This window comes from Mixophyes fleayi, chromosome 11 (assembly GCF_038048845.1).
Source record: "Mixophyes fleayi isolate aMixFle1 chromosome 11, aMixFle1.hap1, whole genome shotgun sequence".
In the NCBI taxonomy this organism is placed as follows: Eukaryota; Metazoa; Chordata; class Amphibia; order Anura; family Limnodynastidae; genus Mixophyes; species Mixophyes fleayi.
In genome coordinates, this window is record NC_134412.1 from 73,381,534 (window position 1) to 73,453,622 (window position 72,089).

Below are 72,089 nucleotides of genomic sequence, written 5' to 3' on the forward strand. Positions count from 1 at the left end.
ACTATTTAGTACATAGTACATAATTTCATCATACATTAACTGATACATAAACTGATGAAGGCAGTCTAGCAACAACAATAAAATAAATTATAAATGATGCAATATTCATTAATAACTACCCTACATGATTCACAGCGAAAAGTAAGACCTACGGTTAACTGTTACAATTTGTGGTTTACATAACATTCTGCTCATTTTACTACCACATAAAATGGTGTTGATTACTCAAATTGATGTAATAACCATGGATAACAAGTGAATGGGTGTATCTGTGCATTGAAATAAATCAAGGGCTGAACTTTGCAAACATTTATACAAAAATGAAGACAATGGCCATAAAACATATACGTTTCCTACCAGTCTACATACTGAAAGCTGGCACTATGTATAATTTAGACACAGAGGGCCTGAATCATGTCTGAACGCAACTTGCACTTAAGTTGCGTCTTAAAAAAGAACACAGAATTTGTGCGCAGTTCCATCTGTATTCAAATCCAAGCGTATCTGAAGATACTGTTTAGGCAGAGCGTACTTCCAAGATTCAAATAGGAAAGTATTTGCTGTATGTAGGCACACATAACAGACTGCAATACAATAAAAGGTCACATCAGAACACATAAAACTTTTATTTGCTCATAAAATAAAATAACATCTGTTAACAGTATAATCATTTATATAAATATTTATTTTCAAATATATATAATTTTTACATTATTTACATACAATGTGTTTTAATAGTATATTTTAGTTGCATACAGTAGTTGTGTGATAACTTCTGGCATTCATATGTTTACTTTTTTAATTCAAAGACTATGGTCTAGATTTACTAAACTGCGGGTTTGAAGAAGTGGATATGTTGCCTATAGCAACCAATCAGATTCTAGCTTTCATTTTGTAGAATGCACTAAATAAATGATAGCTAGAATATGATTGGTTGCTATAGGTAACATATCCACTTTTTCAAACCTGCCATTTAGTAAATATACCCCAGTAATCACCATCAGCCAGCACTTACACCTGCTCTGTAGTGAGTGCAAAAGATACGTCTGAAAACAAGCATAATTGGGACAAACACAGGGAGAAGATACAAACTCCACACAGATAAGGCCATGGTCGGGAATCGAACGCATCAGCCACCGTTCTGCTCCATATACTAAATAATAAATAATAGTGTTTTAGGGGGAAACTACCATTAGCAAAGTTAAAAAAAACCACCTCCTTTCCCATCTTAAACAGGCTGTACTACTCATCATCGGGCCTGGTCCTCTAGGGGGAGAGGGGGGGGGGGGGGGGGGGGGGGAGTCCAGAACAAATATTTCTACCTAAGTAGCATTGGACCCCTCATGGTATTTATTGGTTTTGAAACTGCCACAAATCTATGTACATTGATGGCAATATGATGTCTCAGTATTCAGACCACTGAATAGTAAATCCAGTGGCTTGCAGGGCAAAATTGACGGCGATGTGATGTGGTTGGCGAAATGGGCAGAAATATGAGAGGTTAGTAAATTTCCCCCTTAGTGTGTAAAACTGCATCACATTACCGCGAGTTCCTCATAGCATCTGTACGACCTTATTCAGGTGTATATAAGGGGACTTCATGAGGTAGTTCATGAATTAATCACCTTCTTAAAACCCTTGACATGACATACTACACAATCATCATCAGCTATTTATATAGCGCTACTAATTCCGCAGCGCTGTACAGAGAACTCACTCACATCAGTCCCTGCCCCATTGGAGCTTACAGTCTAAATTCACTAACATGCACCAGGAGATAATTAGGTCAGTTTAATATCAGCCAATTAACCTACTTGTATGTTTTTGGAATATGGGAGGAAATCGGAGCACCCGGAGGAAACCCATGCAAGCATGGGGAAAACATACAAACGCCACACAGATAAGGCCACGGTCGGGAATCAAATTCATGACCCAGTGCTGTGAGGCAGAAATGATAACCACTGATCCACCGTGCTGCCCAATGTCTCACCTCTACCAGTGCTGTCCACTTATACATATAACATTATTGATCTACTTATAATTGCGTTATTATACCATTAGCATTGTTGGTGCTATATATCATCAATGTGAAAAACATTGTAAAATCTTCTAAGCACACATATTTTAAGACACTTGTAAATAGTTTTTGCAGCACTATATAATAGTATATATACAATACTTGCTTCATACTGATAAGCACATCTTAATAGTACATAGTCTTATCTGCAAGTACTTTATACAGTACAATCATTATACCTAGCTAATAATAAACAGAATAAAAACACCATAATTAGATCTTACAGCGTCCTATATGACTGTTTCCTCATTATGTAGAAGAGTTGCCTAATTACTAGTATTTAGTTAATAGCAGCAAATTCAATTCTTTATACAGCCATGTTACCTTGACTAATCAGTACAAATTTGTGTACTCCAGAATACTATGATTAATACTAATTAACATCTTCATGTGTCTGCAATTTTATATATAAATCAGATGCTTTGATCTAATTTGTGTATTTGATACATCATTTAACCTACATAAGATATATACCAATTAAATTAATTAGTTATCTTTATTTATGAAAAAATAAAAAAAAAATAATGCATGTTTGAACCTCTGCATAACCCTTAAAGTGATATAGTACATGTATCCCTAAAAGGTATCATTGGAACCCTCCAAAACAATGACATAACATTATCCATATTCCACCTACCCATATATTGATCAAAAATCAAATTATTCTAATAACGAGTGTACCTTAAAATCTACATTTAAACCGCTAGGGATTAGGGTCTTTAGTTCAAAGATCCATTTTGCTGCTTCCTTATTGATTTTAAGTATAAAAGTGGCTTTTGAATGGCCATGAACTTATAACCTTCAGGGTCATATTTATGTGTCATGGCAAAATGATGTGAGAGATTGCTCAATTCAAAACCTCTCCGTACATTCCTCAAATGTTCACTCATTCTGATCTTAGACTTCCTGATTGCCCTGCCAATGTATTGTTGATTGCAGGGACACTTGATCAGAGGAATCACATTAGCTGTTACACATGTTAAAAAATCTTTAATAATAAATCTTATCTTGGTCACATTTGACCTGAACTCAGTTATGGGACCTAAAGTCTTGCAGTTGCTGCATGTACTGCAAAAAATAAAAATAAACAGCAAATAATTGGTGTGACTGGATCACGTCAAAATAACATGTAGAAATTTATTTCAATTAGTGGCTGCTGTATGTCATTGCAAATGTACTGATTTTTTATATTGTATTATATTTTTGTATTGGAAATGTCATGTATATATGCAATGTTGGAAGAAATTATAAATTAGTAATCAACACTTTTCTAGCTAAATACTCAGCAGGGGGTCATTACCTTTTATCTTATTGTTAAAAAGTATAGACTAACTAGATTAATAATGCAACCAGCAAATTATTTAGGAAATCACAGATTGATGTGAATTTTGTTAAATACAAGATTAGATATTACATCCTGATGCTAAATATCTGATGTAATATCTCAGACTTTGTGGTGCCAGCTAGGATCAGGAAGCTGGGCTACCCCCTGCCAGAATTGTGTGTAAAACTGTATAAAAAGAGCCTTGTTGCCTATGTAAAATGTAGCAGTATTCCATCTAAACTTCTAGATGATCACTAGTGCCTCAAACTGGTGTGAAACGGTCCTTATCGGGAATCTTGAGCAATAAAACATCAATACTTGAATATTCTGCCTGAGGCCTATTACCTGATGCATCCTGTAGCCAAAGATAAGAGCTTAAACTCTAATCCGTTCCATGGCTGTCTTGTGTTGAATTCAGCAATTCTGACCCACAGTAAGCGGTCGTCAGGTACCAGCCAGCCTACAGCAAAGAGGCAATGCGGCAGCTATACCCGCTACCCAGGAGTAAGCGGTTCTCGATGTCACTGACGGAACCTAGTGGTGACAGCTAAACTATTGCGCCACTGGCATTCATAGTCGGCGAGTGTCTGGGGGCAAGGTGACACCAGTAGGAGTGGTTATTAACAGTCTGTTACTGATAGTAAGAGAGAAACAGATTAACCGTATATGAAGAACATCCCTTCCTCCTTCTTCCCCCAACAATGGTGGTAAAGTAAGCCCATCCGGTCACAACTGGTTTACTGTTAAACTAGAAGCTCAAACACTCTATCAGCAATGTCTCTACCTCATGTCAAAATCACTTACTATTAACAATCCCAAAAGGTAAGCTCTGGTTGATACACCAGCACAGCATTTCTGAGGACTCAAGTCAAAACTAATTTATTAATCATAAACAAATATTTTGCAAAAATCTTGGTGCTAAGTAAAGCAAGATTAGTTCAAAAATTCACTCAGTGCATTGTACTGTTCTTGGTAAACAGGTTATTTTGGCTATTGTAAACCAAACTGTATAGTTGTTTTGATCGCCTGTTCCAGCTCCTCTTTGCTTGTTACCCTGACCTTCAGCTTGTTTCCTGATTTTCAACCTGTGTTGCCGATCCTGATCTTTCGCCCAAGTCTGAGTACATTTGTGTCACAAGCCTTGATTTCTGGTCCTTGTGTTAGCTGCAACCCAACCGGATTAATCTAGGGACCATGACCTGCTCTGAAATCCATCACCTCCTTCTATCTGTCCTTGGTGAAGTGCGGAAACTCATTTACACTCAACTGCTACCAGCACACTGAGTCCATCCTACAGCCTGTGTCATCTCCCACAGTTCAAAAAGGTTTGTTCAGGCCATGGACCCCACTGAGGTTCCAATGCTTACTTCAGCTATTAAAGATCTCTCAGAGTGTGTGGAGAAGCAGGAGGATAAGCAAAACCACAAAAAAGTCTTCAGGGATTTTGATTAAACAATCAGATACATAACCTTCCTTACATTTGAAAATTTACAACCTCCTCACCTCCAACAATATCAGGCATTTCTTCCAGTCCTCCATCACCAGAATCTCTGCCAGGCCACAGACATTTGAGCTCCAATGTCTGAGCAATCACTCATTCAGATGCCCCATATTCTCTTTATATCACTCAATGCCGACCTCTAGTGACTCCAGGAAATTCCCTCACAAGAAGAAATGAGAAAGGGACCTCACTGAGAAGCTGGATGCAGAGGACTGGTCAAACATCTGGTTAAGAGTAGCAAAATCCACCATCAGTGTAAGGATCAAATGAAATGCATATAAGCTCCTGTTAAAATATGCCTAATGCCTTCCCCCTTTGTTGGATAGGCTGCCAAGAGATCGACTGATTATTTCATATATAGTGGTCCTGTCTGGTTCTATAGAGATTCTGATCTGGAGTTCGGGACCTCAGTGAAACTCACTCATTGAAAACATAATACATGTATTCTAGTATTCTCCCAATACAAGCATTTCTACCTTTACCATTTCTGAATCTTTCAAAACATCTCGATAAACTCAATAGCGCAGCTTCTTGTCTGATGGCTAGCTCTTGGAAAATCTCCCCCAAAAATGACTGAGCTGGGGAAAAAATACTGGCATACCTGAGATGGAATTAACGACATGAATTTTGACAAATTCACCTGTCTCATTCCCCAAAACCTGGAATCTCTGGATCCAACTCAACAACACCCTCTCCTCCAATATCCCTTCTAGCTCCAACCCAGAATTCCAAAGGACCCATTCCTACCCCTTCTTTCAAAACAAAAACCAAGCATCAGGTGCCTACACCTTCCTGGTATATCCAAAATGTTACTATAGAATCATATTTATTACAGAGACGTTCTTTGTTATGATATGCTATTTTCAATCCTGCGCGATATGACACGGTAACGAGTTCTGCTCAGGTTTTACTGACCCGTCAGTGAAAAAGTATTGTCAGTCTTGTCCCATTTGTCAGGGAATCTGACCCAATTTATAGGGCACCTCTCATACCTGCAGTTCAGGTCCCCTTTGAATATATAGGCATGGACCTTGTGGAGTCACTGGAGAATTCCTCTCGTGGGAACCAAAATATTTTAGTGGTGCTTGACTATGCGATTCCGATATCAAAAGGCAGTTCCCCTGCGAAATATAAAGTTCAGCACCATAGCTAGAAAGCTCTTTATTTTTATACATTTGGGAATTCTCACTGACCAGTGATTCATGTCCAAGTCGATGAAGGACATGTGTCAGCTATTGGGGTGATGACTCTTCACACCTCCGTGTACCATCCACAAATGGACAGCTTGGTGGAGCGTTTTAACCACACATTAAAGCACATGAGGGGGAAAGCCATGGTGCAGGAGAAAAAAAAAAAAAATTGGGACACTTTTATCCCATATTTCTTGTTTGCCATCTGTGAGGTACCGAAATCCTCAACAGGGTCTTAATCTGGTACAATTTGTTGCCCAAATGTATGAGAGATTGAGAAAGATAGGGTCCATTGTACAACAACATGTAAAATAGGCGCAGGAACAGCAGAAGAGAATTTATGATAAAACTGCTGTAGTTTGATTCAATCCTGGTCCTGGCCCCAAACCAGGAAAGCAAACTTTTCACCCATTGGCAAGGTCAGTATGAAGTCTTAGAGACTGTTGGTCCTATCAGTTACAGGATCCGTCAATTGGAGAGGAGAAAAGAGGAAAATTATATACCACGTCAATCTCCATAAATCTTGATCTGACGAGAACCCCTCTCCTCAGTTAGTGGGTACAGTCATTGAAAAGTCTGAAGTTACATAAAGACAGTTTTATCTGTGAGGCAAAAATAGCAGACTGAGGAAAAGATACACCAGAACAGGTATGTCTTCTCTCCCGTTCCTGGGCACACTTTAATCGAACATGACACTGTCACTCCACCAGGACTTGTTGTGAAGCAGAAGCTGTAATGCATTCCTGAAGCCAGACAGGCTGAGGTGAGAAAGGAGATTGAGAAGGTCCGACTGGGCGTGATTGAGGAATCCACTAGTGAGTGGAATGGTACTATTGTGGTTAAACAGCATATCCCAGTTCGATGTCTACCCTATGCCATGGGTGGACAAACTGGTAGGAAATCTAGCTGACATCTCTTGACTTAACAAAGGAGTATTGGCAGGTTCCCCTTACTTCCCCAGCCAAGTAAAAGACCGCATTTTCCATTTGTGATGGCCTCTTCCAGTATAAAGGTCTACCTGTCACTTTCCAAACGGTCATTAATAAATTGCTATGACCCCATAGAGCTTATGCAGGCTCTTACTTAACTCACATAGTGATTAATACCCCAGACTGGAAATCACAACTGGCCAAAGTCGAGGTGCTCCTAGCTTAGTTGAGCTCCACAGGCTTAACAGCTAAACAAGAAAAGTGTGCCATAGCTATGAGAGAAGCCAAATATTTTGGGTACATTGTTGGGCAAGAGCAATTAAAACCCCAACTAGACAAAGTGAAAGCATTCAAAAACTGGCCAAGACTGGAAAAGGAATCACAGTTAAGAGACTTCCTAGGCTTAGTAGGTTACTACAGGCGGTTTGTCAGCCATTTTGCAACTAGAGCTGCTCCACTTATAGATATGTTAAAGAAAATTTGTCCAGGCTAGGTAGCCTGGTCTAACTCTGCAGAGGCTGCTTGGCCAGATCTTTGCCCTCTGTTCTTCTCCAGTGCGACAAGCCCCTGACTTTACCTGGAGGTTCTTCCTACAAACCAATGCCTCCGGCGTCGGCTAAGGTGCGGCGTTGTCGCAGGAGGAAAATGTAATAGTAAATCTTGTCCTATATCGGAGTCAGAAGTTACATTTGAGGGAACAAAAATATGCAACCGTAGTGAAGGAATGCTTTGCCATAAAATGGGCCACAGAAGCTCTGCACTATCAACTTTTAGACAGAGAATTCCCATTAATCACAGATCATACACCAATGCGGTAGATGCAGAGCAAACAGGAGGTAAATGCCAAGGTAACCCGCTCTTGGCACAGCAACCTTTCAGATTTACGGTAGAGCATAGACCGGGGAGTCTGACAAAAAAACTTTTCTCTAGTCTTCACACCTTCAAGCATTCTTTAAAAAAAAAAAACAAAAAAAAAAAAACCTACTTCTTCAGGCAAGCTTATAAAATTCCTCAACCACCCTATCCTTTACACAGTTCATGCAAGACAACAACCCTTTGACCAACTTTGCTGTGTGAATGGAAAATATAGCCCACTAACCATTTTTTATCTTAGCAATCTGACTGGACCGAAATGCCGAAATGCAATATGTAGCACTTGACCTCCTGTATCAAACTCCCATTGTCCCATAGATTGTAAGCTTGCCCTCTAACATCTCTCTCTGTCTGTACCCAGTATTGTATTATTACTGTGTATGTCCCCAATTGTAAACCACTACAGAATTTAGCTATATAAATGTTGATGATGAATTGTTATGTTTAAGACTCATGGGGACATATTCAATTAGGGTTCCGGTTCGCGGTAACGCGCGTTACCGCGAAAAGTGCGCGTTATTGCCGGTATTACGGTACCGCAATAACGCGGATTTTCGTATGCAACCCTATGGGCTGCGAACGAAAATCCACGTTATTGCGGTAACGTGGATTAAGTTTGCGCCCCGTCCGGCGCGATCCCGCAAACCGGAACCCTAATTGAATATGCCCCATGGAGTGTTAGCTAGAGAAATATCAGTGTGAGCAAACTTTTACAACATAAGTGAGACTTCCATTGTGCCTTGAGGAAAAAAGAGAAATAGCTTATTGCAGCCTCACATCGAATGGGTGAGAGAGATGGTGAGATAAAAATATTGAAATGGACTCTTAATGTTTTGAAAACAAAACTAAACAGTCTTCAATGATTAAGTGGGCTATTTATTTACATTGGAAAAGCCTTATCTCCATTGAAACCGAGGAAGTATCCTAATGAAGTCTTTCTGGAGACTTAATGCATTGGGAACTGGCTTGGCCTTCTTAACTTCATTTGGGCTGGTCCAAAGCACAGGAACATTTGCAGTAAAGAGATTTCCAAGAAGTACTGATTTCCTGGTGGTAATCCAAAGTGATGTCCATTGAGCATATATGTGAATGCAAATATTGCTTTTAAAGCTGTAAGGATAATTATTACTCAAGAGTTGAGCTGTTTAATAAATTTTTATTGTGGATCAACCCAGAGGAAACCCACGCAAACATGGGGAGAGCATACAAACTCCACACAGATAAGGCCATGATCGGGAATTAAACTCATGAACCCAGCGCTGTGAGGCAGAAGTGCTAACCACTTATATATATATATATATATATATATATATATATATGTGGTTAGCACACAAACACACCCACACATTATATATATATATATATATATATATATATATATATATATATATAAAATATACACACACACACACACATAATATATGTTTATATATAACATACACATACACACACACACACACACACACATATATATGTTTATATATAATATACACACACACACATATATATATATATATATATATATATATATATATATATATATATATATAAAATATATAAACACACACACATAATATATGTTTATATATAATATACACACACACACACACATATATATGTTTATATATAATATACACACACACACACACATATATATATATATATATATATATATATATATTATATATATATATATATTATATACATACACACACACACACACACACACACATTTTGGTTTCTTGCATGACTGGGCAGAAGTCTACCTTATTGATGTTTTGTTTCTTAGAAGGTCAGTGATAGTATTTCACAAAAGCAAGCGTCAGCACCTACATACAGGACTTAGTTAAATCAATTCACTGCGGTACTTTGAAGGATAAGGGGTTTGGATTCCACCCTGCTTCCTGCATATAAGGAAAGTGATAAGCTAATTTAAATAATTTGATTTACTTGTGGATATTGCTTTAGAAACCGCTCTCAAAAATAGACTATTTGTTCTGGACACTTACAGGCTTAATTGCTGCATTATTAAAGGGACAATGTACTAAATTATGAATTATGTTAAAAACACATGTTCTGCCATTGTTTTTCTATTCTTGGACTACACGCGAGTATAAACAAAATCACACTATATAAATATAATTGATTTATGCTTCAGTTTTTACTGTTTTGTGAATAAAAACAACCTATATAATCATCTATTATATGTGCACAGAAAAAGCACTGACAGTGCCCCCTTTACACTATAAGTTGAATGTGTTTCATGTAAGTGATATTTAGAGTATGCATATGTTGTCAACATACTGGTGAAAGGCAAAGGTGGAATCTTGTATTATGAGATACTCCTGGCACCATGCTGTTGGACTATGGTCCAATTTTCTGAGAGGAGCAAGTCTTCATCATAGGAACAAGTAAAGAATATAGCTGTCTTTATGCAGAGTATATGATCAGTTCTACTTTGTTCACATTGCAGAATCTGCAATAACTCGGGTATATGAACCCGGGGATATTGCCGGGTGACAGAGCCTCCCACTCTGGCAAATTCCAGGGTTCACACTGAACCTGGGTCCATCACAAGAGGAGCTTTGATTGGTTCCTCTTGTAAAGTTCATATTTTTTTAACCTTTTAATAGTTGGTGAGACCTAGGTTGAAAAACCCGTGTCTCACCGTTCAGACTGGCATCTACCCGGGTCGGACCCAAGAATAACCCTTCAAAAGAACCGGGTTCAATGCAGGGAAACCCTGTTCACACTCAGCCTTTACCCGGGGCAATAACCTGGGTTTTTGAAGCAGTGTGGATGTTAGGGTGCAGTATATAATGCTTCTCATACAAAAATGTGCCCGACCCTTACAATAGATTGCATTGGTAAAAGCACAATACATGAAAATGTGGTAACAATTCATTACTAAACAAGGCTAAAGCACACTTTAGTTTGCATGCAGGTTATCTATTTCTCCAGCCCATATATGTTACTAAGATTAAGGCAATCACCGCCTCTCCGGGCTAGTGTAAAATGTTTATATAATGTCATCAGTGATTATTAGGAGATGCTCTATCTGCAGGTTGGTCTCAAATCCAATACAAGTAATCCACTGACATAGCATAGATTGTAAGCTTAAATGGTCAAGTAATGTGCAGTGCCTATTGTATACATAAAACATACATATTTGTTTACAATAGATCATTATGTCCCTTTTGTGTAGACACTAAGGAAAGTACTTATTTTTTTACTTAAGTTTTCTCCTGGACAAAACCATGTGACAATGCAAGGGGTGCATATTAGTTTATTATTTTGCACATAAGGTAAATACTGTCTTTTTTTCCCTAGATCAACTTTACATTTCAGTGTACAAATAAGCTATCAAGTATTTGTGTGCTACATGAAAAAACTGCCAGTATTGTCCTTATGTGCAAAATAATAAACTAATTTGCACCCCTTGCTCTGCAACATGGTTTTGTCCGTAAAACTTACTCATTTTCTTGTCATTCAGTAATTATGACACAAACATATGTTCCTTTGAGGACAATGTAAGACAGCTTTGAAAAGTCGTAATATTTATAGAGCAAGTATATTAATGAATGTGATGTGCCCCCTAGTGGATAGTATTGCCCATAAAATAAAAAATATTGCTGTAACACTAAACCTGTCTAACCACTCATATCAGATTAATTGTGAAGTTTTCATACTTGAAAAAAAATAATAATTTATATATATATATATATATATATATATATATATATATATATATATGTTGCTTATACTTCAACACACAGAAGGTCTGAAATATTCTGAGTAATGTCATGTAATCTACCAGATTGTATACTGGCCAACTACTCTACAATTTCTCAGGTTATATCAGAGGCCCAATATTGCAGCAGTCTGAGCTTAACATTAGCTTAAAATTATCACAATGTCCAATAATTGTCTTAGTGAAGTAGATAGCTTTATTGGGTATGTTGAAAATGCAGTTAAAAAAGGACTATTATCGACCTGCATGGACTTAAAGGATACGACCCCCCTCAAATGCATTGCAGGAGAGAGGCATCCTGTGCTGTATTAGCCTCTAACACAGGCACTAATAAAAAAAAAATTGGAATATACCAACGCTATCCACAGGAAGTATAAAGCTGCCAAATGGGGGAAAAAAATTAGAGATCCCTAATCCTCTAGGAGTAACTGATATAAAGCATGCAAATATCTTGCCTGTCTGACACTAACTAAACACACAGGAAGACCTTCTCTCCTGTGAAGCTCCTTGTGCCCCACACACATACAAAACGTAAAGGTAATTGCTCACCATCTGCAGGAGGCACCCAAACTCCTCCCCAGGTCTGAGAGACAGAGGAAACTGCCTAGCAGCTCATTTTCTAGCACCTTGCAGGTGCAACTCCTGCTTAACTCGCTGTGAGATTGGGAGATCAGAAGATCCGGACTGGGCCTTATGTATGGACAGAGCCTACCCTTCTCTCTCTCCATACATAAAACCAAGGAGCCTTGCCAGCTTTTTCAGAAGCTGAATACACTCTTTGGAAAGCTCCTTCCCATACAAGAAAATCTCCCTGTGGTTTTAGAGCATCAAACACAGAAAGCCTGTGGCATATACCTCTGTCATTCACCACCTGCCCAGTGCTCCAGTCACAGACATATTTATATAAAATGTATATATATATATATATATATATATATATATATATAAAAAGATAATAATAATAATAATAATAAGGTGTCAATCAACTCAAGGCTTCAGTGTTTACCATGGAGCAGACAACTCTTCAACCTTGTAAAATATTTGCTTCAGAAACAGAAGACTCTTGAAAGTGAATTTAGATAAAAAGTTCTTATCTTTATTGACACATACACAAACACATGCAGGATTTCAGAAGATAATCCCCTACTGCTTTCAAGACAACAGTCTCTTCAGAGGAGGAGTGTCCCTGTCACATGATAGCAAACAGGTGCTCAGAAAGAGCCTGATTTAGTTACACGTATGTGCGTTTGTGCAGCATAACGATGAGTGTTGGTGTACAACTGGCGCACTGTACATGCACACAATGCATTCATATTTAGAGATGCAGGTAGGGGCGTACTTATTTAACCTGACTGTATTGCACATTACGACCCCGATCTGCTTCTAGAAGAAGTGCAAAATACAGGCAGGTGCAATGCCCAGGAAAGCAGACATAAGCCCATACTTGCCAACTCTCTCTGAATGTCAGGGAGACTCCCTGCAATAGGGGTGATCTCCCTCACTCCCTGAAAAGTCTGGCATTCTCCCTGATGCTGAGCCAGTACAAGATGTGGGGGTAAATGTATTAATGTCTGGATTCTTCAACTCCGGCGCGTTCAGCGTCTTCGGCGATTAAATTTAAAGCGGCGCTGCATTGTAAAGGGAAGTTTCCCTTTACAATGCAGCGCCGCTTTAAATTTAATGGAGACCAAGATTTAATCAAAGACTGACAGGTAAGACAACATGACTTCAGTAATGGAGACAGAAATGTAAAAGACACTTCAGTCTCTATCATCATCATCACCATTTATTTATATAGCGCCGCAGCGCTGTAAAGAGAACTCACTCACATCAGTCCCTGCCCCATTGGGGCTTACGGTCTAAATTCCCTAACACACACATACAGACACAGACTGACAGACACAGACTAGGGTCAATTTGTTAGCAGCCAATTAACCTACCACTATGTTTTTGGGGTGTGGGAGGAAACTGGAGCACCAGGAGGAAACCCACTCAAACACGGAGAGAACATACAAACTCCTCACAGATAAGGCCATGGTTTTGAATTGAACTCAGGACCCCAGTGCTGTAAGGCAGAAGTGCTAACCACTACGCCACCGTGCTGCAGTCTCTAGAGATTCATTAGCTGCATTTCTGTAACGCATAGTTACCTACTCTCCTGGAATGCCAGGGAGACTCCCGCATTTCTGGGAGATCTCCTGGGAGAACAGGGCAACCTCCCGGTTCTCGCCCCCGCAATAGATAAGTGGCGGGAGGCGGTGCTTAATGACTTGTCATCTTAGCCTCGCCCCCCCCCCCCTGTTTGGGGGGTGGGGCCAAAATGATGCAATTTGTAAAGCCCACCGCCACACCTCTCCCAAAATCCCTGAAGCCAACGAGGAAAAGTTTGCAAGTATGCATAAACCCACCCGGAAAGAGGTGCAGTTAATCCCAAGTAAATCCCTTCTCACCTATGGCAGACCTTCACCCTGTTACAACTCCAATATCAGTTAGAATCTATGTACCAGTAGGCAGCCCGCCAAAATATAAAAACAAGTTGTGCGGATGCCATTTTAACACAACTGTACATATAACACAACAGACAAAATGGTAACGGTACAGAAAGGTATTTTGCACATAAAATTAATCTATTACCTGGGGTGTCACTGGCTGTAAGGTGTTACTGGTTGCTTTAGTGATTAATTAACTATGGAGCTACCTAGTTATACCACAACCCTTTACAGCACCATCTTTGCTTACCACAAGGTATATTGTAAAATATATTAATTCCATTATTTGCACTGTCACAAACAGTACTCATCTGAGCCTGAGTCATATGTATGTGACAACGGGTAATCACAACAAAATCACCTGGCTTGCATCAAAATAATTGCAAATCCCTCAAAAATATACTTCATATTCTCTTAATACCAAACTGACACAAAAAGAGGAATTTTCAAAGCTAGCACTTTGCAGGCACTCTTTGGTTCTCCCTAAACTGTAATCCCACTACAGTCAAATTTTAAATTAATCATAATTATCATTAACCAAACAATACCCTGTATTTCAGGTATGTAGTGTTCTAAATCAGTCAAGCTATCTAGAACATGAATTCATAGGAACACAAAAGACAGAACATTATTAAATGTAATTTAATATTACAAGATAGTCGCAAGGTATAAAAAAGGTATAAAAAATAGAACATAACAAAATGACACAGAATAATATTATACAAGCAAATTTCTTACAAAATAAAAGGGAATATAGACATAGAAACCAATTACACTATTTCCTCTGTTGCAGAAACATGTACCAACTACCCAATACAGATTGACCTCCATTAACATTACAATTGTTGAAAACATACAGTGAGTGGCCCTTTAAACATGCTCCTTCTGCCCCAGCCGTCCTCTCCCGCGAGGTCATTCAGAAAGGTAGTGTATATGCTATGGGGGGGGGGAATAAAAAATCACACCTAGGTGTAAATCACAGTATACTCAGGAATAGACAGAAATTATTATATAGGCCATGTTTTCTCTTGAACATTAGTGAATCAAAATAATAAATGCAATCAACCGAGTATAAACTTACGTATGTGCAGATATGAAACATCACTATAAAATATTGATTATTTGGGACAATATTCCATTCTATCCTTTCTGGGTAGACCTTTCTGTTCGACGTATTAGGTATAGTTCATTTTCTTGATTATGAATATGTAGATAGACTTTTTCAAAAACGAATGATAAAAGAAATTGATTTGATGTGGACATTTCTTCTTTGAAAATATAGATCTGACTATGTGCTCTAAATTCAGTATGGATGACTATAAATTTCCATCTAACATGTGATCTGAAATCGAAGGAAACACGGAGTCTACTAGCTGTAGCCCCCTATGAGACAGAACATGAGCAACAGTAGAGTGCCTGGCTATGGAAAATGGTCAGTTCATGTGTCAGCAAAGCTAGTTAACATCTTCATTACTTGCACACAGTGAATTACACACACTCCACTGTTACATTCATCATAATTTATTCATATAGCGCCACTAATTCCGCAGCGCTGTACAGAGTACTCACTCACATCAGTCCCTGTCCCATTGGAGCTTACAGTCTAAATTTCCTAACATACACACACAGACCTCTGAGAGAGACTAGGGTCAATTTGATAGCAGCCAATTAACCTACTAGTATGTTTTTGGAGTGTGGGAGGAAACCGGAGCACCCAGAGGAAAACCACGCAAACACGGGGAGAACATACAAACTCCACAGAGTCAGGAATTGAACTCATGACCCCAGTGCTGTGAGGCAGAAGTGCTAACCACTGAGCCACCGTGCTGCCCACCCCTGAAGTCTCAGAGTGACTTCACAGGAACTTCTCTCTTATGGAGTGAACATTCATACTTTCATATGTTATTTTACTTATTCTTGACTACCCCATAATTCACAAGTCAATCTTGCTAAAATGACATTTCCCTGTTTTGTTTTGTTTTTTTAAATAAAAAAAAATTGAGAACTGTAGTGTCCATGGAATTGAGCATGTTTGTTGTGTATTGTATCATTATCAACAATTATATATATAGCGCCGCAGAATTTCATAGCGCTTACAATTGGGAACAAGCGCAGTAATAAATCAATAATGGGTAATAAGTCTGTATTACCAGGTATTATTGTCAGGTAGGTACCTTCTGTTGGCAGGTGGGAATATTATTAACTCTATTTTTTGTAAATTGAGTTTGAGTTGGCGAGAGGACATCCAAGATGAAATGGCAGAAAGACAGTCAGTAATGCGAGACAACACAGATGATAAGAGATCAGGGGCCTGATTCATTAGTGATCTTATCTGCTGTTTTTTGCTTATCTTAAGCAAATCCACTCTGTGCATGCTCAGAAAAGGGAGATAAGAAGCAAAATCCACTGCCTAAGTGAAGAATTTCTTAAGTTAAGATGAACTTCACTCTTCACTCTTAAGTTAGGATGAACTTCCATCTTAACTTCACTCTTATCTCCCCGTTTCTTCTTAAAAATAAGCATCTTAACTTTTGCACAAGATAAGATCACTAATGAATCAGGCCCCAGGAGAGGATAGATAAATTTGGGTATCATATGCATAGAGATGTTACTGAAATCCAAAGGAGATTAATAGTTTTCCAAGAGAAGTGATATAGATTGAGAAGAGCAGAGAACCAAGGACTAAGCCTTGTGGTACACCAACTGAAAAGGAAGCGGAGCAAAAGTAGATCCAGAGAAACGAACACTGAAAGAGCGATTAGATAGGTAGAATGAGAATCAGAATAGGACAGTGTTTGAAGACCTAGGAATTTTAGCATTTGTATGAGGAGAGTGATCAACAGTTTCAATTGCAGCAGAAAGATCCAGGAGAATCAGAAGCGAATAATGGCCTTTAAAAGCAGCAGAAGAGACATGGCCTGGTTCGTCAAACACTTTCTAGAAGTTCTCGATGAAAATCAAGGAGTTGTGCAAGGTGACATCATCTCGTTCCCATAAGGGTGGTCCCCAGGCAAGGGCTTGGCCAGTAAGGAGGGAGATGATATAGGCTACCTTAAATCTCTCAGAAGAAACATTTTCCAGAGCCAATTCAAACTGAATGGAGCATTGATTCAGGAAACTCCTGCAGCCTTTGGGGTTCCCATCATATTTCGCAGGAATAGGAATATGCAGGCCCCTGGAAACCGTGGTGTGGACAGTGGCAGTAGAAGCAGAAGAAGAGTCCATGATAGCAGAAACAGTCTTTTGGGTGGTTAGAGAAGGGAATCTAGTTGGGATACTACTCCTTGGATGTAGCTGTGCCTGATTGGATACTTGTTGATCCAAGCGCTGAACCAAATGGGAGCAGCAGATAACGAGCAGACAGTTCACCCTATCCATCCATGTTGCCAGAGTATACTGTCAGGATCGCATATAGGAATGAGCCACTAACTGGTATTGACGCTACTGAACAAGGAGGAGCGGAGTCTAACACAACCCTGGTGTTCACCAGGGACCACCGCCAGGAGCTTTAGACTTGGCTACAAGAGGTGGGCAGTACGCGGTTCTCTAGGGCAGTTACCAGTGTAGTGGTGGTGAGAATAGTCAAACAATCCAGGTCAAGTCAAATAGGAGGTACAGAGGGAGATCCAGAGAGAGAGGTCAGAGTACCCGAAGTCAAAACCAAGAGGACAAAGTATAAATCACAATCCAGGAGAAGGGTCTAATAGCAAGTTGGGTCAGCAATAAGAAACAATACTGGATACACAATGGAATGCTGGAGGCAGGAAGTGTGCACAGTGTGCATTCTGTTGGCTAGCAATGGGACACGCATTGTGCATGCGCCCGACATCGCTCAGACGGCCAGGGAAAGCTGTGTCCCTGTAGCCTGGAAACAGGACGACCCCGTTCGGAAATTACAGGAACTGATGCGGGGACGGTGCCTGACACCGATCTTATCAACCTGTCCTTGAAATAGGAAGCAAGATCTTGGGCACTGATAGTAGTTGGAGGGTTGAGAAGACATTTAAATGTGTTTAGAAGATGTTTAGGGTTAGAAGCCTGAGCAGAGATGAGAGATTGGAGACATGTTTGTTTAGCAGTGTCCAGAGCATTTCGATATGTTATAAAGATGCCATCAATCAAATGGGTGGGATTAATTTAAGAGAAGCTGGAGTGTAGCAGACCCATACTACTGTAACCGTCACTTGGGGGACCTCAATAAATAAAATTGTTTATTGTATTTTTCATTCACCATATTTTGTCCCATTTGTTTGTGGGACCTAAGGTCATTCATGGAGGTAACTAATTTTTTTAAGGTATACACACACTTTAGTAGTAATTAAACACACACACACTGGAGTGTGAGAAAACGGCTCTGATTGGCTGGTTGCATATAAACCACTCAATGGCTAAGAAATACACTGTATCCAAGTATTTTTTTCGGTTAAAAGTTTTGGTTAAAACAGTGTATGTCTGTCTTTATTTACTGTTGCTTAAATATGTAGAACTACAAGTTCCAGGGGCCCTGGCTGTCAGGGCATGCTGGTTCTTGTAGTTCCACAAGTACCAAGCAGCCATGGTATGGCAGTTATACAAGTCCCAGCGTGCCTAAGCAGTTAATAGCTGCCAGGGCTTGGTGTAAAGCACACCTAAGTAAAGGTTTATTAACTTGTACACATTACTCCGACACCCAATGCTATTCAACACGGGGCAGGTTTCCCACAGATAGGGGCAGCTCACTCAGCAAAGAGATCTCATGCTCTGTCCCCCTGCATTAGCGGTATCCACCCCAGGCTACATGTGCTGGTTAATAGGATTTTTTTTCTTTACAGGTTTTTTTTTTTCGGGGGGAGAGCGCTTTTCATAAGGTTAATTAACCACAATTAAATAAAAAGCAGTCATCGTTACATCGTTATCAAGTTGATCATAACTTGAGAAAAACGCTTGATTTGGCCGCATGTTTAAAATACCCACATTGGGCTGCAACTTTGCAGACAAAATTGTACCTTTACATTCTGGCTGTAAGATTGTGGCCTACTCTGAATGAGGTTTTATTTGTTTTGTGACTCTCATGTGTTGTGGATGAGTCTTTGAATGTAACAGAATGAGAGCACTGGAACCAAGTAGGTCAGAGTGTTAATAGTAAATATAGCATTGAAACATGAAGAAACCCCATACTCACAGCAATAATGTCCATTCACAAGAAAATGGTGCATTGCGAAAGACAGGTTCACTGGGACACACAACAAAAGATAAAATCTAAAGTAAATATTTGATATAGGATTAGTTTGTTAGTTTGAATTCTTATCTGGTATTTATATTTTAATCCCAGCCCTTGCACAATGTATATGGCACACAATAAAAGCTTGCATTGTATATAAGGAAATGTGATTTTTAATGCTGAAGGATAAAATATAAAGAGATTACTTATAGGTACTTACTGTCCATTTTCAGTTTTAGGTGTGTCTAACGTACAATTATTTTTTTTATTATTGTTATCATCCGATCAGTCATCTACAGCTGCTAACCAATGACCTACAATTAATACATATTATTATATCTATAATAATACGGTATACTGTAATGGAAAGGTTTAAAAGCAAATTAATTGGACATAAAAATGTATTATAATCAATAATAACAACTCGGACATATACCACAAGCAGAATCTATCTCTGCCCTTCTGCATTGACTTTCAAACTATCTATTATAGACTGTAATGAGGCCCCATGTAGCCTCCCTCAGTTCCCTACAACCCTTCCAAAACATTGTGTCTTCCTTACCCTAAACTGCCACTAGTCTGATCCCACAGGGAGACCACTGGACCCCAAACATACTACCTTCATTCACCTCACCAGCACCATGCTACTCTAATACATACACTGCAATGGGAATAAAGAGGAGCCTTGTGCCAGGTTGTTAGAAGAGGTAATAGATCCCACTTGCAAATTACAATCATACCTTCATAATTGAACCCCTCCCCCCCAGTATGTTATTTTAGGCCAAGTACTGTTAAAATAAAATGATGCAATACAAAACAGTCTATTGACAATGTTAGGGAAGGTGTGGGAGACAGAAAAACCTTGAATGGCCACATCTGAACCAAGTCTCCAATTGGACAGCCTTGATTTAAAAGACCTATTGTTGTCTACTGACAAAAGAGAACTTTTTATGGCTCTATTTAACATTCTAAACAATGTCACAGACGCAAATTGAGACTCATACACCACTGTCCCATGAAATAAAACTATTTACAAAACATTAGGGCCCCATTTACCAATATTGCATTCAAAAATTAACTCTTGCAATGAACCACTGCAACTAATCAGCAGGAATCTTTTATCTGGATACAGCAAATTAGACAATAAAAGCAAGGGTCTGATTAGATGCTTTGGTTTTGCACCTAAATGCAATTTTATAAAAAATAAGCCCCATTGTTTTTAAAAAAGGATAAAAGTGCAGCGATCTGTCAACAATCTATTGATAAGAGAACGACTGAATGAAATACAGTTGTTTCCTTATTGCTGGCTCAGTGTTTATTCCTCATTCACCCACTCTCCACCCGGCCCCCAGCCGGCTCTTATGGCAGCTGATATCCGCATCACATGAGGAGGAAGAGGAGGACCCGGAGTAACCCGGAGCTACTAGTACCTGGCAGACGCCGCTCTCATCCCCCTACATGGAGGAGATCAGACTGCAGGGGGCACTGTGCTGACAGGTTAGTTACAGCCCCGCACACTGTACCCCAGGTGCCTGTAGAGAGATGGGGCATATATCACAGTCACTGACCACGTTGTAGGCTGCGGTATGGTGCGGATGGCTGTTGTCTGGAGGAGATGGTTTAGCTGACAGAATATACATGTGAACTGCTGCTAATTTCTAGGCACAAAATAGAAATAACTATTTTGCATTTTTGACAACTGCACTGTGAAATGGATTTTTTTCCCTATTTGTAAGAATGATGCACTTCTTGCTATGTATTCTTATTTTCTGGCTTTGATAAGCGCAGAGTTGTTGGAAAGTAGTATTAATGCAGGTTTGAAAAAGTGGAGCTGTCTATAGCAACCAATCAGATTCTAGTTATCATTTATTTAGTACATTCTACAAAATGAGTTAGAATCTGGTTGCTATAGGCAACATCTCCACTTTTTCAAATGCACAGTTTAGTAAATATACCCCTTAGTGCCCCAAGATCCGCCACAGTAGTTGCTGATGCCACGTGGGTGTATGTATGGCTCAGCCGCCACGTGGGTGTATGTATGGCTCAGCCGCCACGTGGGTGTATGTATGGCTCAGCCGCCACGTGGGTGTATGTATGGCTCAGCCGCCACGTGGGTGTATGTATGGCTCAGCCGCCACGTGGGTGTATGTATGGCTCAGCCGCCACGTGGGTGTATGTATGGCTCAGCCGCCACGTGGGTGTATGTATGGCTCAGCCGCCACGTGGGTATATATATGTATGGCTCAGCCGCCATGTGGGTATATGTATTGCTCAGCAGTCAAGTGTCCCAAGAAAATATTTTTACAATATTGACTACTATAAAAGTGGCAGGCATTGCAATATGGAATAATGCTGTCTTAGAAGTCTGTGTAATTGTAAATTGTACACTGTATGAGGAAGTTATAAAATGTGCAGTATCTTCATATACAGTATGAACAGAAAAAGGCAAGGGAACCAAGGACAAAAATAGGACTGAAACTTCAACAAATTAAATCGGTAATATAATTGAGTTAATCAATTTACAGCTATCTAATAGGCCAGCACATGGAGGATTCCTGGTGCTCAGAATCCTCTATATGGACCATAATTACTGTTTCCGATATGAAGAAAAACTGTAGAACATTTCTAGATATCACAAACTCCTTTTTGCAGAGCATACGACATTTAGACATTCCAGCGCAGGACGTATATATATATATATATATATATATATTGTTCACTAAATATACTGTATTTAGAATGTATACAGTATCTACATACACAGGCTATAAGTGCTTTAGAAATAACACAACTCTAGTCGCCTCTGTCAGAATCCTGAGCATGCCCAAGAGGTCAGAGCCACAGCAATGTCTGCAGAACTGTTCTAGGAAGTTGGAGGGCTTAGCAATTCTTAGCCAACAGTATTCTAGTGTAAACTTTACAGATTAACTGATTCTAAACTGTTAAATGCATTTTTGAACGTGCATTGTAGACCTGCTGTATGAATTACCTACAGAATACTGTGAGAGCTATGGACATATGTTGTTGTTGGTTTGTTTTTTCAATCTACTGTTTTACTGAATGACTGATTGCAAACAGTATTACAAGGGGTAAAATTATATTCCAATTTTTAGACATTAACCTATACTTGTCAATGTGTTGTAGTTGGTTTCTGGGAGCTGCTGGGTGGAAGTGGGGGGGGGGGGGGGGGGGGGGGGCGGGGACCCGAAAATTGCGTCATTTCAGACCCGTCCCTGTGACGTAATGATGCAAACGTGTAATTTTACAGTTGGGGGTGGGGCCAAAAGCCGCAATTCCCGGAGAATTGCGCCATTTTGGACCTAATTCTGCTCATTTCACTAGTAAGTGGGCAGATGCGGAAGATTGCCATACACTCCCGGGAGGCCCATCCCGAATCCGGGAGTCGCTCGGACATTCCGGGAGAGTTGGCAAGTATGAGTTAACCCGATTAATTGCATCTGGATTATGTATATGTCTGCCCCAGCTCTAATGATCATTTATGTAACACAAGCCCAAAGTGCGAATGCTCTTTTGTGATGTCCTATGCCCACTTTTGTACAGTCGTGCCCGGTTTCATGGGGAGGTGAATGGATTTGTGCGCCAATCTGCAGTTGTGTAAATGATGGGGGAGGCTGGAGCATCAGGGGGATTATAATCACATGCAAAAACTAGATTTATTTTAGCTGTACATAAATGTTTAAACAAGATAGAGTGTGCATTTACATACAGGGCCATTTTCTGCTTTACAGCAGTGTGCACAATCTTTTTCTCACCACCAGTGTACTTAGATAATAGTGCAGAGATCAAGGTCATTTCTCTGCACCTCCTAGTTTTGCTATAATGGAAAGGGCATTGTTTGACACACTTCAATCAATGTAATTAAAAGCAGGTAATAAACACTGTTGCAATGTCTTCTCCCTCACAGGACTAATATAAAGACGTAAATGAGGCTAAAAAAAAAGCAGTATTTTAGGAGTACATCAAAAAAGCAAAAGGATGTCTGCATTTCCTAAATGTGTGTGTTATATTGCTGCCACTTTGGGGGAAATTGTGAGGGGAGATCCAAACCCTAAGTTTAACAGTCATCATCATCATTTATTTATATAGCGCCAGCAGATTCCGTAGCGCTTTACAATTAAACTAGAAATTATTCACAGAGCGCACAATGAGGTAGTTAGATCCAGGGGCGAACGCAGGATTTGTAGAGGGGGGTTTCCACACTACGCTGTCAGTGGGCGTGACCAGCATGCATGGGGGCGTGGTTATAATTTTAGATAGTACTTGGCTGCTCTCCAACTCTTCCTATCCCCATAATATACATGGGCAATGCTGTGTGCACTGCTGTTAGGTGCACGCAGCTCTCCCTTTTCAAGCAGTGCTGTGTGAAGCAAGAGCAGGGTCCAGCCACCTCAATTATACAGTGCCCTAGGCTTGGAGGGGGGTTTCCAGGCACTAGGAACCCCCCTTGGTTTGCCTATGAGATCTTAGTATACATGTATCAATACCTAATAATACATTGTGGGAAAATGTAGCTGTATAGTTTTTAATTAGACATACATAGTGACTTAAATACAAGTTGCTTGATTTGGTGGATGACGATAGTGTGTGAAGAAGGGAGAACGAGTCTGACCAGCAGTGGTGATTGCTTAGAAGATCGTGGGTTCCTAGTCTGTGGGTGCAGTACTGTATTAATTATCCGCAACCAAAAGAGATGGAGCAACGGCCTTTTTTAACAGAGACAGAGGGAAGTCTTGCCCTTATAGGGGTTAATACCCGTCGGATCGGGTCCCCATTGGTGCTACTTGTTCTTAGTGCAGGCTGGGTTTCTCTTTGTACCTATCTTCTCTCAGAGTAGATAAATCCCGTGGCTTTCTTTTGCTGTGGCCATAGATGTTATGTCTCTATAGTGGGACAGCAACAGATAGGTGGTATATGTCCTGTTGGAAGTGATTGAGTTATCCCAATGTCAAACTAACCAACACATTTCGACCCTTGGATTGATGAGGGCTTCTTCAGGGAAATGTATCTGGAATAACTCCTAGTAAGTTTTTTTTTATAAAGGATGGGTAGGGTTAACTTTATCAGATTGGGTGATAATTGTCACGAAAGCCAGGTTTTGGATATTTGGATCTTAGCTGGCTTTAGATGAGCAGTAGAAGCTGGGACCCTTGAGGAAGCTGCTACTCATCTGGGCCTTACCCGAAAGAGTGGCACAGTTTCTGTGGGTACCAGTGGCCTGAGACACAAACTCAGAACTGGAGTCTGAACCAGAGAACTCAGGACTGCAATCTGCAGCAACCAAATCAGAATTGTAACCGGTGATGGCACACCCAGGACTTAGACCTGCACACAGACATAGGACCCTCTACAGGGAACTTGGAGCTTGAGCGAACCACAGGAGACTCAGAACTGGCACTTGAAGAAGCAACCATTGGAAGACTGAACCCACAGTGACGTGTGTGCAATGGATGCAGGGGGAGGATGCCATGGACAGAACCATAGGCACTTGGCATTGTTGACAGGAAATACAGCAGTCAGGAACAGAGCACTTGCTAATATTGGTAGGAGATACTGCAGATAGGAACCAGCTCAGAGCCAGGAGACCTTCACCTAAGGATGATAGTTGTTCTAGCAATGTGCAACCATCAGTTCCTGGTTTAAGTAGGGCACCCTGTGCACTGATAGGCTGGCTGAATCATGTGCCAGGAGTTGCTGGACACTGGTTTGTCAGAATGGATCGTGATGCAATCCAAGATGGCCACTGTGACTATGACTGGTTTACATGAGCTGGTTTACATTCTCATGTTTTTCAATCCTGAAGATTATTTTATAGTGTTAATTAGCAAGATAAACATGTAGTATTGTTTTTCCAATAATAAACTCTTCCAGTACTGTACATAATGTTCATTTAATGTACCCTGGCCAGGCAATATGACAGCTTCCATGTACATTAATAAAGCAATAGTGAAGACAAGTGAAGTTCTTTACACAGAATGGCTTAATCACATATATTGTATGTACCATTTCTATAAAAATAATCTGAGGGAAAAAACATACAGGGCATATCATTCATTTACTCTGAGCCTTTCCTATCACATTTACAAAAAAGTTGTTTGAAACTTGTCACATTATATCAAGTATGGCGTCCTATACTCGATAATAGACCTAGAGGCTTGTCATCACTATGGTCGCTCAGTGGTTAGCACTTCTGTCTTACAGCACTGGGGTCATGCGTTCAATTCCCGACCATGGCCTTATCTGTGAGGAGTTTGTATGTTCTCCCTGTGTTTGCATGGGTTTCCTCCGGGTGCTCCGGTTTCCTCCCACACCAAAAACATACTGGTAGGTTAATTGGCTGCTAACAAACTGACCCTAGTGTGTGTGTGTGTGTATGTTAGGGAATTTAGACTGTAAGCCCCAATGGGGCAGGGACTGATGTGAATGAGTTCTCTGTACAGCGCTGCAGAATTAGTGGCGCTATATAAATTGATGATGATGATCACTAGACTGAGACCTCTTGTAGCAATGAGTTTTCGGAGGAGTACAGCTGTTCTGCTTCCTCAGCATTGCTATGTGGGAGAGCTGCCTGGCAGAGGACGGCTGTACAGTGCTAAAACTGAGAAATGTTAAACATATTTCTGTGGCGTGAGCTCTCAGCCAGAGCAATACAGGAGACTGGTAGTGCCTGGTGGAAGTAAACAACTCTGATTTATATTAATTTTTTTTCCCCCCTAGGATAATTACTGCACTGCATACCTGGATGTTGACAATGATGGTATGTGTGTTTTTGTTTTGTTAAATCTGCTTTGAGGACCATAAAATTATAATATCTCTCCCCAAAAGATGTTTCGATCCTTTGTGGCTACAGAAGGCAGCAGCGTGCTTTATCAGAAGATATCATTGCAAAAAGTTGCTGCTTTAGGCTGTTTTAGTTCAGCTGCGAGAAGCATTTTGTAGCATCCATGTTTTATGAACGGTCTTATATAGTGGCTGTCAGATATTTAACATAGGTTTGAGCACACATTAACCCTTCATACTATGGGCGCCTGAAAGGCCCTATGGGGTCGGTGCAGAGTTGGTCGCATAATGGGGTGATGCCCTATAGCAGGTGCAATAGATATGCCTCCTATGTGCGTGTTTCTGCAGTTTGATCCGCACTTGTGGAAACACGCCTCCACTTACTGGATAATGTTAGAAGTGGTATGGAGAATGTAAATGAATGGAATTTGATCGTTTTACAACCAAAGCAGTAGGAGAAGTTGTAGTATGGCATACCAGCCATCTTCCCACTGTGTCTGATGCAGAGACACTGTATGTGTATGTGTATGTGTATGTGTGTGTGTGTATATATCATACTTGCCAACTCTCCCGGAATGTCGGGTAGGTCTCCCGGGAGAGCAGGCAAATATTCCGCATATGGCAACAAGCTCCTCAAAATGACGTGATTTGCGGTGAATCGCATCATTTTGGCCCCACCCACCATGGAAAAACAGCATTTTGTCGCAGGGGGGGGGGGGGGCAAAATGATGCAAATTACCATGCCCCGCCCCTCCCACCCTCCAACCACGCCCCCTGGCTGGGATCTCCCGGTATTAGCTTGCCAAAGATTGGAAAGTATGATCTATATCTTTGTATAAACTAGGTTAATCCAATTACATGCCAGACAATAACTGTGTGTGATATTCCAGATATTTTTACTTGCAGAAATATATATTCTTTTAAGGATTAACAAGAACCAAAGAAGAATGCATTACTTTTATGTAATTTATGAAGAGCTAAACCAGCTTTTGTACCAGCATTGCACTGTTACTTGAGAGAGTGTGTATACGTTTTTGCTAAGATTTATGGATTTACAACACAAGAAGGTGGACAATTGTGGAGTGTTCCTCTTACGTCCCTCCACTGCGGAATATGAGCAAAAGGACATAGTTTTCGGCCTGGGCTGTGGGACATACAAGGAGGGGCTTCAGAGAGGGGAAGGACCAGGTCATTCATAAGTGGAAGTGCAGCTTCAACATGATTGTCATCAAAAACTTGAAAAAAAAAAATATTTTTTTTTTTTACATATGAAGTGCAAATTGCCTTTATAATTTCAATATTTTCTTAATTTCTTTTTTTTTTTAAAATCTGAAATAATTTATAATCTATAGACCTAAAGAGCAGTGTGTTGTGTGTTCAGGTGTATGGTCTGCAAAAAATTAAAAAGTATTGTAAGCACCTTGCAATAAGCGAGTCTAAATGCAAAACAATAGATTTTGTTTTTAGGTTTTTTTTTACCTTTTTTTGTATTTATGCTATTTTCTTCTTGAATGTATTACCTTTCTTCTTGTATGTATGCTACATAGTGTTACTTTAAATAATGCAAACATCAAACACACAAATTAAAGAAGCGCATGGTAAAGCCTTAGCAAATAGTGGCTAAAAAGAAAATGTCCCTTTTAATATTTATCAAAATCTGTCGTTTGTCTGATACTGGGCTGTCATGAAACATTCACAATGCAACAAAGAGATTAAATATTAAACCTTTATAAGTTACAGGTTCAATGACTTGCCTTTCACGGCCTTTGTTCCAGTTACATACCTGTTTAAATCTGGTTGGCTATATCAGAATCTCTGTTCCAACCACCTGGGGAGCACTGAACAAAAAAAATGAGGTGGGAAAGGAACATAGATTATTTGTTTAAATTCTGTTTCTCTTGACTGGGGTTGTCACCGACTGATCTTTTTTTAGTGGGTAACTAATAACTCCGCCTATACCCCAGAACAAAACATGAGAAGCAGGGGGTGCTTAGAAACCTCACTGCGGGTGATGATGGCTGTGCAATTAGTGTGGTGACCAAATTTACGTGTGTGTGTATTCCATTCGTAACACTTGAAAAGGATTGTATTGCTTTTTATTTTTCATACAAATAATACTAAAATTGTTATTTGTTTTTTTTAAAAAAATAATAAAAAAAAATCACTTAAAACTCCACGGTATATATACCTGTATTTACATTATTGGACCCTGAAGATATGCAACTCATGGTGCCTCAACCCCATCAACTAGTCTCATCTCCTCTCTTCTATTCTGTAGGTTCACTGGTCATGTATATAATGATATAGGGGCCGATTCAATTCTGCCGAGAATAACTCGGCGATCGCAGTTTTAGCGTTAACACAGTAAAATTGTGCATAATTACCCTTAATACGGCAATTTCAACGGTGGATTTTTATTCGCGGCTCCCTGAGCTGCGAGATGAAATCCAGGTTAAAATTACCGTATTAACGGTAATACTGTTAACGCCGCGCTATTGAATCTGCCCCATAGTGTCATTATGATTATACCCTCTGCACTTCCACTGCTCAGTTTTATTTTTCTAGCTCCTCCTGCCATCATAAGCAACTGCAAGAATTTGGAAAGACTAACCAAGCCAAACCCCCCCCCCCCCCCCCAAATTGTAAAAAGCCTTCAAATCCTAACCTCACTCAACCCCCCCCCCCCCCCCCCCCCAAGAGTGACATGTTTACTCTAACCCCAATCACTTTCGTTTGTTTGTTATGTTCTGTTGATTGCATGGACATTACCCTTTGTAAGATAACACTGTATATACCAAGGCTGGGTACACACTACAGGTTTTTCACCGGATTATCGGGCCTATCACAAGATAAACGACTATTCGGCCTGCATGCATATTGCTTTAGTGTGTACACTGCAACGATGAACGATCACCGTTCGAAAGCTCATCGTATTATGTGATTTTATAAGCGGACTAAAAATCTAGTTCAACGATGGAACTATGTCGCCCCAATCCTGCAGTGTGTATACACACAGGACCAGCATTGTCCATAGATCTCTATGGAGTGTGCAGAGTCACAATTTTTTCAGACGATGGTTGTGACAAATGAAAAGCACAGATCTGACGGTAAATCTTGTAAAACGTGTACAGTGTGTACTCATGAATTGGCTGCTGATCGGGATTTTCCGTTGTTAAAATGATATCGCAACAGGAGAAATTTTCTGCAGTGTGTCCCAGCCCAAGTATAATTTTACTCTGCAAAGTCTCCAACATAAAAAAAAATGAAAAATATTCAAGTTTTTGTTTTACAGTAAAACATTACTTTCACTTTAATTGTATTTCCCGGGAAGTGTTGTGTAAGTGTGCTGCATAGCATTTGGCTCCTTTCCCTAGAATGCAGATATGAATCCTGCATTGACTAATCAGATTGTATGTCCCTATTTGCAAAGCGCTTTATCCCTATGGTTTCATCAGAACAATTGGCAAATAACACGAGTGCTGGGAATATCTGAGCTCCTACTGCCGGGAAGAGAGTTTTCTGTGTGATCCTTGCGTAAAATGTTGTATAGTTCTTGTGTAATGATTAACAAGGGAGATCCTTGAACTGCCTTCTTCCTAAGGTCACTGGTAGTCTGCAGGCAGGCTCAGTGTGCTAGACATCTGCACAGATCAACGTCTGCATGAGGATCCTCTGTGTTCTCCACAAGAGGTAAGCTGCTTATGTTTCTTCATGAAGGGGGTGTCCTCTCAGCATATTACTGAATAAACCTCACGCTCAGATCCTTTGTTTGGGACAAGGGATTTGGGGACCTTTTGCGTGTGGAAGGATCATCTCTCAGGTAGAAGCCAAATGAAAATAATACCACGCCAACCACACAAAATAATACCACGCCAACCACTTAATATTATGGAAATCAACAGCACTATCTTTAAGCAGTCTTGGCAGACATGCAACTACTTATAGGTAGCAATACTGTTGATCTTCTACTGCAGGCCTTCCATCCTGTGGCTCCAGGTGCTGTGAAACTATAAGTCCCAGCATACCCTGCCAGCTATTGGCTGGCTATCTGCTGGCAGAGCATGCTGGGACTTATGGTTTCACAACGCCTTGAGAGTCACAGGTTGGCCAGGCCTGTTCTGCCGGTTTTAAACTCCAAAGTATGCAGGGTTCAAGTCTCCCCCGCTTTCCTGTCACTCAGATAGTCCCCAAGTCCAGGAGTCTGCTTTTGACAGACTCACTCTTGTAAATTTGGTCCTATGACACTGCAGTGTCCTTCCAGCCTCTTGTAGGCACACTGTTCACACTTTGTGCCGGAAACCTAAATTCCCAGACAGCACCACTCTCCACAAAACGCCTGTTGTCATTTTTTTTTGTTTTCTTTCAAGTTTGATCATTTTTCCATCGAACTATATTCGGATTTTCAGGAAATGTACCACTATAGAGCGTCCTGTTTGCCAGGGTATGTACTAGATTTTCATACCCACCCTTACCTCTCCTGGGGTCAATGCTGGTATTGACTCTAATACGTCTGAGACCTTTTTGTACAAAGGGTGGTTAATGCCGGGACAGTGAAGCAATCGGCGCACTAAAAGTGTCTATAATATACCCTTGTCATAACCCCTTATTGGAAAGGTATCTCTAGTACATCCTTGGTCGCTGGAAATTCTTCTGGGATAGGGTTAAATATGGTCAGTCATAATTTTGCAAGAAGTGATTTTCTATTGCGCAAGATACGTATGTAACAGGGTGCTCCCTACTGGCTAAAACTAAACATGAACATGAGGTTATAGTCCTTTTATAACCTGGGTGAAAGGTGAAAATCAGGTCGTGGGGATAGGGGGGTATTACAGATGTGTGGTGCCAAACTTTCACCACACGTCTGTCTCCATATCACTGGGAATGAAGACATGCTTAGAGGAAATGGCAGGAGTTTATAAAATATTGCATAATATAAATATATTTTTGTAATCTAAGAAGCAAAATCTGTTTTGGCCATGTTAATCGGTTCTAGTAAAAGGAAATTTATATCAGCTGTTGGCTGTGACACATAGCAGCAGAAGTGAACACACAGTACTGGGGCTAATTAATCACATTCCTCAATGACATATACACACCTTTACAATTTCTGGCAGGAATGCTGTAGAATTACGGATGTTAACCTTACATGGCAGAGTTTTCCTTTAAGTATATTGCAACATTTAATGTGAATGAAACAAAATACGATTTGCAATGCCCAAGTTTTACGTTTTTATTCATTTATAATTATGTCGTCAATTATCTGCAATAATTTAGACTTATGTTTTTTTGCAGACTCCTTCTCCTAATCCCCCCTCATTAAATTGTTTAACAGAGTCCTCATACCAACTGCACGGGGAAACACTTTGCTACCATATCTGTATGTGACATTATCACTAAACAGATGATATATTTCCTTTCTGGGTTTTTAACTATACTGGATAACATTTTTTTCCAGCAATACACTATATAAAGCATTTCCCTGCACAATAATATTATCTATAGTGCAAAAATGGCAGTAATTTGTTTCTAAACTGTAATTATCTAATTTTTGTGATGAAGTTGGTCTATTTATCATAAGTAGTGTAACAGGAATAACCTGTTCTCTAGCTCAGAAGCAAATCATAAACTGATTCACACTCAATGAACGCTCTGAATTTGGATTATTCCTGACACAACTCTTAGTTGACTGTAATGTTTTAATAATATAATTATAACTTACAATAGTGCGTGTCTCTGGACTTGTACAGATACAGTAGGGTTTTAGGGAGCTAGTAAAAACCTTATAATGGACAGTATTGACATAGTCATTGTTAGTTTGTAACAAGTAGCTTTATCTCACAGAACCAAGGGAGAAAAGTATGAAATCTGTATCGTAGGAATTCTAGGTAGATATCTGCAAATCACTGCTTGCCTGCCTTTCCCCTAAAGGCCATCGATGCTTCTAGTGTTAGCGCTTTGGTACTCTCCAAATCCTACACTACAGAAGCCATTGATTCATAAATTGCACTGATGAGTTCTAACAAGGCGGAAACAAGCTGTACGAAAGTTGGATTGCAGTCACACTAAGCATTAATTTGCTCTGAACACACAACAAATAGGGAAAAGTAATTAGTGAAAATATATATTATAATATATATATATATATATAATACACACACCTAGAATTCGTAGGCTAGTGTTTATCCGCTCCCTCATTGGCTCTGTAAGTGAGTACAGGTTGTTAAATCTATATATCTGGATTCCTTTTTTTACTGGTACTTTAAACGACTTTAAAACATTTCTTTAAAGTGCTCAACCCTTCTACAAACCCTTAGTTGTATCACATGGCAACAATCAACTGATGTTGACGACCATGACATTACGCTGCATTAGCGGCAGACATCTGACATTGGGAAGGACATGATGTCTTGGGGGTCAGAGGTGTGTGTATGCTAAGTTCTGTAGCTCACTAATTGCCTATATCACTATTTAGCCAATACACCTATTGCCCTTCCTGTATCTTTGAACATTTGCCCCACAAATGCCATTTTCAGCCAGGCCATTGTGTTGGAATCCCCAGACGTTTCAGAGAAGTCCTTTAAAATAAGGTCTATCTCCTGATGTTTGCCCCCTTTACCATGCTACCTAGTGTTTTGTAGTGCCTTCATTATAATTCGTCTGCACCATCTGATATTTTTAGAAGGCCCTGAAAATTTGCAGTGTATATCTCCTGCTGTCTATAGCTCCCAATGCCGCTTTATCTGCAAAAGAGCTCCCTCACCCTCTTGTTAGTTTAAAAACTGCAGAACCAATAATTTATTTACCCGTGATTAGAAGTCACATTCACATGTGCCTAGGACAGCAAAAACGATAAATACGCTTCATTCTATTAGCTTTAGAGTATTTTAATTCATTTGTCTTACTTTTTTCTTTTGATTATGGCCATCGCTTATATGAAGCTAATTCCTGGTAGTACAAATGCCATAAACCTTGTGCCTCTATTAACCTTTGCATCTATCCTAATGTTGTTTTCACCTTAATTAACTTGAGTCTCTGGGATACCTGCATGAGAGTCAAAGCACTTTGTTCAATTATATTCGTTAGTGAATTGGTAGACTTTGAGTTTTAGTGAGTACCAGCAGGTTATTTGCTTAAGTGTGGAGACCACATGAACCAATCTAATTATGCTTTGATCAATCTGTTGTTTTCAGGGTTTGTAAACTAGAGATTACACTTTATTGTTCTTGTTAAGCGAATAACCTAGCGCCTTTCTTTAGTTGTACACCTGATTTCACTCCTTTTATAAGGTATATGGGATTTGAAAATAGAAAATAATCTGATGTTTTATTTCCTTTCAAAGAAACTTTCTTATTGATTTTATTTTTTTGTGCTTTTTTCCAGCATGTTAGAGTACTAAGCGTCTATCATGATGCAGCTGAGAAATTTGTGTGGTCTCCTCCTGGTTGGCACTATCGCTGTCTTCTGCAAAGAAAACAAAGGACATGTATCTGTCGTTCTTCTTGGGGCTACTGGGGATTTGGCCAAAAAATACCTGTGGCAGGGCCTGTTCCAGCTCTACCTGAATGAGGTCCATAGAGGCCACACCTTCAGCTTTCATGGAGCTGCTTTGACACCCCCAGAAAAAGCAGAAGTGTTAATGTTTAACGCACTGAAGTCTCTTAGCTGTCCAGAAGACGTTACCCCGGACAGGTGTGCCCTCGTCAAAGACCAGTTTCTGAAGCTCACCCGCTACAGACAGCTCAAGACAGCGGAGAACTATACAGCGCTGCACCAGGATATATTGAGTTCATTGGCGGAAGAGGGGCTTCACGAGGCTGGCAGGCTTTTCTACTTGTCGGTGCCGCCATTTGCCTATGCTGATATTGCTCGAAACATCAATGCCACCTGCCGGCCGCCTCCTGGAGCGTGGCTCCGGGTGGTCCTGGAGAAACCGTTCGGACACGACTACGAGTCTGCGAAAAACCTGGCCGGTGATCTGCAAACGTTCTTCCAAGAAGAAGAGATCTACCGGGTTGATCATTACCTAGGGAAACAGGTAAGACAGTGGTTTACCTAAAAAAAAAAAAAAAAAAAAAAAAATTATACCCCATAATATTTAGCCTTTCTGTGTATGGCATAACAACTACATAGGTGGATCATAATTTTTGAAAGAATAGAAAAAAAAAACCACAGGTTGGAAAAGAATATAATGTAACAATTCTGTCACTCTTTAGAACTTTGCAAAGCACATGTGACTATTTGTTAATGGTTAGATCGCTCCTGAGTGGTTTCCTATACATCCATGATGGGACACATCAGGTTAGAACACCATGTACAAGACAGTACATGGTTTGATAGTTTGCCTAGAAAAGTAATCTATAAGGAAACAAAAGATTCTTTCTGCATTGCTAATACCGGTTTCTGCACCTATTTAGTAAACTATCTCTGTGCTTGTTTGTTAATATGAGGAAGGACAGTTTTACTTCTCGGCAAACATTCCATTGCAGGTTTTGAACTGCAATACAGACCGTTTTTAGTTAGCGCTGCGCGAAAACTCGTGCAAGTCAATTGAAAAAGAGGAACGCTGCCCCGCGCATTAAACATTGTGTTTGCGACTTTTTAGGGGAGCGAAGGGGAGTTTTAACACGGTCATGTATAACACAAAAAAAAGGTTTTGCATACATTTCCATACATTAGATTACATTACACATTGATAATATCTACATTACAGTACTTTCTTTAGCATATTTTTTTATTTAACTATTTTTTAACATAGAATCATCTATACAATGTCAAAACACAATAGTACAAACATATTTGTACTAAAAACATACATAAATATAAGTAATTAGTTAATACATTTTATTTTATTTATATTTTTTTATTTCAATATTTTTTCCACAAGAAAATCAACTTTTACATGTTAGGCATTCATGATAAACATAGTTTAACTTTTTTTTTTCACATTATTACATTATTTTAAATAGTTTTCAGAGCTTTTTTATTTTTAACACACCCCAATGAGGTGCGAGATAAAACAGCATATTGGCCAGTTTAACGCGCCGCGTTAAAAAACAATTGATTAGCTTTTAACACGGCTGCCTCTAGCACACCCTATACTTTCAATAGATCTTCTACTGGAGCGCGAGAGGACCGTTTGATTGAAAAAAAAAAATGGAGCATTAAAAATGGAATTGAATTGTGGGTAAAGTTAACCCGCTTGAAAATGATAAAAAACAGCGTTAAAATTACTTAACGCGTTCAAAAAATAAAACTTGCTGACAATTGAATATCCCCCTTAGGAGTTGTTTTCTGTGTTCCATTTCTATATTAACATTTTGGTTTTATACTGAAATAATTGAAATATATTCAATAACCCTCAACTCCCTTTGTTCTTCAAACTGTTTTATCTGTGAAAATGTGTTACTGTCTCTTTTTAAAGAGCGTTGAACAGATCCTGCCTTTCCGACGTCGCAACCAGAAGCATCTAGGACCGATCTGGAACAGACAGCACGTGGAGAGAGTAGAGATCGTCATGAAGGAAACGGTGGATGCTAAAGGTATTTGAAAACCTGCGGAATTTTGTGGTATTGTTTAATCTTTCTGGTTTAGAAAAACGTTGAACGCTCGGATGCCAGGGGTTATTGGTCAGAGTGGCTTGGGAAGATAAAGTCATATTGTCTAATTGCTGAAGATCGTACCTTTAGCCAAGAGCACCGATCTTGGGGGTTAGGCCGAAATACCAGGTCACAAGAGACGCCATGCAGAGTGGTTAGCTGAGGCCAAACTACAAACCTGCCCGTAAATTGTACGATCAAATTTGAGAGAAACTGGAAAGTTTAGCCAAAAACAACCAACTCATCACTTATCTATCCAGTATTACTTCATGAGAGAAGCAGCCAAGGCTCTGTAGGGATTGCATATCTTAGTACATTAATTGACACCAGTACTGAACCCTCGCCTATCTTCAAAACACTCCCGACCAAAAGCTGTCAATTTCATTATTATCCCTTTAAAAAAATCTTATTGTTTGTTTTTTTCCTCTATATCAGGGGTCAGGGAACTTTTTTGCCTTTTACCCCAAAATATATTTAGATATGCTGACGTTACCCCCTTGATTTGAAAGGAAGGAAATCATATATTATTAATTATTGGAATTCAAAATTTTATTGAAAGCTTCAACTTCAAAACTTCAGGTTTTGGAGAAATGATGTTGCTTCATTTTTGATACGAGAGCATCAATATTGGGGCATTTTGATGTCGGAGCAATTTGGATACACTCTTCAGCGTCCAATCGACTTCTCTGGTTTGTTTTTATGTTCGTTAGAGTGGAAAGTCCTTGTTCGCAAAGGTAGGTTGTTGACTGCCTCCTCATGTGCAATTTTGAATGCCTTTGCAGCTGTTGACATCCAAAAATATGACAGATCTGCTTTGTTTTCAAATGCAAAACGTGCTTTATTATTGCATCGAAGCTCAAGAAGTGCCTCTGACAACCCTTGAGGCTCTTCTGGTACAACAGCAATTTCACATTTATAGGGGTCTACAATCCAACTGAAAGCATGTGAATTGGCAGCATTACCCCCAGGAATTTCATTTTTACCCTATTTGGGGTAATTTACCCCTGTTCCCTGACCACTGCTTTATATGATAGTTACATAAATGCCCAAATAAAAACGGGTAAAAAGTTTTGCTGAAAGAGCTTTTAAAATGCTCAGCCTGAGATGTGAAGTTACATCTGTGCTTAAATGGAGACCCTGTATTTATTAGTAACCTATCAAGGAGACCTGTTTTAATTCTGCAAACAACATAGATTTGTAATTCTCTAGACCATTATTTCTCAATGTTGGCCCCAGACACCTCTATCAGTTCATGTTTTCCACATGTGTATTAAATAGTAACTGATTAATTTTGAAGTATCCACATGTGGTACTTAATATACCTGTGACTCTGTGGGGATAGGTGCAAAACATTCACCCATGGCAGTCCCTAGGGATTTGAGCTGAGAAACCAGGCTCCTAGCTAGTTTTTGTTTTAGATGCAAAATCATTAATTTGTTTTTAAAAAAATATTACATGGTGTAAAACTAGCTGATGTTTTAGGCTGTGTTAGATTACTCTTATATGATTTAACAGTAGTGTTGTCCCAACAAAAGTATTTATAGCAACCCCAAGGTTCAAAGTGCCCCACAAGTTTAGTGTAAATAGAATGTGACCACCACTGGACCCCAAAAAATAAATTCTGGGTCCCAACCCACAGGTTCGTGCCACTGATATACAGTATAATCTTATATGAGCTGAATTAATATTATTGAGAATACAGTGTATCCATTCAATAGAAACCAGTGACATCACTAGGCTACTATGTGCAGCCATGTTGTTTGCTGAATGCAGCCTATCAAATCACTAGTATGCCCGCGCCTCAATGATGTCACTAGTAAAAAAAAGCAGCTGTCTCGTGAATATTGATTCAACACATACAAGGACTGTCTCCACTTTCCATAGGTGACAGGTGGACTTTAAGTTGTATTTTTCATTTAAAAAGCCGAGAAATTGTACAAAGCTGCTATTGACACATCCATTTGGTTATTTCTTTCTTTTTTTATTAAGGTCGCACCAGCTTTTATGAAGAATACGGTGTTATACGTGATGTCATCCAGAACCACTTGACAGAAATCTTGACCTCCATTGCGATGGAGGTGCCACAGAACCTGACCAGTTCAGATGACGTTCTAAGAGCAAAGCTGGAGTTACTGGATTCTCTCCGCCCCCCAGAACATAACAGCGCTGTCATTGGTCAGTACCAGAACTACCTGCCACAGGTGAGAGAGGAGATGGAGAAACACCCAAACTACTTCACCAACCAGCAGACCTTTGCAGGTGAGTGGCCGTTGCAAATTCCACTCCACTCTTTAATATAATTTTAATTTAATGGGCTTTTTATGAAAGTTATTACGTCTATTTTTAAACTATTGGAAGTTCCATTGTTTTTATTTTTTAAACCACTGTGATGCCTTCTCTATCTGTCTCCGTCTGATGCATTAAAAACAAAATATAGGTTGAACTTGATTATATCATGATATTGGCATATGCTTAAGGAAAGCGTTTGCTAAAAGTTTAGTTGTGTTTTGAGGCGTGTCCAGGTTAGTGGATTCTTGCATTGCATTTCAGATATAATAAATGGAACAGAACGCAATAGAAGCGAAGGTTAAATAGCGCAAGCTACAAGTCCGTTTATTTCTGTGCCATGTAATGTGTGCAGTTTACACGGATAGCTATGAAATACACAGTACAGACATGAATGCAATAAAATTCTGCAGACATATAAGAAATAGTTTGTTTTCACACCTTTTTAATTTCTTTTTTCTATAGCTGTCCTCATTTATATTGATAACGTACGCTGGGAAGGAGTGCCCTTCCTCCTGGTGTCTGGCAAAGATTTGGATGAGAGGACTTCCTATGTCAGGGTTGTGTTTAAAGACAATGCTTTTTGTCTCCAAAAAGAGCCAAGCACAGAATCTGGGATAAATGCTTGTAAACCCAGACAGATTATTTTCAATATCGGACATGGAGCGCTGGGATTCCCAGCTGTTCTAGTAACCCGAAGTCTATTCAGGCCAAGCCTTACACCCAGCCAATGGCAAGAAGCATCAGAGATCCCAGACCTCTCTCTCTTTGGTCAGCCTCTAGCTGATTATCATGTGTACCGTCCAATTGAAGAAAGAGACGCTTATACTATATTAATATCGAACATCTATCGGGGAAAGAAGGAGTCCTTCATCACAACAAAGCATCTGCTGGCTTCTTGGAGGTTCTGGACTCGGCTCCTGGAGAATGTAGATGCAGAGTCACCAAGGGTCTACCCGGGAGGTGCGGAGACTGGCCGGTTGCTAGACTTTGCCATAGAACACAGTGGCTTACATTTTGTAACTGATGAGAACTTACAAATTCTTGGTATGGAGCAAAAAACAAATAAGTTTGCTTCTGCCCGGTCTAACTTCCTTGGCAATACTATGGTGTCTAACTGGGCTGAGCAGCTCATACAGAAGCTAGCGCAAGATATACAAACAGCAGCCGAAGCGGCCGTGAAGCGTTCAGGCACGTTCCACCTGGCCCTCTCGGGGGGCTCAAGCCCTGTCGCTTTGTTCCAAAGGTTGTCTACGCACCACTATGGTTTTCCCTGGAAACACACTCACTTGTGGATGGTTGACGAGCGATGTGTGCCATTCTCGGACCCAGATTCTAACTTCGGGAACCTTGAGAGATATCTCCTGCAGCACGTGAGAGTCCCCTATTTAAATATCCACCCTATGCCGGTCCACAAAAACCAGAGGCTCTGTGCCGAGGAAGATCTGGGCGCTGAGGTGTACGCTCAGGAAATCGCTGCTCTCGTAAGCAATGCAAGCTTTGATCTGGTGCTCCTGGGCTTGGGTAACGATGGCCACACTGCCTCCATCTTCCCTGGTTCCAAGGAAGGAATCGCGGGAGATAAACTGGTGATATTTTCAAAAAGTCCATTAAAGCCTCTACACAGGATGAGCCTTACCCTCCCGCTCATTAACAAGGCCCATAAAATTGCTGTTCTAGTATTGGGTAAAGGGAAGAACGACATTATAACCTTGATCAGCAGAGCGGAAAGCAATCCCAATAAATGGCCCATCTTTGGCGTAAAGCCCACTTCTGGCCAGTTAGTCTGGTATGTGGATTATGACGCTATGTTTAAATAAAATTCCTTGATGCTCTCCTAAAAAAGTGCCTTTTCCACACCCCCCCCTCCCCCCTGCACAAAAACGGAGACACTGGTACGTGCAAAATAATCCAAACTGCTAACAAATTTTTGTAAACTTTATATTTGTAGTGTTTTGCCCAAATCCTACATTTTGTACAAAAAAAATAAATAAAACAAAGCGATGAAGCTAATATATAAAAATGGCTAAACAGTACTAAGAAGTGCAGATTTCTACTGCTTGATGTTTACAAGGGATCTCTCTGACGTCTTGAAGTTTTTTAGATCGACACACATAATACCTACTAATAAAATAAGTGTCAGGATGGAGGCTGTTTGAGCGCATAGATACGGACAGATTGGGTAAACACAGCAGCCGTATCCTGCCTTCGCCAAAACACACCTAAACAATTTCCTGTAACTCTCCGGACATATTTTGTAGGTTGTTGTTGTTAAATTGTATTTTCTTGTTTTTGGCAATATTGCTGATATTGAAGTTAACCACTGAATGCAAATGACTACTGACCGTCAAGTTTTCTGACAATACTGTTTCAATTGGGATCAACCACTTAGCAAATGTATATATTTTTCCATCTCTTATTCAACAGCAAGTTCTTGACGTTTGCGATAATATTTTTGTTTACCTTTTATCAAAGTGGGAAATAAATATTTTGTTTACATGTGTGTATTTTGTAGCTGAATACCTAAGGGAACCTACTGTTTGTCAACATTAAGAAAGGCTTTCTACGTGGAAATGTTGCTTCAACAGCCGGTGGAAATCTATTTTTTGCCTCCTGCTTTTGGTAACTGACATCATATCTATCGCGTATCACTTTTGGTTTAGTTACTTGAGATTATACTTGGAGAAGAGAAGATAAGTACTTACACACTCAAGCCACAAGGTGGTGCTCCTTCACAAGAATGTTGACATTTATATTGTTACTTGCTAAAATTTGTATAACGCAGTTATTGTACTGTAGAATTTTGACATTGGTTTCCCAATATTCTGCTTTAATCCTCTACAACAAACAATTTTTGAGGACTCCCTTAATTTTGCATGTAAAGATTTCCATGCACAACTAAAATTCTAGTTTAGCAACCCCTCCAAATAACAGAATCGCAGGGATCCAATGTAAAAGGTACTCTGATATTCACTATAAAAGTGGAAAACATTCACCCACGTACAAAAACAAGATTACATTTCATTGCATAAGATCATATAAATGATATTCCAGGGATGGAGGAGGCCCCCATGCTTTCAATAGGATAGTTTTTCTACCGTTTTAAGAGCATTTCAACTGGTATAATATATATTCTATAAACACACAGAAGTTCCAAATGTAGTTGACAGTCCTGGGGACCTCTCATTGCAACCTGCAAAAATAGGTGTAGATTGTTTTTCTAGCAGCAATTCCCAGGCTATTGGAGAACACCATGGGGGTAAATGTATCAAGCTGAGAGTTTTCCAGCGGGTTTGAAAAGTGGAGATGTTGCCTATAGCAACCAATCAGATTCTAGCTGTCACTTTGTAGAATGTACTAAATAAATGATAACTAGAATCTGTTTTTTTCAAACCCGCCGGAAAACTCTCAACTTGATATATTTACCCCCAAGACTGTACTAGTGACTAGTTGGACCAATGACTGGTCTGTTAAGCTCTGCACGCTGATGTTCGTAAATTACTTTTATTGACCTGTCATTTTGAGCCTCTCCTATTTATTTGTAATATTTGCGTACTAAAACAAAAGAAGTTGAATAAAAAATATTCTATTGTTAGTGTTCAAACTGTTCATTTATTTTTTAAAGTAAGTAGGTTGGGAAAAGTTGATGGAGGGATATTTTTGTACAGGTTATTTAATGAACCTATAGAACTGAAGGTCTGGCATTCACCTATAGCAGCCCCTACTTCCCATAGAGCTATATTTGCCCACTGGTACTCTGTCAACCCTAGGTGTAGTGTAGGTGTGTGTATGTAGATATATATATATATATATACTTATGCAAACAAACACAGAGTGAATACAACATGACAAATGGTAACTGAATGCAAAAGACAGAATAGTCAGGTACAAATCAAAACAGTATGCGGCAAACAGAATAGTCAGAATCACAATCCATGGTCAGGGCAGGCAGCAGAGAAGGATAATGAACAAATGAGCTAAGCTCAGTGCAGGTGGCCAACAAGAATGGGCAATCAGCAAACCGGGTCAAACATTCAACAGGTAACAAAATAGATGCAGAGTTAACACTATAACAGGCAATGAGAGTGTGCTGCTGATGACATAATAAAGCTACCTGATACCAATCCCAATAAGTTCATGAGCCTAATAGGCTGAGATATTTTGGAATGCCTCAATCTGCCACTCTTTCTATCCCAATCTCTGTTCATAATTCTGACAATTCCTCGTGTAACTGTCCTGTGCTTTCTTTGGCGTATAAGCTCTTTGGACAGTGAAGATGTTCAGGTATCTGAAAGCAGAACAGAGTCTCCTCTTTGTAGCACAAGTGAACATTGAGAACCTTGTGCTGTGAGTCCAAGGCCAGTTCTCTGTATTTATTACTACACAATTTTGTTGGATTAAATACAATAATATGGGCAGCACGGTAGCTAAGTGGTTAGCACTTCTGCTTCACAGCGCTGGGGTCATGAGTTCAATTCCCGACCATGGCCTTATCTGTGTGGAGTTTGTATGTTCTTCCTGTGTTTGCGTGGCTTTCCTCCGGGTGCTCCGGTTTTCTCCCACACTCCAAAAATATACTAGTAGGTTAATTTTCTGCTATCAAAATTGACCCTAGTCTCTTTCTCGGTCTCTGTGTGTGTGTATGTTAGGGGATTTAGACTGTAAACTCCAATGGTGCAGGGACTGATGTGAATGAGTTCTCTGTACAGCGCTGCGGAATCAGTGGCGCTATATAAATAAATGATGATGATATCTGAATGCGGCTGTCATCATAAGGAAGGTTTATAGTAGTGGAAGGTACCACCTAGATGGTTGAGACTGAAATGAAGCGGGTGCCTCATTCAGGTTCTACTCTTGCCCCTTGTTCATTGCCTTCATATCTATGTAATGTTTACAATGTTCCACCTGATATGACATCTGCTTGTGGGCCTTATTCCCCCTAATCCCTTCTGGTATGCCTCACAGTCCTCCTTGATGTTCTCTCCCTGTGTGTCCTACCTTTCACCATTTGTCCTCGCAGATGTCCAGAAAGATGCAAGTTGTGTAAGTTCACTGATAGTTTGGAAATGTAATGTGTTTGTTTTGTTCTTTTTTCTTTCCGCCAAATATAGTCTGTTAAATAAGGGATTTAAAATAGTCATCACTGGGCTGTGCCAAATAAATTAATGACGTCCTGGCTGTAATATAGCACATGTGAGCAATTATACTCTGACTTCAGACATCCTGTGCTGTAAAATCAGAATACTTTTTGGAGTAATAATTTGCTGATTTAATCTCAAAACTTTACTGTTATTTTAACATTTATACTGTAAAAAAAATAAATATCTGACAGCAGTTTGAAGCTTTGGTCATACATAGAGGCTGACCACTGCTCCCTCTGGTTGCTTCTAAAATAAACCCAAAAAACTGTGATCTGCCAGATCTCTTGGATAAGGACATGTTCACCACCGCCATCACGTCCTCTGACAATGTTGCCGGTTTTGGAAACTTCCGGTCCTGGGCATTTTTAAATGACTGACAAGAGATTACAGGGTGGGCACAAGCCTGTATTTGAAGAAAGCTAATATAGGTAGGGCAGCACGGTGGCATAGTGGTTAGCACTTTTGCCTCACAGCACTGGGGTCATGAGTTCAATTCCCAACCATGGCCTTTTCTATGTTCTCCCCGTGTTTGCGTGGGTTTCCTCTGGGTGCTTCGGTTTCCTCCCACTCCAAAAACATACTAGTAGGTTAATTGGCTGCTATCAAAATTGACCCTAGTCTCTCTCTCTCTGTCTGTGTGTGTGTGTGTATGTTAGGGAATTTAGACTCGAAGCTCCAATGGGACCGCTGTGAAAGAGTTCTCTGTACAGCGCTGCGGAATCAGTGGCGCTATATAAATAACTGGTGATGATGATGATAGGTATTGGTTCGAGGTCAGCAGTACTACAGGGGTGGCAGCCTGCCCTTTGTTTTATCATCTTATCACATTTATTTTTTATGTATATCGGGCAGTGATAAAAAAAAATATCATTTAAATTACTGGTAGAATGTACTTATTTCTTATAATTTTATACAGATATGTTGGTAAGGTGGCTCAGTGGTCAAGGGTGTGCCTGCCATTGGTGCAGGGGGTGCAGCTGCTGTGAGGTCAATACCTGAGGGGGGCTTGCCTTCCCTTTAAAAGCCATAGGTGTATGTGTCAGTTTTTCACCATTGAGACATACAAATAGGCAGTTAGGGGTTGATCTATCAAACCTTCTAAAAGGGTAAAAGTGGAGGTGTTGCCCATAGTAACCAATTAGATTCTAACTATCATTTCTCATTCTAAACATTATAGCAAGAATCTGATTGGCTGCTATGGGCAACACCTCCACTTTTTCTTTTTAGAAGGTATAATAAATCTACCCCTTTGTTTTACTTGATTAGAGCGTGCACCTAAACAACATTCACCAGGTACAGGAGATTGTGCTGTGAACAAAAGGCATATTTCTTGCTGAAGTTTTGCCAGCTTAATGTATAGTCCTTTATGTGAAGAATGAAACTTTCTGTTTAAATACGGAGACTTTAAATGGTGGAGTAAATGTGTGGTTATTTTATTTGGAATGATTGATTGTAGTCCACACATTCCCCCAGCAAACAGTGTAGCCATTGCACAGGATCTAGCACAATAGTCTGCCAATGTAAAAATCCTTCCTTGGCTGGGAAGTGACAGCAAGACAAAGTGGTCTATATACAAATGAACACACTGTAATAATAGCACTGGGCTTTTAAAACAGTGTGTTCCTGCTATAGCAATGAATTAAATGAACTACTGCTGCTTCCATTTCACTGTGGCAGGACGTGAGTGATAGCAGGTGGAGGGCTAGTTCCAAATATTGTCCAAGATTGTCATGATTCTGAGGACTTGCCTAAACAATGTGACATTCCATCCTGTTCACTAAAATGAAAATGATGAGCAGCAAGGATCTAACAATTTTATGGCATGTTGAAAATGATTCAAAATGTCAATTTATATGTTGAAACAAAAGATTTTGAGCAGCTTATGGATTCATATATTAAAGAGCAAAACAAACCAAAACATGGAGTTTTGCATAACAAACAACATACCTTATTTATAAATTTGTACAACTGCCCCCATAAATACGTTCCTTGCAACCTCTTGTGAGACCAGCAGGAAAAAAGCGTTGAGAAAAGAGTGAAAACATCAGTTTAGAATGACAACACCCCTTCATTAGTTTCACCCAGGGGCGTAATTAAACATTTGTGCACCCCAGAGCAAAGTTATGCAAGTGTTTTGTTAATCTACTTAAGGTGACAAAAACACTTATACACGTTGGATTTTGACAGTGAAGGCAGGCTGCCATAGCTTCTGCACCCACTACTCCTACTGTAGTTACGCTATAACTGCCTACTCTCCCATGTTACCTCCCTCCCCGACGCCACCTACTCCACTGTTGAAGTGGGCGGAAGTGGGTCTTGGGATTGCGTCATCATAACCCCTCCGCGAAATGCAGTATTATATAGCATGGACAAAGCCACGCCCCTCCTACACTCTACACCTGACCTCCCGTGGGGTTTTCTGGAGGGGAGGTTTAAAATGTTGGCAAGTATGAATTACTCCGTTGGTTTCGACTTTTCTCTGAATATACTTGTTGGGTCATCCTCCTTTAATTCTTAAATTACTCAGGAGAGTGAGGAGACATCAGGGGGTATATTTACTAAACTGCGGGTTTGAAAAAGTGGAGATGTTGCCTATAGCAACCAATCAGATTGTAGTTATCATTTATTTGGTACATTCTACAAAATGAGAGCTAGAATCTGATTGGTTGCTATAGGCAACATCTCCACTTTTTCAAACCTGCAGTTTAGTAAATATACACCTAGGACTGTAATTTATGCATGTGTCATGTTTGTGTGTTTGAATGTTTTATTACATTTGTTGAAATAGCCTAGTGATGTACTTCTTTTATAATGCTCACCTGGAAGGGTGTATAAGACGTCCCATTAAGAGTTTCCATCACATCCATGGACATGTAAATAAATACGTTCTTTTGCGGAGATTCTCTGCTTTGCAGGATATGTTCCCTATATGAGCTTTCCCCACCCTTCAATCTCATTTATATAATAATGTATCCTAACACAAAATCTCAGTTTTTTTGTATGTGAATGCATTAAAAATGTATCATCGCTTAGAATTTTTGCATTCTGATGTCCTCATGGCAGTGTTTAAAAAAAGTTGTTTATTGTAAGATATAAAGCAGCCCTCAGTGTAAATTAGCACAGATATTGGAAGTCATATTGGAGTTCCACCATATGTATACAGTATTTATATGGTCCCAGAGCCTTATCATTCACAGTAGGGAGTACATTATCCTATACATACAGCCCTCTCTCCAACAGGTGTTCTTAAAAGGGAACAGAAGATTACAGCCTAATGAGGAAGTTCGCAATTGTCCAGATGGTAATCATCCCAGTATATTTTCCATTATTTGCCTATACTACACAACCATCGATAGTACTACGCAGGTACTTGCTTTTCGTATATAACATTTACACGTTGCAGCTGCAAGCAGCTTGTATTTTAGGGATTTTCCTTTATGGGAACACATTATTTAATCCCTGGTATTAGTGAGTCATTTGTGCTGATGCACTGAGGCACATAACTTGGTCTGTTTGCAGTTGAAGTATGCACATCATTTAGATTATGGAATTATATGCAGTAGATTTGATGTGCCAGTAGGAAGGTGCCAATATCTAAACTTATTTTTTACTGAGAATTTAAAATAATTTTTGTACTGGCATCCCTTGTTTTTACTGACACATTATTTAAATAATATACAAATATGTAAAAAAGATAAATTATTTCCTTCCTGTATATCAAATTCCATTCCCCTCCAAGCCTCATTGGAGGCTTGTCTACACTGTCGTACACTTCCTTTCCCTATACAAACAATTGGACCCTTCATCAAGGCTGTCGATCCTATGCTTTCACAGAGACTGCACTGACAAAGGTGGACAATGTTTTTATTACTGTTAAATCTAAAAGTCACTTTTTAGCTGTAATTCTCCGTGACTTGTGCGCATATGACACTGTCACTCACTTCTCACACAAACGTTGCATTGCCGAGGCCTTCAGGACACTGTCTTATCCCGGTTCTCATCTACTCATCAAACTGCTCCTGTACAGCCTCATTAGGTTAGCAATAAATTATTAAATAAACAGTAAATAAATTACATCTGTTTTGTCAGAACCAAGTTGCATTGGCTGAGGTGCAGGGTGGGCGAATATATAAATGTAGGGACATATTTAGAGTTGAGATGGGGGCTCGTCCAAATTACATTTGTACCCCATGCAACATACCATGTTTGGTCCATGTGCAAATTTGTACACTATGGGCCTGATTCATTAGTGATCTTATCTTGTGCAAAAGTTAAGATGCTTATTTTTAAGAAGAAACGGGGAGATAAGAGTGAAGTTAAGATGGATTTTCATCTTAACTTAAGAAATTCTTCACTTTCGCAGTGGATTTTGCTTCTTATCTCCCTTTTCTGAGCAAGCACAGAGTGGACTTGCTTAAGATAAGCAAAAAACAGCAGATAAGATCACTAATGAATCAGGCCCTATATCTGGATTTGCTACAAATTCTAAATAAGGCCCTTACTGTTTCTGTGGGTCCAACTCTACTCCACTATCTGTTTACGTACCACAAGGTTCAGTACTAGGTTCTCTACTATGACAACTGAAATCTAATAAGCTCATTTGGGGTTCAATATTACCGCTATGCGGATGATACCTAACTCTATCTATCATCTCCATGTCTTGTGCCTTCTGTGTTAGCCCACGTTACAGAATATCATTCTGCCATCTCCTCTTTGGTGTCTTCTTGTCACCTCAAGATCAATATTCCCAATTCTGAGCTACTATTCTGTCCACCGGCCAACTGAAATTATTTAGTTGACGTCTCTATTTATGTTGATAACACAGCAATAAACTCTATCCTTCAAGCTCGCTGCCTAGGTGTCATCCTTGACTCAGAACTGTCCTTTGTTCCCCACGTCCAATCTGTGTTCTGACACGTGTGTTTAAGTAACATCTCCAGAACACTCTCCAGAACACTGACACGTCTCTCACAAGACACTAAAAAAATTAGTTCTCCTCATTGACTATTGCAGTTCCCTTCGTACTGATCTTCCTCTAACTATCCTTCCACTACCATCTATTTTGAACGCAGTGACTAGACCAATTTGCTTTGCTAAATGTTCTTCAGCTGCTGCTCGGTTCTGCGATCTCTACATGGGTCCAATATAAAACACTTTCACTAAAATACAATGCCATTAACAAACCTGCACAAACATACATCCCTTACAACATTTCTTCCAAGTCAATCCTTCTGCTCTGTCCAAAATCTGCCGTGCTTCTCCTCCACACTCATTACTTGCTACCATTCCTGGCTATAGGAATTTTTTCGGACTGCATGTAATCAGTGAAATTGCCTCACTCATACAAGACTATCCTCTAGCTTCCAAATCTTTAAGCGTTCCCTGAAAACTCACCTAATCGGTTTGTGCAACCACCTTCTTAAACTTCCTAGGCTACTCTAATCAGTTACCACAGTTCACACAAAACTTTAATTTATTCACTTGCGCCTACAAGACTTCTCCCGTGCTGCTCCCCACTTATGGAGCAGCCTTCAAATCTTTAGACGTTCTCTAAAAACCCATCTCTTTTTTAAAGCTTACCTTATCTCTGATGATACTATTCACACTAATACACCCTCACAGCTGTCCCAATCCTCACTCTAAGCCACATATGCTCCTCTTGTTTCAGCTGTCCCCTCTTCCACTTAGAATGTAAGCTCTCTAATGAGCAGGGTCCTTCATACCCTTTGTTTTCATGTCTGCATTTATTTTGTCTGCCTTGTCTGTCCTTTTTTTTATGTATGTCCTTGTTTTATGTATGTCCTTGTTTTCCCCACTGTACGGCGCTGCGGAGCACTGTGGCTTATTACAAATCTATGATAATAATAATAATATTTCTCTTTCTATATTCAAGAGACCTACTGACCCCCAAACCAATATTGTTGTGAGATTGGATCTTAAAGCTCCACCATCTAACTGGACCAATCTGACACTTGATTTAAACTCTATAAATTGTAGGCTTGCAAGCAGGGACGTCTTACCTCTTTGTTTGTTTGTTAATAGCCCCATGTAGTATGCTGGCGGTTTTTAAACACATTATAATAAATAAAATAGGTATTAAGTTACATAGGTGGGCAGCACGGTGGCGTAGTGGTTAGCACTTCTGCCTCACAGCACTGGGGTCATGAGCTCAATTCCTGACCATGGCCTTATCTGTGAGGCGTTTCTATGTTCTCCCCGTGTTTGCATAGGTTTCCTCCGGGTGCTTTGGTTTCCTCCCACACTCCAAAAATTTACTGGTAGGTTAAGTGGCTGCTATCAAATTGACCCTAGTCTCTCAGTCTGTCTGTGTGTGTGTTTATTAGGGAATTTAGATTGTAAGCCCAATGGGGCAGGGACTGATGTGAATGAGTTCTCTGTACAGCGCTGCAGAATTAGTGACGCTATATAAATAGCTGATGATAATGATGATATCACCTACCAATGTGTGTGATGGGTGAGTGGGGTGCCATGTTGCTGTCTCAGGCAACTGAATGAGCAGGCACACGCCAGTTTGCACCCAACAATTACATCTCATACACACAAGTGCAATATATAATCTAGTAAAAAGCCCTCCTGTCTTCACTGGAACGTAACAGCTCTTGCTGCCATTAATAACATAGTCACAAGGTGTCTGAGTTATGGCTGTCACTGGTGCACGTGTATTAATCTTTGAATCATAAAGTTATTTGCAGTCTAGTTAAAGGTTCATAACTCAGGACTTGCTGCTGCTTTTATGACAGCACATGTGTAACTGAATTTACATAGCCAACACTATGTTCAATATTATATACTGCATCTACTCTGGTCTAAAGCAGAGAAAGGTAAAAGGCCAGCTACTGGCATCATGCCAATATATATATATATATATATATATATATATATATATATACACATAGTTATTTAGTATCGAAAAAGTAACCTATTAGAGACCACATAGCGACAATAGGACAAAGCAACAGAGCAACAGATATTGAAGCCCCCCCCTGTTTCTGACATGGCAGAAAGGCAAGATTAGAATACATTAAGCAGAACACAATCAAAAGAAAAGATGGTGAACCTGATATACAGACCCAAGCCCCATAAGTTAAGTCACCGAGAAAACAACCCCCCAAAACCGCTCAAGGCACCAGTGTTCTAGAAAGGAAGAGCTGGACAGGAGATGTCTCTGAGCCTGCATTTGGACAAATGTTTCTGTCAAAGGTGGTCATTTGTGCAGAATGCAGTTCCCTATTTTATTTACAAGTGTGTTAATCTAACAACATAGCACATTTGCAGGTACCGGTACCTTTATACAATTTCAGGCCACAAGAACAACAATTCCTCTCTGCCAGATCTTCACCACTAATTGGTGGTGCACCCATCTCTCTCTAACGTAGTGTTACGTAGCAATGCCAAATATTTACCTTCTTTTTGGGCCTCCTCTAGCAGAGATACATAAGACATGAGGAGAATGCGGTTCCCGGCTTCTCTCAACTTACAAACCAAACATATTTTCCATTCAAAGCTGAACATTCATGTCTAATACTCACATCATCTATGTTTTACAAGAAAACTCAAAGAACTAAGGGTACCAAAACAGTCATGTGAATCCAGACATGTGAAATACACATGATGTTCTGCAGTTAGTTCACATACAACCAAGGCCGCCAAGAGGAATCCAGGAGCCAACTTGTCGATGCAAGAGACTTAATCTACTGGAACCATCTTGCTGTCAGAGATGCCTAATAAAGTGTGGAGACAATTAAGGGGCAGGGTGGTAGGGCCAGGGGCAGGGGGGCATCTAACCCCTAACCCCCTGGGCTGGTCCTATAGTGGGCTACCTTGGACTGGTTCACTAGTCCACCTGCAATTTTTTTCCTTTAAAATGTTCCTAATAGGCTGCTGAGTCAAGTCTTGACCCCCAGGCTAAAATTTGCCAGCCCTCCCCTGAGCAGGGCCCAAAAGAAAAGAAGCAAAACTTATAAATAGAATGGGCATGCACATTACTGTGTATGACCAAGATGGTGCCCTGTTAATTCCAGAAAGCAGTGTTAAGTTTGGGAGCAGAGAAATATCCCCTGAATGATATGGGTCAGGTTGATGGCTGTGCATTTAACTGAAGGTCTGCACATCTCTGCAATAGAAAAAAAAGAGAATGAATTTCCTCTATTTGGAAAGACGAGAACAGCCTACTAATTGAAAACTTGTCATGCTTTCCTTGTATGGAGCAGTTTGGTTATAGTAAGAAGCCAAAGAGGGGCATGGTGACATTTATTATATACCGTATTTCCCCATGTATAAGACGCACCTTACTTTTGGCCCCGAAACTTGAAAAAAAAAATATTACGGTAGCTGCCAAAGTGTGCAGAGATTGCAGGGACTTGCTGCCGGCGGCTGCACACTATGTGCAGGTCCGTTCGGCAGAGACAGGCAGAGGGAGTGTGCTGGCCGACTGCTCCCTGCCTGTCTCTGCCGAACGGATCTGCATATAGTGTGCAGCCGCTGACAGTAAGCCCCAGCAATCGCCCCCACCCCCTGCTGCCACTGTACCGCCGCCCCCCTCCCCCTGGATCCCCCCGCTGCCACTGTACCGCTGCCCCCCTCCCCCTGGATCGCCCCACTGTCACTGTAATGCTGCCCCCTCCCTGGATCCCCCCGCTGCCACTATATAAGACGCACCCAGTTTTTAGACCACAAATTTTTGGGAAAAAGGTGCATCTTATATATGGGGAAATACGGTATGTGTGTATATATATATATATATATATATATATATATATATATATATATATATATATATATATGTATGTACATACTGTATTTGTATTATAATTTGAACATATATTCCTCCATTCAATGTAAAATCCTATGTGCATGGTAGTATGTTTGTTGTCTTAGTATCACATTCTCCGAACTGGCTCTTGCTTTCTACTTTGAAGTCTGGATTAAAACAGAAAGCCTCAGTGAATCTGACGTTGGGGAGGATGAATTTTGGGACGAAGAGACTTAAATGTGTTAGCACAGTGGCAGCTGTCATAAATCATAGTATTGGGTACTATGTCTCTCCAGCACATTTGGCAAAGACTCCATACTTTGATCCTGTTTTAAGCCTATTACATTAACATTAAGCCACTTTATTGGATGAAAATCCCCTCATATCTTAGGAAAGTTCTCTACTTCCCGCTGATCTAATCAGATTAAGGTTTTCTAGTAAATACCAGCTAATTGTGATTCTTAGTTTTTAATTTGTGGCAAGGAAAAGGAACATTGGGTAGAATTTAGAACATCTGGAAACAGTAAGCTAAATGTTTGTATACAAGAAAATCAAAATTTCTTTGATTAGTCAAGCCATGAGGTCAGGTTTATTCATTCTAAAATGGGGAGAACATACAAACTCCACACAGATAAGGCCATGGTCCGGAATTGAACTCATGACCCCAGTGCTGAGAGGCTGAAGTTCTAACCACTCAACCACCATGCTGCGCCCCTCTATCGCACATGCCGCTCGACCCATGGCCGGCACTACTAGTAGGTGAACATGGGCAGTCGCCTAGATTGTAAAGGTTTAAGCGGTGCCTAAATTTTTTTAGCCTGGGGGGCCAAGACTTGACTCAGCAGCCTATTAGGAACCTTTTAAAGGCTAAACAATGCAGGTGACCAGCCCAAGGTAGCCCACTATGGGACCAGCCTTGAGAGCAAATACCCCCCCAAGCCCAGCCTACCCCTGGAAAGGTCCCAGCTACTTCTTAGGCTGGTTCTACAGTATATACTGATTAATCATTCTCTAGCCGCCAACTTATTGATTGGCCAGCGTGGAAACACTTTGCATATACAAAAGGACAAATCCTTTAAGCTATAAATAATCACATAGATTATTTTGTCATTTTCCTGCATATTTAAAGAAAACATGCATCATTGGTCATCAGGTGTGTCTTCAACATTCCCTTTGGGTCATTAGTTAATAAGATAATATGGCTACTCTCAGAGATAGCTGCCTCTTTCAACTCCCTGATCTAATATCTTATCATATATTCAAACAGTCAAACAATTTATCACCTCTATTTTGTCAGGAAACCCCTCCTGACCACCTTTACCTGTCACTAACTGCACTCTGCGCACTCGTGATTTGGAACTCTCAGGATTCCAGTCTCACTCTCACCTATCTCTTAGGCTTCAGATTTAACTGGTCCCTTTCCCAACACAAACACATGCTTCCAACCCCTGTCCGCAACTGCCACCAGCTACAAATAAGGCCCGTAGCAAACATATGACTTTTTACCCAATTGTGCACTCTCTGCGCTCTGATAGCGAAATTAATTAACACTTCCCACACTGATATTTAAAGGATTAACACAGTCAAGCACTCAACCTCTTCTAAACAGGCAGTGAGTTTGTCTAGAGCAATAATGACAGCACTTATTACATTTTTAGATTCAAAAGGTACAATGTTTACAGGTTATAAAAACAATAAAAGTTGATATGACAAAACATAAGCAAAACATATAAAATAAAAGGATAAGTATAAACACATACGAGTTGTATAATCTGAGCCAAGGGAAATTGGCTTGGAAAATGGACAACTTATCATTGTTGATTGATTTCCCAAAAAGACTGACCAATTTTTGGAAGTGTTCTCATCTTTTTAAAGAAACTTTGTCCATCTCCCCCCTCCTACTGGGATGTGGCCTCCAAGGGGGACCTGTGACACAGTTTTACAACCACAACCTATTTTAATTCCCAATGCTAAAATGTAACATAACTTTCCTGAGAGGTGTCGCACTGACTCAATTTTTATTAATAAATCCAGTAACAATTTACCAATTTCTGTATACCAAACATAGATAGGTCCAGGGAATTTGTTGACCTGATACTGATTTCCTCCCCTTCCCTGTGTGACAGACAGCTTTATGTGACGTATGGGCTGCCCTTCATCATGCTATATATGACTATATAGTGGATCACAAATTATATTGATTTTGAGTGGCATTTTTGAAAACTGAATTATATTTATCTATATACAATATTGCAGGCCATGGTCACACAGGCCATGTCTCTTTGTGTGAGACTCCTGCTAGGGCTGGCTCCCTCCCGTCTGTCCCACATCTCTTTAGGTGTCAACACCACTCCTATGTCAGAACATAGCTCACTCCAGGGGGCCTTTGAAGCTGCCCAGTTCCCTATAAGGTGACAACGTTTTTCCGGGGTCTGCAGAGCCACCGAACAAACTCAGGCCATTTGAGAGCAAGGCTCTGCTTTGAAGTCATATGCATTTAACGTACAGAGAAAAACAAATTATGAATGGATTCATTTGATACACAGTATTTACAATGCATTTATGATCAGGCTTTATTCCCCACAATTATGTTATTTGTTAATCCTTATAACTGTAATTTCTGCCTGTTCACTACAACTCCCTATACTTGTCTACAAGAACAGGCAAATCACTCGGAACTAATGTTGCCTATTTTCCTTATAGTATCTAAGCCTACGTACACAAAGGTGTTGAAAGCTATTTGCGTCACAGTATAGTGTGTTACAGTGATTTCACAGATGCTAAAAAAACATGCCCATGAATCTTCATTATTACAATATCGTTTTACCAAGCATTAACAATTGTGAAGGCTGGAGGCAGGGCCTGATTATCCAATAGTCTGATTAGGCTGCAGCCTAGGGCACTAGGCTTTTGGGTGACAAAACATATTTGGAGGGTGCAATATTGTGATATGGAGAGTTATAAACTGAAATTACCGTATTTCCCCATTTATAAGACGCACCCATGTATAAGACGCACCTTAATTTTGGGGCCCAAAATGAAAAAAGAGATGTATTACATAAAGTTATTAGTAACGGTATATGGTATTGTAACCTACGGTATAGTAATGCAACCCTGCCTATAGATCTATTGTCATTAACGCTGTGCAGCTTACTGTATACAGACACACATGCTGGGCTCATTGGATATTATCGGCAGTGATGTGACTGACAGCTGTGGGAGGCGCCTGAAGGACCTTAAGGTCCTTTTGCCAATCAGTTTGAAAACAGCCAGCGGGGACACTATCTAAGAAACAGCCAGCGGGGACACTATCTGTGAAGCAGACAGCGGGGACACGATCTGTGAAGCAGACAGCGGGGATACGATCTGTGAAGCAGACAGCGGGGACACGATCTGTGAAGCAGACAGCGGGGACACGATCTGTGAAGCAGACAGCGGGGACACGATCTGTGAAGCAGACAGCGGGGACACGATCTGTGAAGCAGACAGCGGGGACACTATCTAAGAAACAGACAGCGGGGACACGATCTGTGAAGCAGACAGCGGGGACACGATCTGTGAAGCAGACAGCGGGGACACTATCTAAGAAACAGACAGCGGGGACACGATCTGTGAAGCAGACAGCGGGGACACGATCTGTGAAGCAGACAGCGGGGACACGATCTGTGAAGCAGACAGCGGGGACACTATCTAAGAAACAGACAGCGGGGACACGATCTGTGAAGCAGACAGCGGGGACACGATCTGTGAAGCAGACAGCGGGGACACGATCTGTGAAGCAGACAGCGGGGACACGATCTGTGAAGCAGACAGCGGGGACACGATCTGTGAAGCAGCCACCGGGGACACGATCTGTGAAGCAGACAGCGGGGACACGATCTGTGAAGCAGACAGCGGGGACACGATCTGTGAAGCAGACAGCGGGGACACTATCTAAGAAACAGCCAGCGGGGACACTATCTAAGAAACAGCCAGCGGGGACACGATCTGTGAAGCAGACAGCGGGGACTCCTCTCTCACACCAGGTGCCGATTTCTTCATTAAGGTAAGTAGCGCTTGCAGTGTATAAAACGCACCTTTTTTTTAGACCCAAAATTTGGGGGGAAAAGGTGCGTCTTATACTTGGGGAAATACGGTAATTGTAATATATGAGATGTTCTCCAAAGTACAAAAAAAACTTGAAAGAACAATGTAGTAAGGTTTTAATCCCATGATAAAGGCTGAAGACAGTGAGTCATCCTTAGGCAGGGGGCTTGGGGATAAGCGAGTAGGAGATACAGCCCCCTCCCCTCCACAACCTCACCCTCAGTAGCGCTCCTTCATGCCTCCGCTCTGCTATACAGTTCTCATTTCAATGAAAATGTAATGAGAGCATTTAATCCTGTTGATACATTAAACACGCTTTCGGCCCTTAAAGCCTTTGTGGGCGAGCAGAGATCCAATTCATCTGGGTTCTCCAAAAAAACCTCACATTGCTCTACACGTATGGTCAGAGAGACTGGGAACTGGATGGTATGTAAAAGAGATGCACATTGTTACATCCTATATAACATGTACATCAGCTGTACAAAGACTGAAAACCTACTCCTATATAAAATGTGAATACAATTTCAGGAAAATCCAAGTAAACTGATTTATATAAATTTTAAAACAGATGTGTTGATGCACATGCAGATCTGCGTGTATTGTGGTTATAGTAGTGTCTGTGTTTAGACTAGAAGGTGACTCATCAGGATAATTTGTATCAGGGACATTAATAAATGATTCACCAGCCGTACCAAATGAAAGGTATATTGAAGATCTGCAATGGGGGATGACTTATTACAGGCCTGACGGGTGAAGTCACAGTGACTAGTGATTGCCATAGAACTCTCAGGGCCTGATTTATCAAGGCACGTATTCTGAGCTCAACCCGCGTTCTGTATTATACGCACGTCTTTAGGCTTTGCGTGCGCCTGTGTTACGATTTTGATGCCTTAGTCAGTATTAGCACAGGCTTACCTAGGGCGTGGAGTCTAACGGCCTTCCGGTCTTCACCAAGAACCACCGCAAGGTAGTGTGGACTTTGCTGCCGAAGAACCGCAGGTCGCGGCCCCCAGATTAGCCTACTGACGTAAGGGAGAAAGTTCTAAGTGATTGCAGGCAGACAAGAAAATAGACAATGCGGTGCAAGTACAGGCACTAACCGTTAATTCCAGGCGTTGTAGGTCTGGAACAGTAACCGGTAGATGCACGGAGCCAAAGGGTGCGTGGCAGGATTTGGGTCCAGAGAGACGACCGGGTCAGTACACTGGTGATATCAGATATACGGTACCAGAGGGAAATCCAGAGAATAGTTGGTAACACAGCCGAGTCGGTACACAGAAGGTATCAGGTATACGGTGCCAGAGGGAGATCCAGAGAATAGTTGGTAACACAGCCGAGTCGGTACACAGAAGATCAGGTATACGGTGCCAGAGGGAGATCCAGAGAATAGTCGGTAACACAGCCGAGTCGGTACACAGGAGATAGTCCAGTTGCGTAGTGCCAGGGATAAGCCAAAGAATAGTCAGGTCACAGCCAGGTAGGTACACAGGAGTAGGAGGAATAGAGGGATACACAGGGAGCAGGTTCACAGGAGTCAGGACACAGGAACTGTAGCCAGGAACAGGAAACACATTGCTGTGACACAGGCAGCGTGTCAGAGCAGGGGAGATATAGGAGTTTGAATTCCCCGCCCAGGAGTCACATGATCGGCAGCAGGGAGAACCCGGAAGTGCGGCAGCGCTAACAGAAGAAGCGCTGAACGGAACGGACACCGCTGTCAGATCACGCTGACAGCGCAGCGGAACAAGGTAAGTTCCTAACAGCCTGAAGTCAACAAGGGATGCATCTCAAGATGCGTGTGCTTGTGAAGTCGGGGGGAAATCTGCTGTGGTCTGCTACACCGGGCGCAGTGGATGTGTCCAATACCTGTGTGGATTATAAAGTCGCAAAAGAACGCACAAGAAAGTAAAAAAAAATCTTGCATTTTTGTTACCTGATAATAATAATAATAATTAATGTTAAAACAGTTGTAAAAAAAAGTGCTTTTTGTTATTTTTTCCCCCTCCATGAAATACATTTATTACAATGTTATTAATGTCTACTGAGCATAAAATACATTTTTACAGTTGCTCGTGATTGCAAACACATGTTATAGCATGCATACTAAGACTGTCATCACTACTGATCAGGACTTAGACTAGCCCTGTAGCTGGAGCAAGAGATATGGCAGGAAAATAAGTAACTTTGACGTGCGTAGGGCTTGAGTCGGACGTGGCTACTTGCGCTTAAGTTTGGCACACCAATATTGTGCATTGACTATGGCAAAACGCCCCTTCACTGCCCAGCTCACTCCCGAAATTGTAGGCCGAAGTAATTGTCCTTTGTGTTCACAAGTGCACGGAACAGGAGTGCATTCACGGATGTTTCTGTGCACGTGCAGATTGATTTTGTGTACCATACGCTCAAAATCAGCAGATACGAGTCTTGATGAATCATGCCCTCAATGTATATGGTTTTATATGGCTTAACACAACACTTCACACTCCACAGTCTGTAGTTGTCTGCTATAGACCAACATAGGTTACATCACGAAACCTGTAAATCAACTATATTATAATTTGCAGAAGTCTTTGGTGTGATTTGTTGATGTGCAGACTCCAGAATGCAACCCCAAAAACAGTTCAGTTCTGAAGTCTCCTAATGGTTGCCTATACTAGGTACTTGCTTATGCTACATGGTAAGTAACTCAGAGAAATAAACTTGAAAAGGAAAAGCAGTATTTACCTGCAACAAAAAAGGAATAAAGTCAGAAACACATTAAAATAACTAAAATATTTTGTAGGTTTAAAAGCTGCAACCAAGACACCAAAAATACAGACTAGAAGCAATATAGACCCCCAACTTGAACACAATTAATTCATTATGCTAATGAATATATGTTAATATATATACAAAGGTGGTAGTCATATTAATGACTACCACAATACTGACAACAATTAAACCTCCCAAAAAAGTCCGATTGGAAGAATGCCTAAGAAAATAAAATAATGACTTACAATAAAAATGACAGTTTAGATAGCCAAGAGATAGCCGAGATCCTTACGCTACATCCCGATTGCTGTGAATTCCGACAGTTTAAATTTACGTCACTGCTCATAGCCGCACTGATATCTCTGCATTTAAAGCGCCAATGTCAGGACCCTAAGTTGTAAATAAAATATTAAAGTGATGGGGTCCTGGCATTGGTCCAGTGCTGTGAGGCAGAAGTGCTAACCACTATGCCACCGTGCTGCCCACTGTGCTGCATCTGTTCCTTCTATCAACTCCTCCCAAGTTTATGGAGACATTCAGATTAAAGTTTTGCTGAGATGACCAATCGGCAATTTGTTTTCATTAGTGTAGTTGAAGCTAAACTGGTGACATAAATTTGGCGATCAGCTCAATAGCTGGGCAAGACGATCACTGCCATTGCCACCAATTTTGGATTCCAATTACAGTGATATCAGGCAAGTTGACTAATGTTGCAAAGTGTGCCAGCATTAGGCAATGAAAGTAATTATATCATTAGTTGGTATGGATTACTGCACATTGGCCCCTAATTATTAAATAATTACCACTTGAATGAGTGAAAAAGGTGCCATCAAGTCATCTGCAAGCTGCCATTTACTTAAAACTAAGCATCAAAGTAACCTCCAGTGAAGGAAGAATAACCCAGAGGACACAGCTTGTAATAATTAATTTACAGATGTAATAAAGATGGCACAACACACAGATAAAGCAGCCAGTGACTTGGGAAAATGATTCCAAAATGGATAGAACTCATACATTGTAAAACATAAAACTATGGGAGGTACAGTGTGATCCATATGATTAGTTTAAAGTGTTAAATCTTGTTCTGGAGCACGACAAACATGAATTTTACACGTGACATATATCATCTTGTTAAGATTGCAACACACGTTACCATTCTTCTATTGACTGTAAGAGCCGGGAGTCAGGATCACTGTCCAATTTGGCCACTCACGTATGTGGCTGACTTGGATGAGATCTGGCTCCTTGGCACTTTGGGGCGAGGCTGGACCACATCAGACTTGAACCCCTACAATCTATTTTGCACGCAGCGGCTAGATTGATTTTCCTTGCAAACCATTCTTCCTCTGCTGAGCCACTCTGTCAGTCTCTACATTGGCTGCCTGTATTTCAACGAATCCAATATAAAATTCTTCTACTAACATACAAGGCCGTCAACAAAATTGCCCCGACATATATCTCCTCACTTGTCTCAAAGTATCTCCCAACTCGACACCTCCGTTATGCACAAGATCTACGTCTCTCTTCCACTCTCATCACATCCTCACATTCTCGGTTACAGGACTTTTTCCTGGCTGCACCCACTTTGTGGAATTCCCTCCCTCGCACAGTAAGACTTTCCTCTAGTCTCCAAACCTTCAAGCGTTCTCTGAAAACCCACCTCTTCAGACAAGCTTATGATATTACTCAACCACCATCTTAATCTCCCTAGGTTACCCTATTACCATCCTCTACACTGCTAACGCAAGACAACAACCCTCTGACCAACATTGCTACACACACAGCCCACTCAATACTTTTACCTTTACATTCTAGTTGGTCCAGTGTGCAATATGATGTAGCACATGCCCTTGTGTTTCAAACTCTCATTGTCCTATAGATTGTAAGCTTGCGAGCAGGGTTCTCTTACCTCTCTGTCTGTATGTATTACCCAGTATTGTTTTATTAATGTTTGTTCCCAATTGTAAAGCGCAATGGAATTTGCTGGTGCTATATAAATAAATGATGATGATGATGATGATGATTGTGGCCTGTAAGTGCGGTAATAAGATGACAGCTTGCACAGGCTCTTAAAAGCCATCTTTCAACCATAATTACCAATGTGTCTGATAATGATCTTATTGATTATGAAAAGATTAGTATCATAATCATTTTGAGGCCACACATGCAGGACTTTCAGGTCAATTGCACGATATCACCTGTGATATTGCAGCTTATGTGACCGGAACATTTACACTCTAACATAGAATATCTCTCACTGTGAATGAAGATACTTCCCATATAATGGGGAAGTCATTAACTAACAAAGTATAAATGTCCAAAATCTCTTAGCAACAATCAGCTTTTATGGATCTAGTACATGGTAGACTATGAAACCAAATGTTTACTTGGTTCCTAAGCACACATCACCTGAATAAAACTGGTCCACAGTCCAAATCCGGGTACTCACCAAGCACTGAAAGATTTGTCACTTCAGGGAATTGCATTGCTAACGATCAGCTATATCTAACTTTCTCTACCCTGTCTCACGTCTGTACCTCCTTCGTCAACCTCCTACGTACTTGTTGTTTTTAATGACTTGTTATAATGACTGTAGAGCTTTGTGGCACCCTCAAAAATACAATGATGATGATTGACATAGAGAATCCCAGTGATGTCACTAAGTATTTCTTCTAGGTCGACATTCAAACTGTTCATTTATTCATTTGTTTATTAGTTATGGGGCAGTTGTCAAAAGAGTAATGTGACCTTAGTCCCATGTATGCTAGTGGCAGATAAATATTTCAGCATAATAAAATATATTGCACATTTTTGCACTTTCATAAAGAACCATTCATGAGGTCAATACGCGTTGTTTCTTTTCTCTTTTACAATTTTTGACTCATTTTACTAAGTATAATACAGATTTGTTTGGGTTTGTTTACATTTTCTCCCAAAAAAAAATTTGAACAACATTTTTAATTCTAAAATACAGTTTTAAGCAGTTTATATTTTTAGCTGAACTTTAAAACAGGTACTACAATTCTATAAACCTGTTGTCTGGAGTGAAACCTTGCCCATTTGCTTTATTAACTTATGATGTTAAAATGGTATTTTTTTTTCAAATACAATATGATTTATTGGTAAAGTAACTTTTTAAGTAACCTTTAGTCTTGCCTTAAGTCACTTTAATAGAATATCCCCAGAAGAGTTCAACTTCTTGGAAACAATATTTAATCCGGAGGTAAAGTATGATGAAGAGAATCAGTAATGTTTTTTGTGGATTATAACTGCCCTGAAAATGGCCAGTTCCTTCTGAAGATTGTGCTCTTTATATAAAACAATGGACTGTTAAGAGATTATCACTGACTCATCCTGCTGCTGGAAAGCAGTCATAGGAAGAAGAAGGTGGTTGAAAATGTACTCAAATGTCTCAAGCTGTGTCTGAGACTGAGCACACATTGTAGGGTCAAATGTATTGGAAACTATAGCAGTTATGGGACATTTTCCTGTCTGTAAAATTACCCAATCATCACGAAGAACGGAGGACTGACTGTTCTGTACCTGGAACAGGACCATCTGCTGATACTGAATTCCCTATGTCCTGCTCCAGTAAGGTGTTCCTTGACTCTTAGTCTTGCAAGCAAGTTAAAAAGTATAATTCAAACTTTAGGGATGTTCAAAACAGAATGCATTCTTGGGTGCCTGGTCATGGGGAATGATGTCACTTACCCTCCATTAAAAAAACATATGGGTAATCCAATCACTAGCAGTGGTAGGGTGGAGATATGCTACGTGTGTGGAGGGGTTAATGAATCTATTAGCTCCAACCCTTCCTCACATAACAGTGCTGGCTTCTGTTGAATATAAGGCCTGAGAGCCCAGACTAACATGGTCGTCTAAGAGTAAAGAGTGCCATTGTTGAAGCAATGCAAAATATCTGACAGGTCTCGTCCTGTTAACTAGGCATGGACATCCAGACTTGTGCTATAATTTGATGTATTTACTTGCTGTATTCCTGATTACTTTACATCTGTATTTGTGTAGCCTGATTATTTTGCACCAATTGTTGTTTGTATTCATACACCTCTGCCTTTGTTGTCACAAGTTGATATGCTTTCTTATCTTCTCAATACTGCCTTGACAGTGGGAAAACTAGTGAATTCACTTCCTGATCATTCCCTAATGATGCTGCCTTATTTACACAACAGATGTCTTACTAAACAATATAACACACAAGTGTGTATTTTAATATCTTATCAGTGAACATCACAGGTTGGTGGAAGAAGTGGGATCGAGTCACATCCAGAATAAGACGGTGACAACATGGAGTCTTTCATAAAGTAGTTCCAGATGGTGCTTGTCATGCGCCAGACTTACCATGGTGGCTCTCTGCATCTGGCACACTTCTGTGGGTCCTCTTCATGGTGCCAACGGGTCTCCTTCTCCCTGGACATCATAAAGGATGTGCTCAACGAACTTCTATAACTGTGGTCACCTGACCACTCAAGCCTCCTCCCTGCCCTCTGGCTCTCCATTTAAGCACATTCTGTACACCACTAGGGCGGAAGAATGTGTACCTCTGTTAGCTTCTTTGGACAATAGGGTTATTATTTTTTCTGGCTCCCTAGTCTCATCATTTCATATGCCATGACGACCTGTCTGAAGGATTGTATATTTCTTGGACTCCTTCAGAATATCTGCTTTCTTCTGCTGGGAACTGTGAAACCTCTCCAGGGTACATTTCTTGGCTCCTGGAAACATATCATTCCTCTTTTGCAGTGGTTCTGGTTACCATCTATCAGAACTAACTTTCCTGCACTCAGGCTATGCTTAAGACTCATCCCAGGGGCTGTGACCTGCGTGGGTCATGCCCTAAGGCTCAAACACCCTTACTGGGCTCCCTAGTAAACACTCATGTCACGTATGACTCTGCATCCTGGGCATGGGTAGTGTCCACTTAAGCTCTCTCTCCACATAAGATTATTTCTTTCTCCAGTGCATTCCTGATAGTGCTGCACAAAATTACTAATTTGCGCTGTTCTAGCAGGTAAGTTTCACTTCAGGCCGTAGTTCGACAGCTTAAAACTGAGTCTGCTACACTAGATACTCTTTAAGAAGTGCGGGCTACTGCACTGATCCCCAAAATAATGAGGAGGATCACCCTGACACTTTTTCTGCTATTGCATACAATCTGGTGAATGAGGATACCAGGGATTACCCACAAGTCATGGCCCCCTCTTGGACATACTTAACTACAGAGACTTTTCGGCAGCTTTTCAGGATGGAAGCTGTCTTACAATGTCAACAAATAGTTTCAGCCAAAAATAAGTACAGATAGATTGTGGAGGCTGTGGTTTTGAAGCAGTTCCTCGGCGTACTTCTGTCACGACTAGAATACTTACAATGAGCTGATGCAATAATTAAATATACTATTTCCTCAGATGGGGTGACATATTCATCCACAGAAGCAGTTCAGGTCAGTCCCACTCCTATGACCTATGCAGTACAGATCTGGGAGTGGCAAAGATAAGAGGAATGAAGCGCTAGTGGCTGTTTAGGATCCTTGTGCATTGGCCAGAGCTAAGGCACTGATAGCCTCCTGTGTACCTGTCCACTCTACTGATAAGAAGTTACCTGGCAGGTTTCAGTGGAGGTTCTTTTTACCATTTTTTTCGAAACAACCTATCCTCTGCCAACAGGCGACTCAGGCTTGGAGCTGGTCACCTGTTCGGGATCTGGTTATCCCAAGGCTCAGGTACTGATGGAAATTCAGAGGAAAGTAGTAAAAGGTGTGTCAGACTCTGGTGCTTGGAAACCCTTAGTATTAGAGGCCTTCATGCCATTAAAATGTGTAAGAGAAAATGGACTGTGCATCGTATGCATTCATGGAGATGTCCAAGCTAAAACACTGCACAAGAGGCTCTTTTCATTCAGGGAAAATCCAGTGCTCTAAGGTGGGGGTTAGTTGATACCTATCAGTCCCAGTCTTAATAACCACAGACTGGCTTGGTTTGTCTGCCTTATGCTCGAGGACTATCTTGAATGTCCAGAGTCTGGAGCTCCCTGGAAAACCATTAATTTCTCATCTGATCTCTTCCCTTCCCAAGTGAAGGCCTCCAAAACTTGGGAGCTGGGAAAAAAGAAACATAAGAGCTGAATCTCATGCTCTAACGGGGTAGTGGTTGAAAGTTCATTTCTTGGCTTAACAGGCTACTATAGGAGGTATATACCTTATTTTTATGCTTTAGCAGCCCTTTCATGGATTTGATGAAAAACTCAGCAAGAAATTGTATTCACTGAAGTAATTTGACAATGTTCCTCTGTGAGGACCCTGTACTCAGGTCCCTCAGATTTGTCTGAGACTTTGTCCTGCAGACTGTTGATTCAGACATAGGTCATGAGTCATAATTTTAAGGGGAAAGAACGAAACAGACGTCTATCTGGGCTGGAACTCTGTTGTCGGAAAGTGAAGTTTTCCGCAATACAGAAGGAGTGTCTTGCAGTTAAATGGGCTGTTGAGGCCCTCTGGTAATACTTCGGCGTGTTGCATTTTGTGGTTGGCACAGACCATACTCTGCTGAAGTGGTTGCCATGCAGAATGCCAAAACACCACTGAAATAATCTAGGAAATGGCTTTGGAGCGATGGAGCCAAAACAGCACCTGTCTGCTTCGAATCTGTAAGCAGATGGATTCAGTCCCACAAAACAGAAATGTTGCCTCCGTGGCCAGTGGGATGCTACGGCTTCAACGTTCCTTGTTGCGTGCAGCGTCAACTCATTAAACAAATAAAAAGGATTTTCAGACACAGAATAGCCCCATAACTCTTAGTAGACAAAAAAACGGGGCTTCCAGAAGAATAAAAACATACACCTTAATTAAAGTCCTTGAACACCATTTAAAAGGTAGGACCAGTGACAAAACATTCATGTTGGTCAGAAATGGAAGAGCCACATGATTGATAGTTGGAAAGGTGCTCTATCTGCACAAGAATGATATGTTTATTGTCAGCCAACCAGAGATCCTGTATTTGATGTGATTGGCACATTTCTCGCTTTCCATGCCCACATTCATGCTACGTTATGTGAAGACTCCTGTGTGCACCAACGTCACAGAACATAGCATGGGCAGATGCAGTTTACCCATGTGCACTGAGCCTAGAGCTGGCCACATATATGGGGATTACCTTTTTCTGGTTTAGACCAAATTGGTCTGAAAATAAAAGAAGCGTGTCCCATTTGAGAAATACTGTCTTCCAATCACCACCATTACATGCACAATAGTACGTCATAAAGTATGAATATGCTCTTTAATCTGGGAGTCCATGTGCCCTATTTTTTCCTAGGATTGCCCCATTTATTTCTCCCTCATTAATACAAAAATACTAAATTTGTTTAACTCTTTAATACAAAGTGTTTATTTCCATAAACAAATTCCAGGGCATAATGAAGTCAGACATTTCTCTTTGAATATAGACTTGTCTGGTTTTCAGTGCAGTTATTACCTCTCTTGGCAAGGGTCCTGGAAAATAAAAAAAAGATCTATCTACTAAAATGAAGAATATAGTCTTTAACAAACAACCGAAAACATTTGTATTGACTGGTCACCGGTTTTGGTTGGAGTTGGAAAAGTTGCCAACATTTTAAAATAGTTTAACACTTTGATGCTGATTGTTTTTTTTTTAATCAGATTCAGATATTTATTAATTAACGGGTTTTACCCAGGTAATAATTACTTGACATTGCAACAATGAGAGATGATTTTGCTAATGAATTTATTACAAAATCCTCCCAGGACAGCGCTTTCGATAGGATGCCTGAAAACTCCCATTGTCGGTCTCTACTCTCTGGGCACTATCGCAAAGAGAACTAAGGTCACGCATGCGCAAAGCCCCTTTGCAATAGTGACAGTAGGGAAGAGCAGGTAAGCCGCGGTGAGGGGATCCCTCTACCAAAAATCTCTCCCCATAGGATGCAATAGCTAGCAAGTTACGAAAAGCAAAGCTTTTTTGGAACTTGATGAAATTGCCTAGAACGTCCCCATTGACTATTATGGGGACTGCAGTTAATGTGGTAATTTGCCAAATACAGGAGATATCTCCAATATCTCCTGCGTTGGGCTTTTAGTAAATGAACATTATACTTAATAAATGCCTGCCCTAAACCATAACTTCAAGACTTCATAAATAGAACACTCAGGGGCACATTTATCATGTATCGGGGAAAGTGAGAAATACTTATCAATCCTTATCGCATGGATAAGGACTGATGTATTTCTCAAATTTATTAAAAATGGAACACAGAAACAGCAGTTCCGAAAAACTGCTGTTTCTGTGTTAAAAAAAAACATACTCACCACTGCCTCTTCCTTCGCGCTGTCTCCGAATCTCCTCCTCTTCAGTGCACTTTCAGTTCTTCATGCAACTGCGCATGTGCCGTCCGGAGAGCTTGAGGCTGTGACAGGGAGGGATCGCAAGATCACTCCCTGCCCATGCGCTGTCCAGCTCTGCTCTCCGAAACAGAGCTGGACATAACGAAGAACACAAGTTTCACCTGCATTTCCTATGATGTACGTCAGCTTCAGCTGGTACATTAACACAACAAGTTCCCGAAAAAAAGATTTTTCCGGGACTTGCTAAATTGCGGCCAGAGCAGTCACCATACTGTTGTATGGCGACTGTTCGCAAAAACGATCAGCAGTGAAAAGCAGCAGATATCAATGATATCTGCTGCGATGCACCGTTAATAAATTTGAGTTGGACACATCGTGGACTAAATTACACGGTAAGTGCATGATAGTGCAATACCGTTATTTCTTAAATATACCCCTCAGAGAGAAGTATTGTAAGTTGCATTTTGATGAATGTAAGCAAGTTTCTTGGGAAAAAAAACTTTGGCATTGTTTGATAGAAAGTAAATTAAATAATATGTGCACCTTTAATTCTTTATTTTCAACTCCTGCTAACCCAAAGGTTACTTTTGCAACCTCCTATTTAGCTGCAATAACTGGTCAGATACACACTGTGGGCATGATTTTGAGTTGCACATAAGTGCATTTGTGTGAGGTAAAGATCCATCTTAGTGCAAAATTGACACACTACATATAAGTTATATTTGTATAGATGGCCGTATATTGCACTTGCAGAGTCATATCAGGGGTGTTAACATGCAAGTGCAGTAGAATAGAGGCATGCAAATGCAAGTCAATCACAACTCCCTTAGATGCATCTTATTTAAAGTTACACAGATTTATAAGTTTATAACTTTTGCTCAAAATTTGTTTATAAAATAGTGTACACAAAGTTTTGTATGGGATAAAGAGATTTAGTCAAGTGATGTATTGCTGTAAAGAACATAGACATTGCCAGTTGTCATTTCATATCAAGAAAACACCCTGATTCCTGGCTGGAAGTTGTATATTTTTTTCTGTTATATCCCTCAATAAAAATCTTTTTTTGTAATGTGATTGCAAGTTCAGAATCCAGAGATCATGTTGCAAAACTCTAAGGAACACAAACCCAAGGGGAATAGTATGATAATGGACAGAATAGAATCATATATCCGGAGATGCAGTATCCAGAAAATTCTAAAACCAGGAAGAATAAAAAGCCAACTTACCTACTATAGTGGAATGAATGTCCGGGAGACTCCGGAATTTTGGGGACTCCTCCCAGAATTTTCAAACAGCCACACATTACTATCGGTTTGGATTTTCACCCTGCAAATGTATCCTGCAACAGTATTCCTTGTGCTGCACCATTCAGCACTTTAATTTTGACTTTAACACTTGAAAAGTTCTGGCAATTATTTTTTTTAAGAATTTTATTTACATTTTCAAATGCAGTGTAAAAGGGGAACATAATTTCCAAAGAGCAGGATAATAGGCATTGTATAAAACAAACAAACAGAAGACACCAAACAATGCAAAAAAGTAAACATAAATCGCTTGAAATATCCGGCAATGGTAAAAACAAAAACATATAACTGAATAGAAAAGAAAAAGGTGCAAAGACTTATGTTAAGTGGTGCGAAGGGAAAGGTGGGAGGTGGGGGAAAGGGTTGATGAGACCAAATGCAGGACCCCCTTCGCTCAAAGGGCTAACATAGGGGAAGGAAAATATATGTATGCAAAAACAAAACCGGATAAGTGGCTAAGACTAAAGGAAACGGTCCGAATTGTCTTCAGAAGGGGCACTTGCTATAAAAGAATTGTTATAAATGCATCAAATTTTGGAAAATTTGTGCGTCTTGGAATTAAAGTATGCAGAGATTTTCTCCATAGATGCTAAATGCCATATTTTATTAATAAGCTGTTGTCTGGTGGAGAGGTCTGAACACTTCCACTGTGTTGCGAACAAGCATCTGGCTGCAATAAGAATTTGAATGGAGAGTTTGTCAGAGTACTAATTCAACCCCTCCAGTAGGGTGCAAGAAGGAAGGACCATGGGAATGTAAAAAGCAAGATTTTAGCAAAGTCAGTAATAAGGTTAGCCACATCATCCCAGAACTGAGTGATCTTTGGGCAGGACCAGCACTAGGATTAATCTGTATAGCCGCTGAAAATTGCTCTTTTAATGTTGGCATTGTGATGTTCCACAATATGTCGACAGTCACAATGTCTACATTTTTGATATGTGGACAGAATTAATCTGTCGGCCTTTTGCCCTGTCACCATTTTGGTGTTGACAGGTTATCCATTGGAAATATGATCACCTCCAACTTAACAAGTGGATTTCTTGTGTTTGGCAACTTTTGGAGAGCAGGTAAGTAAGCCTGGCACTGATCAAAGCCAGTGGTGCTACAGATTATCCCCTCTTTCAGCAGGCAGTGACCCAGATCAAGGAGTCAGGTCATTTGGTAAAGATAAAAAGGAGAAGGTCTCAAATGTGAACCGGTCGAGAGGAACCCTGGTAAGTACCGCACCTCAGTATGCAGTACTGATTGTAGGTTTCTGGACTGGGTCTCTGTCAGCTGGCAGTGCTCGTCACAAGGCTCAGTGGAAGCATGTTCCAGACCTCCGAAGCAACGGCGACAAACACAGGGCACAGGGCAGGCAGGGGTCTCTAAGCAGAGGTGTGGGAGAAGTGGACACTGGTCTGTGTACTGATAGGAAAAGGTCAGTTTTCCACAAGGGTTGTAGGCTTCAGAGAGGTCTAGGAACTTCCAACAATCCGGTAGACAGCAGGATGTTTAGCAAATGTCTCACCCAAGATGGCAGCCTCCAGTACTGCAGACAGAAGTCAAGCTTGTCCCAGGATAGAATGCTGCCTTCGACCAAAAGGGAGATGTACGGTGATATGGTATCACCGAGTGGTGTAAACAGAGCTAACACCCTAATTCGTGACATTTTTGAGTTGGCCGATCACAATGTGTGGTTGAGTGAATTTTTATCATTATTTTTCAGGGGATTTTCCCTCCCCCATTTGGACTATTATGGATCAATACACTTTTTTAATAATTTATTTAATAAGAGTCCCAGCCTTACACTGACCCGCCTGGTTCTGGTTTTCATTGTTTGCCCATATGCAGAGCCGTACACATCTGTAGATGCGTCCGCCACCATATCAGCAGCATATGTGCCTGGGTTACTGTGACTGCATCACTATTAAATAACTTTTAGTAAAAATTTATTTAAAACAAATAGCGCTGGGCACGTATTTATGTAATTGCACATGCACTTCTTTTTGATATTGTGTGTGTATATTGTGAGATAGGAAACCTTTATTTCTGAGACCAGGGTAGAAAATTTGGTTTTCCTGTTGTAACCTTTCAAAAGAAAACACCTTATTTCTGATGTATATAGCTGATACAATGAGCCTTTTTTTACAAAGCCTCTTGTGTATTGTGATGTGGGAAACTAGCTTGTTTTTTGTTTTTGTTGTTCTGTGTGAATATGTATGCCGAATAGTCTGATGAAAGGCCACATGTTAATTAGATCTTTTGATGTGTGAAGGTCCAACATTGAAGGCAGAAATTTTTAATTAAGACTGGCTCCTGGATTCTTTGCATCTGAAAACCAGGTGTAAGACATCACAGCGTTTCTAGAATTTCATAGGTAAGTGTAAATTTTGTTAGCCTTGAAATGCATGTAAATCTATGTTTTGGGAAGCAGGGTACTTCCTGATTCTAAAAATAGACTATTTCTGAACTGTATAAAAGATGAGCTGTGTGAGCATGTAAGTGTTCTTCTGATTTCAACATCTGACTTGATCACTGGTACCTCAAATCAGTGTGAGCAAATAAACCATCTTGTTTCAAAGACCTGCTTGGAAACATCTTCAATATTGCTGTATTCCTGTGACCTGCCGATTAGACCCTAATCCGTTTTCCGGCTGATTCTGAGGTTTGGACCCAAGCGTCTCCAGTACCACCACTCTACCTGCTACCTGCAGCTCTGGTCAGTGTGATAGGCCAGGGAGGATCCATCCACAGCAACCCGGATCCATAGTAAGAGGTCCAGAGTTAGCAGCCCACGTGTACCAGCACAGGAGTACACTAGCAGTGACAGTTAACCAGAAGGAACGTGGTTTTGAGCGCCATAAAGGCGTTCAGTGGTGGCAGCATTATAAGCCCCTCCTACTGCGGCAAGAGGACGCATTTGGGATAACGAAAGGGAACGGTGGCAAAGTAAACCCAGCCGGTTCCCAGCAACAATAGACAGGGTGGCATAGGCAGTTCATCCTGTCACAATTATGATATGTTATCAGCGAGTATTTGCACCTACCCTATAGCATGTGCAAAAGACTTCTAACCGGCATATATGGGTGTTTCTGCGGGTCTGCATGTGCATGACCATGGCCTTATCTGTGTGAAGTTTGTATGTTCTCCCTGTGTTTGCGTGGGTTTCCTCCGGGTGCTCCGGTTTCCTCCCACACTCCAAAAACATACTAGTAGGTTAATTGGCTACTATCAAAATTGACCCTGGTCTCTATCTGTCTGTCTGTCTCCCTCTCTGTCTATGTGTGTGTCTACATTAAGGAATTTAGACTGTGAGTTCCAGTGGGGCAGGGACAGATGTGAATGAGTTCTCTGTACAGCGCTGCGGAATCAGTGGCGCTATCTAAATAAATGGTGATGATGAACAAGCCTTTAGTGTACTCGGCATCCATTTGCACACCCTTCCCCTACCCCATCTCCATTCATGTAAGATACCCTACGCTAACTGCCGTACGTCCCACACTGCATCTGCCCCTAGGTGTGTCCATTGATTTGCGTTGGGTGCACTATTGAGGTATATGGGCTCATGCGCTTCATAAATTACCTCCCTTTTGTTTAGTTACTATCAATTCATCAGTCTGCATCAGGACCTGCAAATACCCAGTGCAGTATTTCCTCCCTTGTTGCC

At 40.5% G+C, this 72,089-nt stretch overlaps 1 protein-coding gene across 2 annotated transcripts; it reads left to right on the plus strand.

Moving 5' to 3' along the window:
- The first annotated feature begins 20,725 nt into the window (after positions 1-20,725).
- On the plus strand, positions 20,726-40,853 carry H6PD (hexose-6-phosphate dehydrogenase/glucose 1-dehydrogenase). 2 transcript variants are annotated; one of them, XM_075191686.1, is made up of 5 exons: positions 20,726-20,831; positions 33,513-34,167; positions 35,554-35,671; positions 37,718-37,987; positions 38,480-40,853. In XM_075191686.1, the coding sequence occupies exons 2-5, from the start codon at positions 33,538-33,540 to the stop codon at positions 39,832-39,834; spliced, it is 2,373 nt and encodes a 790-aa protein (XP_075047787.1). In that variant the 5' UTR covers positions 20,726-20,831; positions 33,513-33,537; the 3' UTR covers positions 39,835-40,853. The 2 variants fall into 2 exon arrangements, with proteins under 2 accessions (XP_075047787.1, XP_075047786.1); XM_075191685.1 differs by lacking the exon at positions 20,726-20,831 and adding an exon at positions 29,717-29,822.
- Positions 40,854-72,089: the final 31,236 nt, after the last annotated feature.

Bases quoted from the DNA above. Each gene is read 5' to 3' on its own strand.
- H6PD (XM_075191686.1), top strand. From the start codon at position 33,538: ATGATGCAGCTGAGAAATTTGTGTGGTCTCCTCCTGGTTGGCACTATC. The intron at 34,168-35,553 runs GTAAGACAGTGG...CTCTTTTTAAAG, and splicing joins ATCATTACCTAGGGAAACAG to AGCGTTGAACAGATCCTGCC. The intron at 35,672-37,717 runs GTATTTGAAAAC...TTTTTTATTAAG, and splicing joins GGAAACGGTGGATGCTAAAG to GTCGCACCAGCTTTTATGAA.